The 61,726-nt window shown below is 38.6% G+C and overlaps 4 protein-coding genes across 4 annotated transcripts in view; 2 read left to right on the top strand and 2 right to left on the bottom strand.

Moving 5' to 3' along the window:
* Positions 1-4,933, bottom strand: part of LOC134753780 (uncharacterized) — a 21,540-nt gene extending 16,607 nt beyond the window's left edge. Inside the window, exons 1-3 of the mRNA XM_063689720.1 lie at positions 4,674-4,933; positions 3,960-4,208; positions 784-960 (exon numbers count right to left, since the gene is read on the bottom strand). Of these exons, the coding sequence (XP_063545790.1) occupies positions 784-960; positions 3,960-4,208; positions 4,674-4,891 (644 nt within the window). The 5' untranslated portion in view covers positions 4,892-4,933. The remainder of the gene's footprint in view (positions 1-783; positions 961-3,959; positions 4,209-4,673) is intronic.
* Positions 4,934-9,220: 4,287 nt separating this feature from the next.
* Positions 9,221-10,953, top strand: LOC134753779 (uncharacterized). The gene is made up of 4 exons (XM_063689719.1): positions 9,221-9,300; positions 9,368-9,554; positions 9,651-9,867; positions 10,535-10,953. Exons 1-4 carry the CDS (start codon positions 9,221-9,223, stop codon positions 10,951-10,953), a joined length of 903 nt encoding a protein of 300 aa, XP_063545789.1.
* A 7,301-nt stretch (positions 10,954-18,254) lies between these two features.
* Positions 18,255-25,714, top strand: LOC134754633 (mitochondrial chaperone BCS1). The gene is made up of 7 exons (XM_063690969.1): positions 18,255-18,705; positions 18,999-19,138; positions 20,456-20,668; positions 21,280-21,418; positions 21,650-21,844; positions 22,923-23,066; positions 24,852-25,714. Exons 1-7 carry the CDS (start codon positions 18,383-18,385, stop codon positions 24,970-24,972), a joined length of 1,275 nt encoding a protein of 424 aa, XP_063547039.1. The 5' UTR covers positions 18,255-18,382; the 3' UTR covers positions 24,973-25,714.
* An 8,198-nt stretch (positions 25,715-33,912) lies between these two features.
* Positions 33,913-60,944, bottom strand: LOC134754646 (uncharacterized). Its single transcript, XM_063690987.1, has 5 exons — positions 60,680-60,944; positions 40,668-40,794; positions 38,487-38,615; positions 34,768-35,329; positions 33,913-34,175 (listed from the first exon to the last, which is right to left on the bottom strand). Exons 1-5 carry the CDS (start codon positions 60,688-60,690, stop codon positions 34,150-34,152), a joined length of 855 nt encoding a protein of 284 aa, XP_063547057.1. The 5' UTR covers positions 60,691-60,944; the 3' UTR covers positions 33,913-34,149.
* Positions 60,945-61,726: the final 782 nt, after the last annotated feature.

Below are 61,726 nucleotides of genomic sequence, written 5' to 3'. Positions count from 1 at the left end.
TGTGTCGGATTCGGCAGCTTGCCCCGGAACCTCCGAAACACGACACCCTTCGGACAGAAGTCGGCGCACTCGATGGTCCCCTGCAACGATCGCGGCACGCGCACCACAAAATAGTTGAAGTACACGTAGTGGCGCGATCGAAGCTGGAACATCCTCAGCGTGTAACCGGCTTTCTGGTGTACATACTCCACCCCTTCAGCAGCAGTGGCGGTGTAATGCAGGCGCGACACATATAGCGCCTTACTCGGTGTATAGCAACCCGCACGCCAGAATTAGCTAGTTCGGCGGTACCACATCGAGTCTTACGAGGCGCCGAGCGCGCCTTTTTCTTTCTTGACACCAAAAAGAACTCCTCATCCAAACTGGCACCAGGTAGCTTCTCTTTGAGAGCCGCTCGCTCTTCAGGTACCATCAAAGGTTTGTACACTAACCCGGTTCGATGCGACTAAGATTACTCGCAGCATATCTCGCTCGGACTTATTGATGCACGCGGGAGGTTTCGAGATTTTTAGAGTTCTAACCATTTCGAATGAGTTTCGAATTCGGTTATTTGCCTACGTATTTACGTAAATTAAGCATCATGAAAAAGTAGGTTGTATATCATTTAGCCACCTAACACCTAACCGATAGCATTCTCGCATTACCTATCTAAGATTCACTGAGGCGGGAGGAACAGAGAGAGACGATCTCTGAGTGGCATAGCGACTGAAATTTGAAGCATATATATACCTATGTACCTGTACAATGTACCTACTGCTCGCGACTCGATGTATTTATACAAACCTTGGCACTACATCATAAAATAGATCAAAAACCTCGTCTACATCAAAAGGTTTTTGGTCTTGAGTTTCTATAGGTACCAAAGTAGCAGAGAGGTTGACCAACGGCACTTCTATTGTGATAAAATCCTGTGTTAAAGCTCTAGGTTTACTAGAGATTGATAATGTCGTTTTAGGAATCCTGAAAAGAAAATTATATTTAAGCCTTTGAGACAATTGAGACCTAAACGAACTTTAAACGAACGATAATAATAAGGCTTGTTGTAGGCACACTTGCAAAGTGACCTTCATACTTTCAACTACGGTTTGTTTGTTGGCTTTCCATTACAAAAGGGTACTTATCTTCGAGCAACAACTGGAAGGGGGAACACCCAAATATTCCGAAATATGTTTTTCCGGTTTTTATAGTGAACCACAATTTTCATAATCCCGATTGACATACGTCCGAAATATCAAAATTACGATTTTTAAAAACACGATGGAAGAAAATCACGAATGTGCTATTTCCGAAAACTTGAAATCCGATTGTCATTTGACCGAAAGCTTAAAGTTCCAATTTTACACATTTCTGAAAATATTTCGGAAATAAAATAATTCGGTATTCAGAAATTCGGTCTTTTGTAATGTCGGAAAAATGAAAAAAGTAAACGAACTCTTTCCAGAAGTGGGTTAGGTTAGGTTAGAACTGCGACCCCCAAGAAAACGAACTGTTTCCAGAAATGGGTTAGGTTAGGTTAGAACTGCGATCCCCAAGTAAACGAACTGTTGCCAGAAGTGGGTTAGGTTAGGTTAGAACTGCGACCCCCAAGAAAACGAACTGTTGCCAGAAGTGGGTTAGGTTACGTTAGAACTGCGATCTTCAAGAAAACTGTTGCCAGAAGTGGGTTAGGTTAGAACTATAACGACGTAGGTACCTTCATTTATTTAACAATAAATTCGGAATATCGTTATTCGGAAATTACAAAATTGGGATATTTAAAATAGGGATCACGTCAAATCGGAATTAAAAATTTCGGAATAATGGCAATTCGGAATTCGTGATTACAAAAATCGTAAATGTTAAATTCGGCGTTTGTCACTGTCGGAATTGTTATAATCGGAATCATGTGGTTCGGAATTTGCAAAATTCGGCTTATCAGAAATATAAATCTACGTGATTTTCATCATTCGTAATTACGACAGTCAGAATTTTGATGGGTCGAGCATTTAAAAATCGGAATGATAAAATTCGACATTCTAAAATTCGGCATATAATTTGCCGAAGCATAGGCACAACTAAGCTGTGCCTATGACGGTGCGTGTTGTGACTTCGTCCATACACAAACAGAGATCACGGTGTGCAAGATTTGTCTTTGACGTGTGTCATTTTCTATGTATTTGTGTCGTCATTAAAGATTGGATTTTGTATGTAGTGAGTGAGAGGTGCGCCTGTGTGCACGTTTCCCCCCGCAAAAAATGGCAGAATGATTTGTACGGTAAGATATCGCTTGGGCTCCTCCCTTCCGACGTGTCGGAAGCCGGTGTTGCCCGAAGGTCCTTATGCTTCAAGTGCAATTAATAAGGATAAACAGATCCGAAATCCCAACAGAAATTCTGGAAAAATGGAAAGCCACATTTTAGTAGTTAGTATCAATCGCGTTAGGGTGTCACAAAGTTGTTCAAGAAGTACCTAAGTACCTCTATAATTAGTTAGTTGTATCACCGTTTATCAAGTTGTTGTTTAACCCCTCGTCCTAATAATATTGATATCCGAGCAAGCGAAAGATTCCAAAATTAACGCTATACTCGTGGTTCGAAAAGCGGAATCTTAAGCGCTGCGAAGGTTACAAGACACGAGAGTTAAACAAACTTTGCTCCCGAGTGAAACATACTATTTCACCACATCAACGCGAGGAAAATATACTAACAGTAAAACATTACCTACAAATCAAATTCAAATGAACGTTATTAAATATTTATTATCATCACTTGAAAGTGATCTATATCCGCTAACATGAGCAAACAACTCAAAATTCACATCAAAGGCGTGTGGTGCGGTGAAATAGTTATTTATTATACAAGGGTGCAAAGTTGTATTTTACCCGCGAGTGTAGAATTGAAACACAAGCAAGCGAAAGGATTCTATAGGTGAACCACGAGCGAAGCGAGTGGTTCTAAAATAGAATCCTGAGCGTAGCGAGTGTTTCAACACACGAGAAGTAAAATACATTTGCGCCCGTGTATAACACGAAACTTTTCACCTCACTATAGCGAGGAAAATGCAACATCCACAGGCGTTAGATCATCTTCATCACTGGAATCACTCATTTCTTTACGATATTATAACAGAAAACTCTGGAAGTTGTGTATTTTTACGCAAGTCGGTGAGAAAAGTTTTTTAGTAAAAAAATTGTTGACAATGTTGACATTTCTGACGTATGAAATGTCAACGATGCGTTTTGAAATTGCAACGACTCAACTTGTGCGTTCAGAATTATATTTACCATCATTATAAAAAAACAAACGTTTCTTACGCAATTTTAAGGTTTATGACTTAAAATCATTAAATAAAGCTAAATTTGGTATTTTTCATTAGATTCTCAATTAATATCGAACGAATCATTATTATAAACGATTTACGTTTTGTTATCTGTCAAGCTACTTAAACACGCTCCATCCAAGGTCAAATTACTTTCCCCACTAGTGGATAAAACGCGTTTTTCCCCGCTTGTATTGAAGGATAAACTTTCCGAGCTAGTGAGGGGAAAATAAATATGCTGTCTTGGACCACGCGGTACATTTTTTTGGGCGTAGATAGATAGATAGATAGATAGAATCTTTATTGGTATTAATCCCAACGTACGTACGGTACGTATGGCATAATACCTTCTAATATTAATATCGGGGGCCTAATTTGACTCCCTAATTTGACAGAAAATGGCTAATTAAATTTATGACTATCCATTTCAAAATTTGACACTTCCGCCGTAAAGGACCAATTAAAACCACACTTGCTAAATGGCCCGATGTCCATCCCGACGTCAGGCCTGAGTCAGCAAGAGTCGTTTTCCATTTCACGAAATACCAGAACATCTTTACCATTGTTTGACATATCGGCATATTAGGTGAAACGGAACTTGTTCGGGCTAGTTGGATCTAATATCAAAATATCACCGCTTACCAAATCTCGTTAAAAGTTACCTAAGTGTACTTCCTGTAGTCCTGGGTGTGTCAAGTGTCGTCAGCTTAGTCGCCAGGGTGTATTGCTTAGTGTACACCGGGTCTTCCGGGTCCTGTTTAAGGACGGCGTCCGGTATCGGGCCCCAGTACCCGCCGAACGTTTCAGTATACTCGAAAACTCCAAGCTGATATCCGTCAGTACAGACCTCTTGCTGCGATTCGCCCGGCGACAATTCTACCACCATGATTATGTTATGGCCGGGCTCCGTTCTGAAGAGTGAACGATAGTTGACTTGTTACGCATTGAAGAACATTTCTTTAAAATATTTAGCGAACATGCGCCAATGCGATGATGTGAGTACACATATATGGCAGCCAACGTAGGCCAATTTAAAGGACGCGCTTATGCGTTAGAAGGAGCAATCGATATTGCTACCTCATTCCTCCGCATAGCTGCGTCCCTTAGCGTGCCTACGTTGGCCCAATATGTGGACTCGGCATTACGTAATATTACATAAAGATGCGTCCAGATTGCCCGAATGAGCTGATCATTATTATAATTAGCGCAACTCCTGCATGGCTCGCTTTATGGGCAAGCGGTGCGCGTAGTAGTACCTAAATCACGTGAGCAGCGCAGAGAACCGCTGACTATTTGATTTGCTAGATCTGGAGTATCTGAACGAACATATATAAACAAAATTATGTAAATATTTGATTCCTCAATCTCTGCAGTACCTTACAGTAGTAAAACAGCTATAAGGCACGTCCAGCCTGGAGAAGTGAAGCACCTGGGCGTCGGCGTCCATAACCATGCGGCTGAGGAACACCGAGGGCAGCGCGTCGCGCCGCTTGCAGTGCTCCGACACGTCCCGCGCGTACTGCGGGACGCTGCGCAGCCCGCGCGTCTCTGTGAAACACCACAATATCACCATAATGAGAAACAAATTAAACATTGCAAGCAAATCTCGACATAGCCACGTAGATTTGTAACATAAGCCTTTTTATAACCTATAATAAAATTACAGTTCGATTGTCACAATTTGTCGTACCGGTCCAACAGATCTGTCATTTTAGTATTCTAAGTACCTATTTTGCACATTTGTACGAAAGCAAGCAAGTAAATTGGTCAATCCAAGGTCAATCGAACTGTCATGGAAAGAATTTAATTCGTTTTTATGGCAAAAATTACTCTCTGGCTCTATAAGACAATAATCCGCCCCTTACTCTGTTACGGTGCTCTGGTTTGGTGGCCAAGAACAAACCTAGGCAACGTACGAGACAAGCTACAAAGACTCCAAAGGCTCGCATGCGCGGCCACCACTGGCTGTACGAGGTCCACACCGACTGCAGCCATGGAGGTCATGTTAAGCCTTCCACCGCTGCACCTACACATACAACAAGAGGCCAGTCTCTCAGCGGTAAGGCTGCGAGCCCTTAATATATGGTCCAACATCATAGGAGCTCTTCACACAACTTGCCTGGATAAGGTATATGACGAATTTCCAGTGCTCAATTCGGGCACGGATCGGATTCATAAACAAGCTATCTTCGACAAAAGGTACAAAATACAGTTATACGAGGACGACAATTACGAAGGACTCAATCCTCGGGAGCTCAGAATCTTCACTGATGGGTCCAAAACAGACAGCGGATCGGGCTCTGGAACCTTCTCAGAAGACCTGAACATGTCAATTACCACTCCGCTAGGAGCCCATAACTCGGTATTCCAGGCTGAGTGCATGGGCATCATAAACGCGGCGGCTGCCATCACTGCAAGGAAGGTAGTAGGATCCTCCATCCGCATACTCTCCGACAGTAGAGCAGTCTTGATGGCTCTAAAAAGCCATATAGTCACATCCAAACTTATACACGAATGCCACGAACGACTAATGGAGGTATGTCATAACAATAAGATCACCCTACAATGGATCAAAGGACACAGCGGATCCCGGGGTAACGATGCTGCGGACGAGCTTGCCAGGCAAGGATCGAGTGCGGGAGCGATTGGCCCAGAACCGATCCTCCCGATACCGTTTAGCAAGGTACGCTCAATGCTGCTGGCACGTACAGGGAAACTACACACAGAACATTGGCTAAACCAGACTAGATGCAGACAGGCCAAACAAGCCATGCCTGGCATCAACGGAAAGCTCACAAGGGTGCTCCTTCAATTAGGAAAGACCCGACTGAGCATGGTAACCAGTGTCATAACAGGTCATGGACTATTTAACAAACATCTTTTTATAACAGGTGTCACAGACAGTCCCCTATACAGAGGATGCATGGAGACAGAAGAAACAGCCTCTCACGTGGTGCTGGAGTGCAGCGGAGTGGCCCCATACAGGGCAAAACATCTCGGATCCCCGAGAGACCTCCTCGAGGTCCTAGTCAACATCAAAGGTTTAATAGGTTTCCTCGAGGAGCTGGGCTGGCAGGACTAGCCCACCCCCATGTCACGCAAAATAGGCGCCAGTCGTCGAGTTGCGGAAAATCGCCCGAACTACAATACAATACAATACAATGGCAAAGATGCCTAATTATGTAAGTAAGTAAGTAGTTCCTAGGTCTACCGTAAAACAAAAGTTTAATGGGGTTGGCCGGCCGAAGTGTTTAGCAGATGGCGCCAGCATAGCTTGCCCTGTCAATCCCTAGAATTGTGTCAAATTTTTGTTTTTTTTAATGCCCTGGATGCCAGCCCTTTAAGCCAAGTCTCATAGAAAAAGGAACAAGCTATGATAGCGCCATCTCTGCAAACCTTTAACAGTTGCCAACCCCATTAAAGCCTGACTTGGCCTGACCAGTAATCTTTGATCACGCGCCATGTTACGGAATTTCACTGGAACTAATGTTTTCATACACTGTCACCCTATACATGAGAATAACAGCGCCCTCTTGACAATGATCATATATTACTGGTCAGGCTTTACATACCTAGGTAATCTTTTCATGAATTTCTGAAGACGGCACGTTAGTGTATCTTTTGTCTCGGCGACTATTTTGTCTCTCACATCAAGTCTATGGGCTAGTATGGAAGTGCGCACACGTGGCGAAGCGACTACCGGGAGACTTTTTTGTCCGTGAGACAAGCCTGCGACGCAACTGTCACAACTGTCTCCTTCCCTATTGGTTTCAATGCAAGTGCGCGCACGGCGACAAAAAAATTGCCGGTCGGCCAGAAAGTCGCCCGCTGGTCGCGTCACTACATGCGCGCACTTTATACTTACCTATACTTACCTTACCTACTTATATATAGGCTTGATGTGAGAGACAAAATAGTTGCGGACACAAAAGTCGCTCTCGTGCGCGCATCACGAATAACTTAGTCGCAAGGCGATTAATTTGTCGAAAAGAGACAAATAAATCGCCTGGCGTCTAAGTTGCTCGTACGCGCATACCCTTACGTCTCATATATGCGATACCTAAATACACACTTGCTACTTCAGCTACCGTCTACTAAAAAACCGAGTAAGAGTGAAGTGAGGGCTGTAGGTATTAAGTACTTTAGAAGTTGACCGTACAGTCACAGCCGCGATGTTGTAATAATAAATTAACCCGTGGCATGACGTCGACTCGGGAACGATAGGGGTCGCGTGACCCGCACGGCGCCCAACGCATCAAACATTTTTTAATATAAGCTGTTCTCATATCAACAGGGGACTCTATTGTTCGTAGGCATAAAACTTTCCGACTACAGTTATACGCTATGGCACTTATAAGAATAACAATAATGTGGGTTCGTTCTTATTCCTCCGTCTTTACGATTCTTGTCTACTATTATGCACACGACCAACGCTAGCGGTAGAAAATGTTTTCGGATTCGGACTCCGGAAACCTAGAGGTGGAAACTCAGACCAAAAAGGTCTGTGGTAGGAACCATCATCTTTGATAATCTGGTAATATATTATATCGAGGATACAGAAATAATCTCATCTAATAAATCATTAAAACACAGCCTCTTTTAAGCAACTAATGACTGTGTTAGATGTCACTTAATTAGCGCATAATGCATTTTTTAAGAAATGGATCAGATTAATTTCCTTCCCCGACGACTTCCCTCATCCTCCTGAGAAAATAATTCTTGATTAGTCTTGAGTCTTAATACTTATCTTGATCAGACTTGATCCTAGCTTAATCGATTTTCAATGTTTAACTTAAATTATCTTAGTTTGAACATTGTTACAACCTGTCATCTCAGTCCAGTATAACATGAGTATATATTACCCAGTTCGCACACGATTTCCATTCCAAGGAATCGTGAGGAGATCCGCTTGCCCTTCTGCCGCCGACATCGAAAAATCAGATTCGATTTCGAGCGCGAACTGTTTGACATTAAGATGACATTAAGACAAGTGTTTTAAGATCTTATAAAATGTCGCTCTTACAAAATACGGGAAGAAAAGTATTTGAATTGTATAAAGGACTACGGAGAGAGTTGTGAGCAGAGTTTCGCTGCGAGAACAAAATAAACATAATACGAAGGATCCGAGGAAATAGAGCCTTGCCCTGTGCCAAACAAGGTGTACTGATGATCTGATTGTGAGGTCTGGCCACGGAACTCTCGCCACCGATCGACTCTTTGGATGTTCGGATGACTTGACATGTAACTTTAAATGCATTTGTGTTGTCATTCGTAGAAAAGATTTCGTAAACATTTGTGCCTGTGCTCCGTGGTTTTATTCTGTAACTCCAGCTGCCCTCTAATATTCCCTCAGAAATGGTAGCAGAGCGCGGTTCCTGAAACTCCGCGCCTGGAAATAATCGAGATGGCATCGACGAGTTATAGAAATATTGAAACGTTGAACAAGTCAAATTATGACACATGGTGCTTACAAGCGCAAGCCGTCCTGATAAAAAACAATTATTGGGATATCGTCAGTGGCGAGAAAATATTGTTACCAGAAGCGGATGAGACGACGAAGTCAATTTTCACCAAGGAAGATTTGAAGGCAAGGGCTGAAATTTTTCTTTTGCTTTCACCTTCCGAACTAAAACAAGTGAAGACCTGCACGTCATGCCGTATGGGACAAATTAAAAGCGATTTATCAAAGCACCGGCCCCACGAGGAAAGCAACCTTGCTAAAACTATTGGTTCTAAAACGGATGATCACAGAAGAAGATATCCGTGATCACTTAAATAATTTCATTGACATAAATAAAGCCAGATGCCTGTTGATAGAAGCAAATGCTCCCCAAAAGCTCTGGGCAGAAGCGGTCTCTACGGAAAATTACCTTATAAACCGTAGCCCTTCGAAAACATTAAATGGCACCATACCGTTCACGAAATGGATGAACAAGACACCATCCGGAAACCATCTTCACGTTTTTGGCAGGAAGACCTTCGTATTGAAAAAGAACAGACGAGGTAAACTGACACAAAAAACCAAAGAGGGTGCATTTGTCGGATACTCGTTGACCTCAAAAGGCTACAGAATCTACATACCGAAAGATGACGACGTGGTGATAAGCAGGGATAACAAGGTCATAGAGAAAATTTACTTTGAAGACGAAGATACAAACTACGAAAGCCTTGTACGCGAAGAGGAGCGCAACACAAAGAAACCTGAAAGAGGAAACAGAAATAAACACAAGAATAGTCACGAGAGACGGGAGATAGAGGTAGAAATCACGGAGCACAGAAATGAAGACCTCCTCAAAATTCCAGTGATATCCGCTTAAGAAAACAGGCACAATGCAACAGATTCCATTCAAGAGGACGAGCCAGAAGAAGCAGATCACTTCGATGACGCTCCAGAAGTTGCTGAGATGCCCGAAAACGAGAGGCAGATACCTGAGAACGAGAGGCAAATACCTGAGAACGAGAGTCAGATATTTGAGAATGGGAGGCCCCAAAGAGAAAAGCGGAAACCTTCATGGTGGAAGGACTTCATACTAGGTGATAGCGAACAATGTCACATGCTCACGGAGATAAGTAACCTCTTTGACGAAAATGAAAATGACGAATACTGGCATGATGCAATAAAAGCTGAAATACGAGCACATGTCAAAAACGGGACTTGGAAGTATGGATGGTATAGAAAGGATGCCAATCTCTTATGGCAGAATTGTTGCAAAAGTGACCGCTTTCAGCTTTAAATAATAGATCCTAATCTCTCCGGTGGCGCTAGTTAGGCTCTGTGACATGAGTATAACATGAACCATATAAGGCAACAAATAACCCGACCAACTTACGTAGGTTGTGTTTGGTAGTATTTCGGTGTATGGTGGCGCCGCCTAATTACTGTTTTTTTGATGGACACTTTTCATACATAGAGATTTGGCTCCTTTATATAGTCTCCATGCTTGGAAGATTGGAAAGAAAACCAAAGATATGAAAGTTGTAAATTACAAAATGGTACTTAGAAATAAAATCAGACCCGATGACAGCGTCACTAAAAAAGCAAGACTTGTTGCACGGGGCTTCACACAACGACCAGGAATCGACTACAACGAAACATACGCTCCCGTTGAAAAATTAAGTTCGATCAGATCAGTCATTAGCATCGCTATGGAAGAAGGGTTACAGTTGAACCAGATGGACGTAACAACGGCGTACCTCAATGGATAACTGGAAGAACAAATCGTTATGAAATACTCAGACTACCTAGAAGATTATCTGACAGAAATTATGGTCGAAGAAAGTACAAAAGATCATTTAACTATCTTCAATAAGACAAAGAACATGCTGATGGACATAAAGAATGCTCCAAAAGAGAAAGTATGCTGCCTTATTAAAGCACTTTATGGACTCAAGCAGGCAGGGAGGCAGTGGTACAAGAAACTCGACACAGAATTAAAACACATTGGATTCAAAGCATCAGAGGCTGACCCATGTGTATACGTACTAGAGAAAAGAGGAGCCAAACTCATAATAGTCATCTATGTCGACGATCTACTAATTGCCTACTCAAGTCCAAAGATACTTAATGAAGTCAAATACCTACTAAATTCCAAATTCGAATTGAAAGATTTGGGAAGACCAAAGAGGCTTATCAGCATAGACATGTCATATAAATAGAACGAAATAAAAATCAACCAAGAAAAGTTTATTGAAGACACGCGCTTAAGAAATTTAGAATGGAAGACTGTAAACCAGTGTCCACGCCATTGGAGCCCGGTCTTAAATTAGATAAAAGCGAAAAGGAGGAGACTCAGCATCTGCAGCTCCCTTACAAAAACCTGATAGGTACACTCATGTACATAGCAGTGGCGACACGACCCGATATTATGTTCGCCATAAGCTACTTATCACAGTTTAATGATTGCTATAACGAAGAGCATTTTAAATGCGCTAAAAGAGTACTTCGTTATTTAAAAGGAACAAAGAATGTGGGCCTGACATTTAAGAAGCCCGGCAACGATTTGCACGGAATGGCCGATGCAGACTGGGGCTCATGTAAGCTCGACCGAAAGTCATTTTCAGGCTACTGTTACAAGTATGCTGGTACATGCATAAGCTGGATGTCGAAGAAACAAAAGAGCATCGCCTTGTCAACAGCAGAGAGCGAGTACATTGCATTGACTGAAGCCGCGAAGGAAGCTATCCACTTGAAGAACCTTTACAAGGATCTAGGGGCTAACTACGAGCGCATAGTCATCCTAAATGACAATCAAGCCGCCCTAAAGCTAAGCCATAATTCAATGGTAACTTCTAAGTCGAAGCACATAGACATGAAGATGCACTTCATCAGGGACTGCATCCAAGAAGGACAAATAGAGAACTTAACAGCCGAACTTAGACGAAACTAATGATCTGGCCGACTAGACAAACAAATTTGTATAATACGTCGGCGGTATAATACCTATTCCTTTAACCGCTAATGTCGTTGCTGAATCGGTTTGGCGAGGAGACCACCCCGTTCAACCTGTACTAGAGGAAAAGTCCAACCAAGCAGCGTGGGCCGCCGTAAGCATAAAAATTGTGATGTATTGTATTCAGTATTCAGTATTCATTTATTTCTTGCTTCCATGGTACATTTTTGGGTAGTATTTACATATTTCTTATGGTATCACATGGACCCTGAATAGGGTGTAGCAAATACAGATAATTAAATTAAATTACAGTTACTTAACTATATCTAGTGGCTTTTACAAACTTATAACTACGTATATAAACTTTGTATATGATATAACACAAAATTATTACTAGTAACAACAATAATTATAATATATATGTATTACGAGCATATCGATCAATAGGGGACGTAGGGGAGGGGGTAGGTGGGACGACCTATGACTATAATTTCCTTTCTTCCATAAATTCGGTTATTGTATAATATGCTTTTGTTAATAAATGCTGTTTTAATTTCTTTTCAAATGTATTGTTGTTTTCTTCTGATTTGATAAAACTGGGGATATGATTGTAGATTTGTATCGACGTGTAGTATGGGCCTTTTTTATAAATGTCTATTTTTGGTTCTGGTAGAATTAGATCTAAATTACGGCGGGGGTTTGTACTGAAATCGAATAGATGAATATTTTTACGAACAAATATGGCTGACTCTAAAATGCAAATTGAAGGTAAGGTTAAAACTCCTAGTCTAATAAAGTGTGGTTTGCAACTAGTTCTTTGTTTGATATTTACGATTATGCGTATGCATTTCTTCTGCATGACAAAGGCATCATGTGCGTCAGTACTGTGTCCCCACAATAAAACTCCGTATCGTAACAAGGAATGCGCATATCCATAATATGCTGTAAGCGCACATGATTCATTTGTGTTAGACTTAAGTACACTTAAGGCATAAATAAATGAAGCTAGTTTATTTTTAAGTCTTGCTATATGTCTTTTCCAATCGAGATGTGTGTCTATAGTGATGCCCAAAAGCGAACAATCCGATACCTCTTCAATGTTTAATTGTTTTGCTATGTAACTTATGTCTATGGCGCGTTTTTGGTGTGGTCTGAACTGGATAATTTTAGACTTTTTGTTATTGATTACAAGGTTGTGATCTTTTAGCCAGTTTACTATTGTGACGTATGTTTCGGTTATATTTATATAGGCGTCGTTACTCGTGGGGCTTTTGAAGAGTAGTGAAACATCATCGGCAAACATTACGCACTTGTGTTCTGTAATTTTTGGCAGGTCATTAATATATATTACAAAAAGTACACAACCGAGCACGCTGCCCTGTGGAATTGAATTGTTAATGGATATTAAATTAGATTTGTATGTTTGTAACTGACGCGATTGTTGATTGTAATATTCTATTTGGACATACTGTTTTCTGTTATTTAAATATGATTTTAACCAGTTCAGAGCTGGACCACGGATACCTATGTCATTTAGCTTTTGAAGTAAGATGGGATGTGATACTCTGTCATATGCCTTAGACATGTCTAGTAACAATCCAACCCCATAGGTTTTATCACGTAAATGCTCTAATACTGTTTGTATATAGTTATAAACTGCAAGTGTTGTTGAGCTGTTTTTTCGAAAGCCAAACTGGTTTTTATTTATGAGTTGAAATTTCTCTAGATAGTTATATACACGGTTTGCTACACATTTTTCGAATATTTTTGATACAGTGGGGAGTACTGCGATAGGCCTGTATTGGTTGGTATTATCTTTTTCCCCCGATTTTTTATACACAGGTCTAATTTTAGCTATTTTTAGTCTTTCCGGAAAACAACTTTCATCTAGGGATTGGTTAACTAGCCTAGTTAGGGGTGCGGTAAGTTCGTTTACGCATGCTTTGATTAATACAGAAGGTATTTCATCATGGCCACAGCTGAATTTATTAGGTAGGTTAAGGATAATACTACGCACTTCTTGCTCTGTAACTGGATATATGTATATAGAGTTAACTGAACAGGTTGCACTTGCGATGGAAGTGGTTTGTTGTTCACTTATTGACGCAAAATATTCGTTAAAATGATTAGCTACTTGCTGAGGGCAATTTATGTCAGTATTAGATACTCTTAGTTTAATATTATTTGGCTGATTTTTTGAGGCATGTTTCCCTGTTATTTCTTTTATACAATTCCACATAGTTTTTGTCTTATTTTTAGATTTATCTAGGGCTTTTATATACCTCATTCGTTTGGCTTGCTTGACACAGTTTTTAAGTGTTTTTGTTATTATTTTGTAATGTTTTGTTAAAATGATACTGTTTGATTGATTTACTAATATTTTTAGTAACCTTTTGTGCTTGCACGACTTTTTTATTCCAGTTGTAAGCCAGCTGTTGTTTTTTAGTTTTTGTCTGGTGTGTTTATAAGGTATATATTTGTTTAACAGTTGTTGTATAGTAGATTGTTAACCAAGGGACGAAAGGCACTCATTTCTGCCGAGGTATTTTGGCGCTCGAATGCAGTGAGAGCGCCAATAGTCCGAGGCAGAAATGATGCCTTTCACCCGAGTTAAACACTCTACTTTTCATTTCGAATACGAGGAAAGTAAAATGCATGTATTTTTTTTGAAACATGACTAAGTATACATTTTTATAGTATTTCTTGAGGGTACTTTCAATTAACAATTCAGACAAAAGTATCGTTATTTATGGAATGGAGAGTCAAATATCAAAATGAAAAATTTATTACAAATCCATTTAAACTCAAATTTCAATTGCGTATCGTAAAAAAATTAAAAAAGTCGTACTTCGAACGTAAAATGCTCTAGTGCAGACACGTATCATTTTCTGCGCACCTTTTAGAACAACAATGACCCTCTTTCAGAGCATGAGAAATGAAAATGTATTTTCAAACTCATTATAGTTTTTATTTGTTGTTTGGAAGTTATTGATTAACTTATTCCAATCAATTTGGCTGAGTGCACATTTAAATGACGCTATATTTACGGCATTGAAATTACGTTTTAGGATATACTTGAAAGAGTTTTTGTTGTCAAAGGGTGTCATTTCTTCGAGTTCGTATTGCAAGCATTTGTGGTCTGATATGCCTTTATCCTCGACTGTTAGTTTGTAATTGGTACTATTTGTGAACAAAAAGTCTATGCAAGTAGAACTGGTGCTAGTCTCTCGAGTAGGCTCATTTACAATTTGACGGAGGTTACATTCAAGCATCATGTTTACTAGTCTATTATAATTATTGGAGTTACTAAATTTATTTATGTTAAAATCTCCTGTAATTATAATGTTTTTATGGCAATTCGATTTTAGCTTAGACAATAACCGATTTAATACATTAAAGAAGGTCTCAGTGTCACGGTCTGCTCTATATATAGTTATTATAATGAGATCAGATTTCAATTCTATTGCACAGCATTCAATTACTAATTCTACTGACAAGTCTGCATAGTCGGGTCTCTCCTTGTACGGGATATCTTGTTGTAATAATATTAATACTCCTCCACCTTTGTGATTAAGACGATTGTAGCTTGCTGCAGCCACATATCCTTCTACTTGCACTGCCTCTTTTTGTTGTTCTGAAATCCATGTTTCCGTGAGGCACAATACTTGATATGGGTGGTCTTGAAGGAGAGTTTCTATAACATGGATTTTATTTTTTAGGCTTTGGACATTCTGTACAAATAACTGAAAATTAGTTTCGAAAGGAGTGGTTCCCTGTAGTATATTCTACAGGGCCAGGGGTCGTATTTTGAGGGGATGCAATGTTTTCTTCACCAGTTTTTTGCTGTGTGCATTCTTGTTCAGTTTCAGGTTTAAATACTTTACCATTGATTATTAGCTTATTGTCTCTTATAACTGCATGTTGTCCTGCTTTTCTAGCTTCTCTCAAAGTTTGAATTAGTTTTCGTCTCATTTTAAGGGATACATCATCTAAGTATTCAGTCACTGTCAGCCCAGAATGCCGAAAATAGTTCCTATGTTGTAGTATATATCTAGTCATTTTTTTGCTCAAAAACTCAATGACCAGCGGTCGTTGGTTACCCCTCTTACCGAGCCGGCATAGGTCCTCTATGTGCCCAACAATTTCTATATTCATAATCTCCTTAAATATGTTTCTTAACCGTTCTTCCATGTGCTCCCCGGCTTCGTCCCATTGTTCTTCAAGTCCGTGAATAACTATTTTCTTGCAAGCGTTATGGTAGGTTTCGTTAGTATGTTTATCATTTTTAATTGACTTTTCTATGTCTTTTATTTCATCGCGTAGTTTGTTATTATCTGCTTCTAATGTTTTTATTTTCTGTGTAATCAAATTTATGTCTGTTTTTAATATTGTTTGTTCTTGGTCTAAAACATCGGTACGCTGAACCATTTCTTTTTTAAATTTCTCTATTGCTGTACTAATTTCACTTTGGATAGTTGTCTTGATTTGTGCTATTATTGAGATTCTGTGATTGTTCAGTCGTTCGTCTAGTATTTTTGTGAATTCTTCCACCTGGAGGGCCTGCGTGGTTTGTGAAGGAGCTGGTCCATTTGGTGTGATCAACTGAGGATTGTTTGGTGAGAAGTTCAAGTCTACAATTGTACTCGAGGCTGGCTTATTTGGCGTTATTGTTATGTCAGCTAGAGAGGACTTTGTATCACCTAACTCACTTAGTGCATTGCTTTCCGTGGATGAGTTTGTTACAATCGTGTCGTCAATGTGGGGCTTCTGTACTTTCAGTTGTTGTCTGGAGGTGCTGCGTTTCGTCTGTAGGAATGTTAAGCGAGGCAGCTTTGACGTGCCAGGTTTTGGCAAAGGAGTACTTGATAGTTGTGGTAGCAATTTTTCGCAGCATTTCCGGCACTTCCATTTTTTCTTATCATCCATAGTCATTAATGTGTAACGTTTACCACTCACTCCTATACATTCCAAACAGTCTAAACAGTATCTTACTTGACAAGATGAGCAGTCCAGGGAATGTCTGCTCGAAATTCTCGTGTCACATTGTCTACATTTCGCTGGCAGACCCATTTTGTTGCGATTAACTTTTGGTATTGTTTGGACTAAATAACTCGTATTTTTATTGTAATTGTCTTGTGTGTTCTATTGGCTAAGAAAAAATATATGTTTCTTATCAGATGTTAGTTTGCTATGAGTGTTATCGGAATTAAAATCTAGATGGCGTTGTCATTTTACACTCCTTTGCGTATGTTCTACCACTGTGTTAACATTATCTTATCTGTGGTAGTGGTACCTGATTGGTCGAGTCTTCTATGATGTTATTGGGTTATGGTTTGTTTACATTTCATATTTCAATTTTGAACGTCCAACAGAATATTATAATTTATAAGCAGCTTGCTTTTTTATGTTTTAATGTTCTTGGATTTATGTTCCGTCACAGAATATGTAAGTTATTATAATACACTGACACTATATTATTGAGAAAACACAGTTTATTTGCACTATGAGAGTTTTGCTGTGGGGTCATTGACTTTTGAAAGTGGTGTCGTTTTTGCGGCAGTTAAGTAATTTAAATGTTTTTATTTATTTATAATAGTAATTGCCATCACTTCTAGTTTCTAAATGTTTATACTAACACTGTTCTAAACTTATGCACAGGGGTAGGACGTTTTATTTTGAAACTATTATAAAAAATGTCACTGTGGTAATCCAAATAATTTTAGAGAACACTTTTTGGTCTTATACGGTAACAGTTTATTGAGATAACACTTGTCGTGGGTATTTATGCTATAATCTATTGATTTAAACACATTTGACTACTTTGGAGTAAGTTTAACTATTTTTAGTTAATAAATTACGCGGAATCACGGCGCGAAGCCGCGACCTGACAGCTCTCTCCTCTTGTCTAGTGATTTGGCCGACTAGCCGACTAATAGGCACTCAGTAGTCAGTCGAGAGTTTTATGTTCAGCAGTAGAGGACCATAGGGAATTCGATAGCTCTAGGTAGGTCGTTAATAAATATTAAAAATAGTAGAGGCCCCAGGATGCTTCCTTGTGGTACCCCATACTTTATTTCTCTGATATCTGACGAATATGTCTATAATTCACTGATTTGCGTTATTTGTTTACGACTGTCTAGATAAGATTTTATCAGGTCATGCACATTTCTGCGTACTCCATATTGAAATAGTTTTCCTATAGTAAGATATTGTCATCAACGAAGTCGAAAGCCTTTGACATGTCCATATAGAGAGCACTGACGGGAATCCTTTTATCTACAGATAACTACAGGTTTTACTAGTGATTTATGATTATGGGTAATTTCTAGAGAGGAGCAGCGGACGATCGCGACCATACACACAGGCAGACAGACCCGGCGGGGAGTTTGTTTTATAAGATGTATAGATTTCGTATAATAAAATCATAAAAATCTTTCGTAAAATAATAATTTTTGTCTGTTTTAAAAGCCCTCCTGTAAACTTAATGATTTTTGCAGGTGTTATAAAGTAAGTAGCATATAACATATCTGATCGCTCCCCTGTGACAGCTGACTGTTCTGTCAATGTCATCAGTGACACTAGTGAAGATTCATTTATAACCTAGAAAAATCAAAGAAATACATCGTACTACACGAAAACTATTGCAATAATATTATTTAAAAATATTAAATTGGTGTTAACAGTTCCTTTAAAATATGACGATCGTAGAATATGTGACTTCGCTAGCCCAAAACCCTTATTTCGGGGCGGGTTTCGGATTGTTCGGCGTTGGAGCGAGTGCTGCAATTTTACGGAAAGGATTTCAAACCTCTATGATATTATTTCGACGGCACTGCATGATCACACTTGAAGTTCCATGTAGAGACAAGTCTTACCAATGGTTACTACAGTGGATAACTCAGAAAGGCGCCAAACAGACGCAACATTTAAGTGTAGAAACTTCTTTCCTTCAGAAGGACACCGGACAAATCAAAACTAAATACGACTTTATTCCCAGTGTAGGTCAGCATTTTTTCAGGTAAATTATATGCAGAAGTAACGTTCACTCATGGTACTTAACTGTTGTCTCTAGAAAGCTATTACCTTGTAACGTAACTTTAAACCAGAAGTTCCCAGCCCAGTGGCTAAAATGCATATATTTAAGAAAACAAATGCTATATTTAGTATTCGACAAACTTCAAATTTATCACAGCCACAAGTTAACATGGACAGATGACAAAGCCAGCAATTTCACCTCAATATCTTGTTATATAATGATAATGTCATTGCCTTTAATTACTCCAATGTTTATTACACTAAGCCTGATTACAGATATCGTGGAGCCTGGATCAAAGTAGACCGCACCAGGGAACAACATACTCTGGATTTGCATATGGGTGTTCCATGGGAAACGGTCACCTTGACATCCTTTGGCAGCAATAAGCAGCTTTATTATGACATTCTTGAAGAAGGTAAACCTTTAATAAAACATTTGTACTTTAATTCCATGATTTCTATAAATATGTTTCTTCCCCTCACTAGCTTAGAAAGCCGTCTTTTATTCTTTAAAACAAGCGGGGAAAACACATTTTATCCACTAGTGGGGAAAGTAATTTGACCTTGAAGCGTGTTTAAGTAGCTTTTAACAGATAACAAAACGTAAAATGCTTAATGGTTTGTTCGATATTAATTATCATTAAATAAATGGTTTGAGAATTTAATAATATACCAAATATAGCTTTATTTAATAATTTTAAGTCATAAACCTTAAAATTCCATAAGAATTTTATTTATTTTTATAATGATGTCGCATATAACTGACCGCACAATTTTTTTTTTTTTATTTATTATTTTACAGGACCTTTATACTGTTGTACATATCGGCCCTATAGTCGATGCAATTCCAAAATGCATCGTCAGAAATGTCTACATTGTCAAGTGTCAACAAAATTTTTACTTTAAAACCGTTCTCACTAAAAAGACATAACTTCTAGTTTTCTATTATAATATCGTAAAAAAATGAGTGATTCCAGTGATGAAGATGATCTAACGCCTGTGGATGTTGCACTTTCCTCGCTATAGTGAGGTGAAAAGTTTTGTGTTACACACGGGTGCAAATGTATTTTACTTCTCGTGTCTTGAAACACTCGCGGGTAAAATACAACTTTGCACCCTTGTATAACAAATAACTATTTTGTCATAATGAAAAAGAACAATTATGATGTAACAGTTTTGAATGTTGTTGTTGTTCTTCTTAGTCTAGTTCTAATGGTTTTTTTAACCCGCAATTCGACAATGTCTAATTGTATCATGTGATTCATGTGGCTAACCATATCAACTATGCATGATGCATAGTTAATAATTGCTTACAAAAACTCACATGATAGATAGACAAATCCCACACACACACAAGCACTTTTTGTACTTATTCCAAAATACTGTGACAGAAACATAACATTTATAGTTTGAGTTTTTATTATGTTGAATTGAAGGAAGAGCTCTTAAGAAAGGCAAAGGAACATTATTGTAACTTAAAATAAATGTTTGTCATATTTTTCATTTGCTAAATTGTCATTTGACCAAAAACATTTTTTTCTAGACCCTCCTAAAATTCCAATAAAATTTTTTGTTCAAAACACATTCGGCCAAATCAAACATTAGAGAAAAAGTTGTGATAAGCTGATAACCCTTAAAAAATCCAACGATAGGTACCTACTTTATTACGAAAACGCTCATGTATAGGTATTTGAATTTTATTAAAATCGCAGATTTAACTTTGTCATTTACAGCTCGGACAATGGCACTGAAGCAGCATGAAGGCATGACCATCATGTACACAGCAATGGGGGCCGAGTGGAGACCATTCGGGCACCCGCGACGCAGGCGCCCTTTGCACAGTGTAGTTTTGCGCGCGGGCTTGACAGACAGAATCCTGGAGGATTGTCTGGACTTCATCAACCATCCACAATGGTATACGGAAAGAGGGATACCTTACAGAAGAGGTAACTATTGCAGTCAATTAAGGATAAGAATTTATTAGTTCATATTATTGACAACAAGCCCTTATTGTATAAATTAACTGATCTTATACCTCGTTTTTTTTTTATCATTAGAAAAAGGGTAAACAATCTTGACATATATTTTTATTGAAAATCGCTTTAAAAAAAAAGTTACAGCAAATATATAACAATTATATACCAAGGATTTACATTCTTTTGGTTTTATAAGTAATAATCACAATTTTTTAAAGCGCTTACAATAAAAATACATGTCAAGATAGTTTACCATTTTTCTAATGCTAAAAAAACGAGGTGTAGCTGAAGTTACTGCCAACCTGCTAGTGATAAGTTTGTGAAAAAGGATTTCCCTGTTGCTATTATTCAAGCTGTTTTAAGCTAGAGCTTAGCTATGCTATGGTTACATAAAAGTGACACATGGCTTTGAAACTCAGTTCACCGTCAATACCAATTTGTATGTTGACAAAGGACAAATAAGCTTTGGTAAGAAAACAGACTAAAACAAATGGACGAAACAACTCACACGAAAAACAGAAGAATCCCATTTATTTTTTGTTTTCTTATAGGAATATATATTGCCATCTCAATATTTTCAGGTTACCTGTTGTATGGCCCACCTGGTTGTGGAAAGTCATCATTCATTATGGCCTTAGCTGGAGAATTAGAGTATAACATCTGTGTACTTAATCTATCTGAGAGGGGCCTTACCGATGACAGACTAAACCACCTACTTAGGTTTGACTTCTTCCTGATCTAACTATATAAGTTTGGTGATGCTCTTATTTTTATAATATGCTGAGAATTTCTTCCTATGCAAGTATGCACTAACACTTAGATCAGCACAACACTCTTTTATATGTGCGAATCATTGTATGGATGGACATCAACTTTTCTCACAGGCCAGATGAAATTAAATCTTATAAGTTTGTATATACGATCAAGTTGCATCTGTGATACAATTCGCAGCGTAGCCCCACAACAGTCGATAATCCTACTGGAAGACATCGACGCAGCATTCGTGTCGCGCGAGGACACGCCCTCACAGAAGGCGGCGTACGACGGCCTCAACCGCGTCACCTTCAGCGGGCTGCTCAACTGTCTGGATGGCGTTGCTTCCACGGAGGCGAGGATAGTCTTCATGACCACTAATTATTTGGAAAGGTATTAAATAATTTAGTATTATTATAAGTCTACCTTAGAATATAAGGGGGCTATTATTGAGAGGGGGGTGCGGCTGACATTAGAACCTTGTACCCTATTCATAATTCATTCGCCTCGGCCATCACGGACTCGCCTGCTCCTCGGGCGCCGGCCGCCTGTCCCGTCATGCCGCGCTCAACGACATCCTGAGGAGAGCGCTCGTCAGCGCCAACGTCCCTGCAGCTCTGGAGCCCCAGATCGCAAGGGATGACGGCAAGCGCCCCGACGGGATGTCGTTGATCCCCTGGCGGATGGGTCGCGCGCTGGTGTGGGACGCCACCTGCGCAGACACGTTGGCGGCGTCCTACATTTCAGCCACCAGCAAACAGGCCGGGGCGGCGGCTGACGTCCGAGAACACTTCAAGGCGAATAAATATACCTATAGTTGTCTCGGCGCACACTACGAGTTTGTGGCTTTTGGCGTCGAGACACTAGGCCCTTGGGGTAAGGGGGCACGGGGGCTCCACAAAGCGCTTAGCAAACGCCTGAGGGAGGCCACAGGTGACCCTCGAGCAGGCGGCTTTCTCGCGCAAAGATTGGCTATAGCAATCCAGCGCGGGAATGCCGCCTGCGTGATGGGCACCTTGCCTAGGGGGCAAAATTTAGAAGGGCCTTTTATGTAAGTATTTTTAAGTGTATTTTTACTTTAGTATTATTATTTAGTTTGTGATTTGTTTATTGTTTAAGTATCTTTTAGTTTTTTCTTAATTCTATTCATAATATCTTATTTAAATTACTTGAAAAAAAATCGATGAACTTTAAATATAGTTAGATCTATATAAGGTATCTGACAAACGGTGATAACAGAATGATCCTAATATGTTTTTACATGTAAAACATTAGGTATTAGTTCCAAAATAGTGGGATATTGCGCGATATAAAAGTCAAACTTACTTACCTTGCCGCTCTTGTGGATAAAATCACTCTTTGAACAATAAAAAGCCTTTACAGGCCGGTGTAGTGAAAAAAATATGTACATCTCGACCAATGTCTATATGCGGTTCTGCCGGTTCTACATGGAATTGAATTATTCTTTCAGGTTGGACCCTGCGCTAATTAGGCCTGGCAGAGTCGACATGAAAGAGTACGTGGGGTACTGCGACCAGCAACAAGTTGAACTCATGTTTTTGAGGTTTTACAAAGGAGATGGGGCTGCAGAGCATGCGAGGATTTTTGCCGAGAAGTAAGATATACATATGATAAAGTAACATTAGGTCAGGCAACGCATGCTTAAAAAAAGTTATATAGGGAAACGTTTGGAACACAATTTTTGATTTCGTAACTTTGTTTGTACTAGTTAGGTGAACATATCAAAAGTCCCCGGCCGTAGCCCTTGAACCGGGGGTGGGGGGGGGGGGGCTTGAAGGTCCCATTTTTCGGTTTTTCGATTGTATCTCGGAAACTATGCGTCTTAGCGACATGGCCACTTAGGTATATAAAATGAAAGTTCATCAATTTTGTTACATGTTTTATTTTGATAAATTTTTCGATATCTTGTATAGTTTTTGAGATATCCGCTCTTGAAAGTTCATTTAGGGCTTTCAATATTATCTTAATATCTACATCAGTGAACCTGCTAGGCCGTGCTTGGTATCGTTTTCATACATTGACACCATACCGAAGTTAAAAAATAAATTTAAGAAATAGTTATTTGTTATACAAGGGTGCAAAGTTGTATTTTACCCGCGAGTGTGAAATTGAAACACAAGTAAGCGAAAGGGTATAGTTGAACCACGAGCGAAGCGAGTGGTTCTAAAATAGAATTCTGAGCGTAGCGAGTGTTTTAACACACGAGAAGTAAAATACACTTGCACCCGTGTGTAACACAAAACTTTTCCCCTCACTATAGCGAGGAAAGTGCAACATCCACAGGCGTTAGATCATCTTCATCACTGGAATCACTCATTTTTTTAACGATAATACGATATTATCATATAACAGAAAACTCTGGAAGTTGTGTATTTTTACGTGTCGGAGTCGGTGAGAAAATTTTTGTTGACAATGTTGACATTTTTGACGATGCGTTTTGAAATTGCATCGACTCAACTTGTGCGTTCAGAATTACATGCAACAGCATTTAAAAAAACAAATGTTTCTTATCGAATTTAAGGTTTATGACTTAAAATCATTAATAAAGCTAAATTTGGTATTTTTTATTAAATTCTCAAACCATTTATTTAATGATAATTAATATCGAACGAACCATTATTATGAGCGTTTTACGTTTTGTTATCTGTCAAGCTACTTAAACACGCTCCATCCAAGGTCAAATTACTTTCCCCACTAGTGGATAAAATGCGTTTTTCCCCGCTTGTTTTAAAGGATAAAAGACGGCTTTCCGAGCTAGTGAGGGCAAAAAAACCTTTTTAAACTCCTCTTCACGCTTAAACCGTTGAACCGATTTCATTCATATGATAAGGCTGAATTCCCCCCACACCCCCATTTCACACCTTTAAAGGGTGATTTTTAAGATAATCACTGTCTCTCGTACCAATCACGGGGTACCGTGGAGTCTACCTTTACCACTTTTAGCCGTCTATGTTGAGCAGTTGGTGGTTGGAACATACTTGTCGTACGCAACGCAACGCTTCACAAGTATGTTTATAAGCATACAAATTTCAGGGTCCAGATTTCATAGTGCATTGCATACCTACGTTGCGTTGCGTAAGCTCAGTTTGTCCCTTACTAGCTTAACATTCTCCAAAAGTTCTCCAATAACACTGTTCAAGACAAAAGGTACTTATAGCTTTTTGGATTTAGAGTCCGTTACACAGAGTTTGCACTGATTTAAATAGAACAAAGTCAGGATGTGGCATATTTGCATAGGAATTTGACATAATGAAGACATTGTCACACTTTTTCATTGCAAATGCCATGCAGAGTTGGCTTGGTCCGGCTCGTTTAATGTTATACGCAGTCATCCCTCTACGAAACATTCTAATAATAAATGTATTCTTTATTCTTTCAGTGTGATGAAAAATAACAAGAAAGTTAGCCCTGCACAGATACAAGGCTATTTTATGTTCCACAAGCATTCGCCTCCAACCGAAGTGGTCAAAGATTTCGACTCGATTTGGACCCTTGGCTAAAATATACCTACCAACTTTATAAGCTCCAGAAGATCGATATGGACGCTGTTCAATCCACAGGTCTTATTGGAATCGACAGATTCAACACTACAACACTTTTCAACCTCATTAGTTAGAATAGTTATTTACGATACAAGTGCGGAAAAGAGGAAATTCGCTATTACCTATTCGCACGTGTATCGTACAACGTTTTACAGTACATATGGCCCTTTAAACTTTCGACATATGCACGAAAAGTGCTCTTTTACGCACTAGTGCGAGAAAGTAGCACCATATGTACTGTAAAGATATTTTCACATATCAGGCACAGTTTATTAGCGTTTATCAAACTGCCCGTGTAGATCCCATTATATAGAAGAAAACAAGTAAAGGTGCGGCTACTGCGAACAGGTTGTTCATACTAGGTGCAACAGGGGCAAATACCTCAAGTGGCATTTCTCATGTATGTTTAAATACCAAAATCATATGTTGTTTCAAATTAAATAAGGCTTCTCTATGTACCTATGTATATATTATGGCGACTGTACATACATTCGACAAATTTAATGATTTATAATTTATCTAGGTATAATAGTAGTTTATGTGACTGCTCATAATCAAAGGCATTAAAATACGAGTGTGGGTTTATGAAACGAATGAAATGAAACTTCCAGTTACATACACTGTTATATCTACATTAATATCATAAGCTTCAACAAAAGAAAGTCATTTTATACTTACAAACTAATTAAATGTCAAATGGCTGTAATACAAACTTTATCGCGCATGTCACGCATCCTTTGTTTTTTATTTTATTCAGACAAGCTAGAGTCGGGGGCCGAATGCCATATCGTTCGACAGCATAGACATAGTATATACAAGTAGTTATAGACGCGCCACCGAGCGACCGGGGGTAAGAGAAAGAATATTCATATAAAATTTGGGCAACATAGGATTTTTCCTCTTACCTCTTACTTTTGACTCTTACAAATTTCGGTATTTCGCCATCGCCTCCTACCTCTGATGCCACCCGGTCGGTGATAAGGACAAAGCATGGCACTATTTTCTCTTTCCTCTTATAGGAATCGCAATAAGACTATCTTTCTCTATCAAAGAGTGTCAGGCCCTTGTTCGACATCAAGTAACATGCGAAATTTGACAAAATTGTTTGCAACAGACACTTCATTTCCAATAAAACGTCATCTCGACTGAAATTATAGTTGGTCAAACCAAATTGTCAGTAAATAAGAACAAAAAACTATACTCACCCTTTTCTTTTAGGTGCTAGTCAAGGGCCTATGACACTCTTTGATAGAGAAAGATAGTCTTATTGCGATTCCTATAATAGAAAAGAGAAAATAGTGCCATGCTTTGTCCTTATCACCGACCGGGTGGCATCATACCGGGAGGCGATGGCGAAATACCGAAATTTATAAGAGTAAAAGAGAAAAAATCCTATGCTGCCCAAATTTTATATGAATATTCTTTCTCTTACACCTGATCGCTCAGTGGCGCGTCAATAACTACTTGTATAGCTGGTCAAGCAAATCTTGTCAGTAGAAAAAGGCCGCAAATTTAAAAAAAATAGGCGCGAAGGTATATCGTCCCATAGAAAATTCGAATTTCGCGCTTTTTCTACTGACAAGATTTGCTTGACCAACTATATAATATAGTATGTCAAATGTGAAATTAGACAATCCTTTGACAAACTATAGAATAGAGGCCAAATCAAATTTCTTTATTTCTCAGAGATGTTCTAAATTTGAATGTAATTAAGGTCTCGGTTATCGATAACGTAAAGTTTAAATTACGATGCACCTACAGATACATGTTTGTTAATATAGGCCGTCAACTTATCGTTTGTTACATTTTCATGTAAAATGTTGCCAAGATGAAACTATAAGGCTCGTAGGCCAGGAAATGAATGCTCAAAAAAAGTTATAGAGGGAAATGCTTGGAACACAATTTTTGACTTCGTAGTTTTGTTTGGACTAGTTAGGTGAACATATCAAAAGTCCCCGCCCGTAACCCTGGAGCCGGGGGGGAAGTGGGTTTGAAGGTTCTATTTCTCGGTTTTTTTTATTATATCTCGGAAACTATGCGTGTGAGCGACATGGCCACTTATACAAAATGAAAAGTGATTTATTATTATTCACAACGACGGGACTTAATCGCGTAAAATAAGATGTTGTTGTCAACTTTAGCCAGTCTTCTCCGAGACCACGGGGACAACGCCGTCCTCGAAACGTCGGAGGTAAATTTAAAACTTATTTTACGTGATTAAGTCCCATCGTTGTGAATAATAATGAGTAAAAATCGTGAAAGTTTAAATCAGTGAAAAGTGATTTAATTTGTTACAAGTTTTATTCAGTCAAGTTTTTCAATATCTTGTATAGTTTTTGAGATATCTGCTCTTGAAGGTTTATTTAGGGCTCTCATTTTTATCTTGATTATCTACATCAGTGAAGCTGCTAGGCCGGGTTTGGTATCGTTTTCGTATAAATCGGGGGTGCTGAATTCATTTATGGTATCAACATTGACACCATTCCTACGTAAAAAAACGGGACTCAAACTATCTCTATGCCAAATTTCAACTAAATCGGTTCAGCGGTTTCAGCGTGAAGAGGTAACACACAGACAGACTTTCGTATTTATGATATTAGTATGGATGAATAAAATCTAAAGTATAAGATCTATGATCCGGCCTTCACCACTGGAGGGCTTCGTCACTTTTTCCTTAATATATTACATCTATTACAGTTTTTAACTTATAAGATCTATGTAACTGAAAATAATTTATGCTTAATAAGTCCACTAATGACATCATATCCCGAGAATTTTGTTTATCTGGTATAATCCAAACCCAAGTTATGAGGGTTCAAAAAAACGTCCAAGCGCTTCGAGAAAAGGTAGGTAACGCTTAAAGGTAGGATAGGGAGGTTATGATGTTGATGTAGATAAAATTATATTAAAACCATTTTAGAATTTTAGATTGTTTGAAGATTTACACCTTTACTGTATCTTGCTGTATCTAAACTGCAGCTATAGGTTTTAGAATTTTGAAGTGTGAATGAAACAAATGATGTACAAGCAGAATCATACACAGTGGTGAAAACAGTATGAATATAAAAAATCTATGTTTAACAGCCCAGTAACGATTTTGGAGCAAAAATGTAAAATTGATAGATTTAGTCGTTGAATTTATACACGTTTTGTTACGTAATATCTAAATAACAAGTATTGGTTTCTATTGGCACGTCTTCTCATTTTGCCTTTTAATAATGAGGTCCCGAGCGAGCGTGCGTCACCGGTAATATAAAAAGAGAAAGGGCAGTTTTTAAGAATTCATCAAAAAATTATGGTGGTAAATTATACAAAATGATGTATAAGAACAGTTTCAGCAAATGTTGTAGATTGTTTAAGTATCAAAATTACGTTGAAATTAAGTAAGTAATTTCTGGAGAAAAATGATTTCCTCCAACATTCATTTACACTACATCAAACTCATAGTAATAATAAAAATGTAGTCTGTAAAAGGTGGAGTACAGGATATTACCATTTTTAGCCGTTCAAACTTTACGAAATTGACAAATAAGAGCGAAAAAATTTGTGCTTTACGGGCTTTTACCTAAACGTCCATCAGAAAAAAAACAGTACGTACTAATTAACTAGTGATCCGAGTCTGTTTTCAAAAAATTGATCTGTAAAACGGCAAGATGAGAAGACGTGCTAATAGAAACCAGTACTTGTTATTTCTATTATGTATCAAAAGGTGTACAATTTCAGCGACTAAATCTATTAATTTTACATTTTTGCGACTAAAATCGATAACGGGCTCTTAAAACGAGCGTAGTAAAGTTTATGTGTGACCTCTCTCCACGATAATGGTACGGCACCCCACGTGCGCGAGTCCGACTCGCACTTGGCCGGTTTTTTACATTTAGTCAATATGCATATGTAGTGACACGGAACCATTCGATCACGAGTCCAACTCGCACTTGACCGTTCTCCACATTTTAAATAGGTATGCGAAAGTTTGCGTATATCAACATTTTTAAAATGAAAACAACCTGGCAATTTAGAGTATTGACATAATAGCACCATAATAGTCCCCTTAAAAGTTGACACAATATGTTTACTGTCATTCATTGTCAGCAAACTGTAAAATCATTTTTGTATTTTCGTACATGCTGTACAATGCTTGTACAAGTGTACAAGTGTTGCGGATATTATGTAGCCCTCAAAAATAATATTTCATCATGCTGAACAACTTACTACAGGTTTGAGTGCAATTCATGTTTATTATTATTTGGTCATCTTGACATCTTGAGTCAAAATAGGGATCACATGTCACGTGGTCAAACTCACAAATTAACTTAAGTTTTTCAAATTAATTTTTCAGTACTTTTTCAGAAAAAAATTAAAAATCCAGGAGTTTTATGCAACTCTCCAGCATGAGACGAATCTAATGACATATCATTTATCAAAATCGGACCATAACTGACCAATCTGATGGGATGAACAAAAATCGGCCTCGCGTAATATATATATAGATAAATAAACATGATAAATATCCCGTTTTCTATAATAGTTATAATTAGAAGGCCATGCAATGTACTTGAATCCAAAAATAATAAAAATATAAAGTTTTAATTTTATTTTGCAATTACTACTTTATTATTAGTACATTACGATACAAGTGCGAAAAGTAGGAAATTGGCAACGAGTGGCGATAAATTGAAACACGACCGAAGGAAGTGTTTTAATCGACACGAGTTGCGAATTACCTTTTCGCACGTGTATTGTACAACGTTTTACAGTACATAATTATGGCCCTTTACAGTTTCGACATATGCACGTATTGTACTAATTACCGCGCTAACGTATATGTAGCACCATATGTACTAAAAAGTATTTTACAGTACATATGGTGCAACTTTCTCGCCCTAGTGCGTAAAGAGCACTTATCGTGCATATGTCGAAAGTTTAAAGGGCCATATGTACTGTAGTATCAACAAATTTTCCCAGTCTGCGTGACGTAGTACAAAGTAAAACTTCTATACAAAAATATTTGGGACGTTTTATATATTAGCATCAGGATTCAATATAAATATGCTAGTTATTCTGAGTTGGAAGAACCCAAAAAGGTGAGATTTGTGAAAGTCAGGTTTTCAATATATGTGGCGTTTTCAACCAAACGGGTACCTACTTATTGTTGTCAATAAGACCCCATTTCCATAAAGCTTCAAAATGAAATCAACCTAATCGACAACCGACAATGTGGTACCTTTTAGTTTAAAACGTCACATATTTTTATAAAACGTTAATAAACTAATTTAATACTGAATATCTGGAAGACCGAGCTTTGCTCGGAAAACATAAGTAAAAACTCAAAAATGCTCGTTTTCCCAGAGATAAGACCTAGCTAGATCGAACCCCTTACAGCAAATTTCGTCGAAATCGTTAGAGCCGTTTCCGATATCACTGAAATATTTTTCGGTTATATCGGAATCGTACAAGAATTCGAAGAAGAAAAGGTATAAGAAAAATAAGATAACACAAAAAGGGCAAGTGAAAAGTTATTTACAGCTCGTGCGCTTTTGAGTCCCTTACTACGCTTAAGATTCTAAATTAGATTCACGAGCGTAGCGAGTTATAGAATCTTTCGCTTGCACGGGGCTCAAAATAAATCAAACTGCTCTCTTGTTGTACAAATAACTATATTTTTTTTATACAGAATGTTTTGCACATGGTTGGACAAATGAAAACAGCGAAGAGGTGGGATCATCATATATGCTACTTGCTTAGCCCTATAAAACTGGCCTGGCGTAGTCGCTCGTTTTTGCATTTTTTATCTTGCAATATGTAACTACAAGTACGTATGTATGTAACATACGGAGGTACTCGTATGTTGTAACTATGTTAGTTTGGGTAGAATTTTGCGACTTATTTTGAAGCAGATATCTTCATCCGATTGAGTTAAAATTATGTATACACGTTTAATTTGAAATGCTTGAATGACAATGCAAATAATGCCATAATATTATTATAACGATATATTGGTAATAACGACAAATAGCGAAAAACTGCATTGTTTACAAATCGCAAACAATAAAGTAGGTTGGTGCATTATTAATACTTTGAATTATACGATACTGAGTAAATCTTAGACATAGAAACTATCAATATTTTGCTGTCTCTGACAATAGTAAAACTCTTTTTAGTGTCACGCGGTGACAAAACAATGGGATAATCCTACTTACCCGGAACTGGAAGTTGTTTGTTGCATTTTGGTGCAAGTGCCGACGCATCTTCTAAAAATAACACGTTCTATTGAATGACACATCTGCATGTTGTTTATTATCTACGCGGTCTATTTTGTTTTCAACGTGTGGTCATTAAACTTACTTACTTTAGTAGCAAAATAATAGTGAGAACAGATCTCACTCCTTAGAAACGGTCAAAATATCGTAAGTAATACATGACTATTTTATTTTTAAACATCCGTTAAGATGTCCTAATCAGTCTGTCAACATAGCCATACCGAGGTATTCTTTTCAATTTGCTTCTAACATTAGTCGCGAGAAAATAGTCTATACAACTAAGATTGATCAATCGTCGTTTTCAATCGTCATTCGCAATTAATTCTTGTAATCTTAATCGTTAATCGTTAGTCGATTACATTTTGCCCATCTCTGCCTGGCCCCATGGTTTTTTTGAGTATTTAAAAAATAATGCCAAAATTCATCACTTAAACTTAAATAACATATCAAAATACGGATAAAACCATCAAAATGTTATATTGTTCTTATCTTGAGTGTTGTTTAGGTGTGTTAAAGTTAACATTTTGTGTACATTATTGTAAACAAAAACACGACGACCCTTTAAAGTTTGCGAAAGAGGTAAAAAAATAATCTAACATTCAATTTTCAATTGTATTAAAAAAACTAAAAGAGATCCAGAAGTTCTAATTACACATCCCCCCACTTTATGCCCTTTCCAACGATATGTTACATGCATACATTTTTATTCAATGACTAGATTTATTTGCTAATTTTGTCTGTCCGAACACACGCAAAAACTCTAAATTACCTATTAAAGTAAATCAATTTTATTTTCCGTTGACCCAAAGCAGGCAATTTTTTTTTTGCACTAGGCCAGATTTATATGGCTAAATTAGTACTGTTAGTAGCATATGGCCCCACCTCTTCGCTGTTTTCGTTTGTCCAACCATGTGCCGAACACCCTGTATAAGTATATGACTTAAGGTAACATCATTTTAAACATAACATACATAACGATAACAGTAAGATCACTGTCGCCGAAACCGGCACTAACTATTCATTAATAGATACTATATTAAATATCTTCACTGAATATCAGTCTAAATCAACTAGGGACACTATATTAAATATCTTTTCCCCTCACTAGCTCGGAAAGTTGTCGTTTATCCTTCAATACAAGCGGGGAAAAACGCGTTTTATCCACTAGTGGGGAAAGTAATTTGACCTTGGATGGAGCGTGTTTAAGTAGCTTGACAGATAACAAAACGTAAAACGCTCATTATAATGGTTCGTTCGATATTAATTATCTTTAAATAAATGGTTTGAGAATCTAATAAAAAATACCAAATTTAGCTTTATTTAATGATTTTAAGTCATGAACCTTAAAATTCCATAAGAAACGTTTGTTTTTTTTATAATGATGTTAAATATAATTCTGAACGCACAAGTTGAGTCGATGCAATTTCAAAACGCATCGTTGACATTTCATACATCAGAAATGTCAACATTGTCAACAATTTTTTTACTTAAAACCTTTTCTCACCGACTCGCGTAAACATACACAACTTCCAGAGTTTTCTGTTATAATATCGTAAAGAAATGAGTGATTCCAGTGATGACGGTGATCTAACGCCTGTGGATGTTGCACTTTCCTCGCTATAGTGAGGTGAAAAGTTTTGTGTTACACACGGGCGCAAATGTATTTTACTGCTCGTGTTTCAATTCTACACTCGCGGGTAAAATACAACTTTGCACCCTTGTATAACAAATAACTATTACTGCATATCAGTCTAAATCAACTAGGGACACTATATTAAATATCTTTACTGCATATCAGTCTAAATCAACTAGGGACTAATACAAGATCGAGGTCATTCACAAGTGAGTATTCATTGGTAGGGCTACGCTTCCTTAATTAAATTTATAGATTTAAGTAAAGTTAAGAAAAGTTTCGTATATTCATGTACTTCTTTACCTACTTTCATAGCATTCTCCAGAATTTTGTCGGTGACATCGGTTTTGTATATTTTCAACAACTCCCATTGCCAAAATGCGGATAACTGATTGGGATCAAACTTTTTAGAATTAGTGTCTATAAAAGAAAAACAAAAATAATCTATTGAGCAATGCAAAGACAACACGACCTCGATAGGCCTTTTAGTATCTTGTTCAAGCTTAAGCCTAAACTTGATGAGACAATTAAAATGTTCAGGTAAATCTTCATTCAAATCCAATAACTGTAAGCCGTGGACGAGCAAGACTTTTCTAAAATACTGGAATGGCGCCAATGTTTTGGTATTAGGCAACTGAAGGCTATCTAATAATATGTATGCAGTTTGTTGTCGCAGCTCATCGCTGTGATTATTTGACGCAAGAGCACTGTGCGAGTTGGTCATGGGCGAGTGAACTGAAACGGCTGGGTTGGTTAAATGATGAGGTAAACTACTTTGGATCGTATTAAACGCCCAGATGTCCTTTGCAGTTTCCTGGTTGTTTAAAGCTCTCGCCGTCATCAACTCTGACGCCGGCTTCACTTTAATACGAGGTGCTGGTTTTTCCAAGACGGGAACTTCTTGTTTTACTTTTTCACTATCATTTACAGACAATGACGTAATTGACGTTATAATTGGCAAGCACATATTATCGTCATCAACCTGCGCGTGTTCTAAGCCATTGCTAATTAAGTTTGATGGCATCATGGTTGCATCATCAGTTGCAACAACGAGTTTAGTTTCGGACATATTGTTTTTTTTAGGCAGTTGCCGCGGGTTGGCAACGGGAGTTTTATTTAACAATTTATTTCTATAATTTGAGTCGTTTGATTCACTGGGAGCGCCAGCAACCGATGGATCTTCCTCAGTTTGGGCAGGTTGAAGTGATGCCTGATCGTCACTTCTGACATCGGGGACAGTAGCTAACACCGCCTCCACACCGCTATCTCTACAAAATGAAATGTCTTGCAAATTTTTCCAGCATGCATCATCATTTTCTGAATCTTCACATGATTTTAATTTTGTCATAATTCTCACAAAATTTGAACCTTTTTTCTGCATTTCATCAGTAGTAGGTGTCCATGTAATATCTAAATCTTTATGTTCCATATATCTTAATAGGCCGGTACAAACAAATCCCTGTTTATTTAATAATTTTCTACCTAAGCTTAAAACTTTGTGTTTGAGTGAAGATTCAGAAAATGTAGATTTATTTAAACCATCAGTGCCTGCCTGAACTTTCTTAATGTAATTTTTGTGGCACATTGTCACAATATTTTGGATTGCTTTGTAATCAGCAACTCCCACCTTAACTTGCCTCCGTTGTGGCATTATTCTCTTTTTTTCTAATTCTGTTTTATTTTTTGGACAGTCGGAAGACGTATCATCCAGGTTAATATAATCAGGGGTAACGATCTCCGTTTCGTTGGTGTTTCCTTGGTCGTCCGTGTTTGCTGCGTTGGTAGGATCTTTGTTTTCTTCCAGTATAGCAGTCCCTATGGAATTTATGTATTCAAGACGAACAGTTTTTCTTTTCTTACCTTTAAAAATTTGGTCTTCATTAGAGTCAGAATACACCCGGAGCCTCTTAGCTGCCACATTCTCATTTTCATCAGTTCCATTCTTAAGTCTGTCTACTGTGTCTGTCCTCCCTACCTTAAAGTTCTTCGTCAAATAAAATGAGTAGTGATACTGACTATTGCCCCGTTCAATTATCTTATTTTTATTGATAACTAGATTTTGTAAACCACCAGTGTTATTTATCTTTTTATCTATTTTATTCAAGTCCACAGTCAAATACTTCTTAAATACTTTTTCATGTTTATTAATGAATCTTTTGTGCGTTGGGGAATGTTTTTTAATGGACTTTTCCGTTAAAAAACTTTTACTGCAAATTGTACAAACAAAATGTTTGTTAAATGCTTTCTTCCATGAAGATTTATTTTTATTTCGACTGTCATGGCGAGCCACTTTAGCGGCGACATCTGGAACTGCAGCCGCTGGTTTCTCCGGCGCGTCAGCAGGGGCCACTTCTGCTGTAGCCAACGATACTTTGGGAAAACTTTTAGTTTTTGGAGCTGTCGACGACTGTGCATCTTTGTCCTGAAAAAAAACAATAAGATAATACATCGGATTTTAGGGGTCATAATTAAACAACAGGTAGAATAGAATAGCTTTTCTTTGTAAACACACAGACAATAGATGTACAGGGAGAGATCTTGATAAACTCAATTTTGGAATTCATAATTATATTTAATATTGAATATATAATAAATATATTTAAGATATATAATAAATATATAATAATTATATTTAAGATTGATAATTTTGAAAATGAAATAAATACAGCTTTGCGAGATGTTATCGACTGGTTAGAATTTATTAATCTTAAAATTAATGTAGATAAAACCAAATTTATGTAATTTAAATCATATAAATCTAAAATCCACTTGTCATTAAACATAACTTAGGTTTACTTGAAGAAGTAAATAGCACTGTTTTCCTCGGTACGACACTCGACACACATTGTAGATGGAAAGAACATGTACACACGGTCTGTACGAAACTGAACAAATTTATTTTCCCCTCACTAGCTCGGAAAGTCGTCTTTTATCCTTTAAAACAAGCGGGGAAAAACGCATTTTATCCACTAGTGGGGAAAGTAATTTGACCTTGAATGAAGCTTGTTTAAGTAGCTTTTGGCAGATAACAAAACGTAAAACGCTCATAATAATGGTTCGTTCGATATTAATTATCATTAAATAAATGATTTAATCTAATAAAAAATACCAAATTTAGCTTTATTTAATGATTTTAAGTCATAAACCTTAAATTCCATAAGAAACTGTTTTTTTAAATGATGTTGAATGTAATTCTGAACGCACAAGTTGAGTCGATGCAATTTCAAAACGCAATGTCAGAAATGTCAACATTGTCAACAAAAAAATTCTCGCCGACTCCGACACGTAAAAATACACAACTTCCAGAGTTTTCTGTTATAATATCGTATTATCGTAAAAAAATTAGTGATTCTATTGATGAAGATGATTAACGCCTGTGGATGTTGCACTTTCCTCGCTATAGTGAGGGCAAAAGTTTTGTGTTACTCACGGGTGCAAATGTATTTTACTTCTCGTGTGTTGAAACCACTCGCTACGCTCAGGATTCTATTTTAGAACCACTCGCTTCGCTCGTGGTTCAACTATAGAATCCTTTCGCTTGCTCGTGTTTCAATTCCACACTCGCGGGTAAAATACAACTTTGCACCCTTGTATAACAAATACCTAACTATTTTGCGCTTTGACGCATTAAACGAAGTGTTTCATTCAAAACTGCCTGACTAAGGTACGGACGGACGGGTACGGATACATTATGTCTGTTTTACGATACGGTATTAGTAGGGTAAGTAAGCGCCTTGAGCATGCACTTTTGTCTCAGGCGATGCCGCTTGGCACGATTGTTCCTTAGGTGAAACAAAGCTGATTTGGCCCGGTAGCCACGAGATCGTACCGTGCATACCCCCCAATAAGGGGGGGGGGGGGGGGTGAAAGGGTCGGCTCCCAAGGTCCAATCTATGCTACTTGCTCTTTTTACGATCGATACGATCTCGTGGCTACCGGGCCAAATCAGCTTTGTTTGACCTAAGGAACAATCGTGCCAAGCGGAATCGCCTGAGACTGAAGTGCATGCTGTTCCATACATTTGGTGTCACAACTTACCCTACTAGTATAATTATGTGGGGTAACTCTGTAAACGCTGATCGCGCTAGACTGGCGCCTTACAAACCATTATTTATTAAACATAGGTTACTATCCTTCCCCTGCCTCTATATTTACGAGATAAATATGTGTTTTTGTAAAACTTAATATTCAACTATTCACGTTCGTAGAAGTTAAGGAAACAACACGGTCACATAGACGCTGCTATAGGTTAGCATTACCAACAATACCAACTAGTAGCAAATTAGTACTAAGAAAAAAACCGGCCAAGTGCGAGTCGGACTCGCGCACCGAGGGTTCTGTACATTACACAATTTAAACAATGTATTTTTTATGTGAAACGTGAGTGAGGTAAATTGCGGTTTACGATTTATGACGTATTAAACAAAACTACGTACTAGATCTCGTTCAAACTAATTTTCGGTGGAAGTTTACATGGTAGTGTACATCATATATTTTATTTAGTTTTATCATTCTCTTATTTTAGAAGTTACAGGGGGACACATTTTACCACTTTGGAAGTGTCTCTCGCGCAAACTATTCAGTTTAGAAAAAAATGATATTAGAATAATCCTCAATATCATTTTTAAAGACCTTATTACTAAGACTCCGCTGTCCGTCTGGCTGTCTGTCTGTCACCAGGCTGTATCTCATGAACCGTGATAGCTAGACAGTTGAAATTTTCACAGATGATGTATTTCTGTTGCCGCTATAACAACAAATACTAAAGAGTACGGAACCCTCGGTGCGCGAGTCCGACTCGCACTTTGCCGGTTTTCATTTATTTTCTATTTTTGTGTGAAAATCTTAATGCGGTTCACAAAAGACATCTAATTACCAAGTTTCAACAGTATAGTTCTTATAGTTTCGGAAAAAAGTGGCTGTGACATACGGACGGACAGACAGACAGACAAACAGACAGACCTACATGACGAATCCATAAGGGTTCCGTTTTTTGCAATTTGGCTAGGGAACCATTATATAATATTTGCGCCAAATTGTAATTAATCGTGTAATGTATGTATGTATATACTTTATTGTACATACAAAATAACAAAACGAAAAACACAGTCACAGAAAAAATGAACCACAACAAGGCGAACTTATCTCTGTATGGGATCTCTTCCAGTTAACCTTTGAGGAAATGAGTTTAACCAAAAGTACCGACGAATAACAAACAAAAACAAGTGTACAATCAAGTTTTGAATACACATTGCTACAAATAAACATAAATAGAAATATAATAATGTAATTGTATTTAATTCTAATTTTATCAGACTGAGTGACATATATCACTGACAAATATGTTTACATGTCTATCTTGACTGAATGTATAATGGGAAGCAATGTATATAAATTAAGATCTTATGTTACCATAAGTTCGTTGTAAATAAACGATTTCATTCATTCAATTATTAATGCTTTTTCCATATACTAGTGATCGCTCAAGTGACAAAACCTTCGTTTCTAATGATCTCTCTGTTTGATATCTGAAAGACTTATTGAGCACGAGTTTCAAAACTAATTTGTGTTATACTTACATTTTGAGGCAACTTGTCATGTAGCTGCTTTTGCTTCTCCACAAACAAATTCTTTGTAGCATGATAATAAGCCAATATAGCCTTGCACTTTTTGCAAATCAACTGAGGTAATCCATCAAATGGGTTAACCTGAAAACATTAATCTGGATATAGATCTCATTTATGAAGGACCTATATGACACTATCCCAACTCCCCCTCCACCTCATAAAATTTTCACATGATTTCTGGATGGTCCCTACACAAGACATACGCATGTAGGTGAGAACAATACACCAACGCCTTTAGTAGAACCGAGAGACCCAATCCTACATGACTAGTAAAATGGTCAAAATCATAAGTACATTATTCAACATTTACCGGTCGCTGCGATAAAACCTAAGATTTACCGAGCTAAGGTTGGTAAAAGTCCGAAATTTTGAGCCTTTACCAATACTCGATGGAAATCAGGTTTAACCGGTAAATCATGCGTCAAATTGCTGTCACGTCAAGCGGCTGTCGAAATTTTTCTTGCATAAATTTAAATTAAATTTTAGCTTTTTGATCCAATTTCGGTTCAACTGTCTGTCTGGATGAGTGAATGTAGCCAAGGGTCTCGCTCTGTGAGCGGAAAAAGTGGAATCTTCGATGATGAAAGTGTGAATATGGATTGGGATCGCGCAAGGTTACGAAGCCTTCCTGAAGGAGCAATACGAATGAATGCGCGTCTAGCTGAAAAACGTAGTTATAGTAACCAGGGCTCTGACATCGAGAGTGATGATAGCGAAGGAAGTTATACAACCGTGGTAGGTAAGCGACTACGCAGACGATTGCGGACCGGAATACTTCAGCGCTCAACACAAGGTAACGTCGAATCTGAAGGTATGACAGCAGAGTTTGAGGTTTCCCTTACGTCAAAAGAAATATTACCCAAACAAATTGCTATGGCAAAATTGCTTCGAGCTGAAAATGCAATAGAACTCATTGACTCATCACATCATTGCATTGTATCCTGCGCGTTGCGCGAGCGAGAAATACTGTAGGTACTATCTAATCTGGTCCCCGCGGAATGACGCGTTCGAACCCGCCCGAACTACCGCTGTAGCTCCTTCGTGTTCGGTCGACCGACGGCGTCGACGCGCGGCCGAGACAATAGACGTCGCTTATCTTATTTATCTATTCACTTTAGTAAATCGTTGCCGGGGGTGCGAGTGTACGGATATATTGGGATATACTGATATATTCGGATTCGTAAAGACAAGAAGAGTGATTCATGAAAAGAGAAAGATATATATCTTTTATATCTATATCCCCTGAGTTACCCATCTCTAGTCGGGGCTAACACCGCACAAGGTTCGCGCGTCACGGCTTTTCGGCACCGCTAAAAAATTGAAAAATGTGTGACAATCGCAGGAGAACTTATTTCTCAGTATTGTAGGTAGGTATAGTAACTAAGTACCTACTTACAGTTATACATCGTAATCCATACTAATATTATAAATGCGAAAGTGTGTCTGTTTGTCTGTCTGTTACCTCTTCGCGCTTAAACCGCTGAACGGATTTGGATGAAATTTGGTATAGAGATAGTTTGAGACCCGGGGAAGGACATAGGATAGTTTTTATCATAGGAATCATCCTTTACGGGTGTGAAAAGGGGGGTGGTAGTTTGTATGCAGGTATGATGTAAACGAGCTCCACGCGGACGAAGTCGCGGGCAGAAGCTAGTTTAAAATAATACAACACAAGTAAAAAATACAACTTCCCGGCCCTTGCCAATTTCTAAGCACTGAATTAAAATTTAGCTAAAAGCCTGACAACCCTGAGACAGGCAAGTACGGTAGGCAATTATATCGCGTATTGGGCCGGAGATAGCCAACTCCTTCTTTCTTTATTCTATGTTACAGGGTTCTATGTTACATTTTCATGATAGTTGAAATTCGACTTAATGTCACTATGATATATTTCAGATTTCAGTTTAAACAAAGTGAAACATAGAACCCTGTAATATTGGGCCAGCGACGTGCCTCAAGCCTATGCCTCAGTGCGAGTAGCCTCAAACTAAGGCTGTTTGCTTCAAGTCGAGGCTGCTTGGCCTGAGGCTGCTCTAATGGATATGCGGCTTATGATGCTTTATTGCAATCTGATTGTGCTGCCAGACAAATACCTATGAATCAGTAAATTTTTTGTGGATTTTTTTATCTCACCTCTATTCCAAAGCAGTAGGATATTTGCCCCTTAATGCAAGGGACAATTTGATATGATCCAGGTTCATCTAAGCACAACCGGCATGTAATAAATAATTGAACATCAACCTCCTGGTCCATCGCCACCCTGGTAAGTGAAATGATAAAGAATATATTATGTATGTCAGTAATTTCGCAGCACCCATACATAATTTGACAGTACAAATCGTCAGGTGACAACCAAAGCTCACTAATTACTGCCACAAGTGAATCATATTAGGGTTGTGCACAAATCACGCGAGGTTCGATAGGGGGCGGAGGGGGTCAGGAAAAATCACGACAGATCACGTTGAGGGGGGGGGAGGGGTATAAGGAGACTTCACGTGTATTTTTCTAACAGTGAACGAAACAGAAAAAATCTAGGAAATTTGCAATTTTTGAAAATGCAACTAGGCTGTATCTGGCACCCAGCCGCAATGGTACCTGTACTATTGTTCCGTGTTTGAGTACTACATTCTTGCAACTCTCTCTTAGGCCTTTGCTATTAAAATACTTGAGGACTTTGCGGGAAGCCTGCACGTGTCGGACGCTCCGAGCTTTCAGCCTTACGTGGAGCTCGGCCTTCGCAAGTATTTGGGGTTTGGGGTATTTGATTTTGCTATCCGAGCTACTTTGCATCAATTTGTATATAAACAAGATCAATCGTGAAATATCTGTGAAACTCCCACATTTTTTTTTTACAACTTGTTATAATCTCACATATTATAATTTTGTATTTTCGATGCGACCCATTTGGGTTTTTGAAGAAGTTTCACTCAACTCACGTTTCACGTACAAAAATAATCCTTATTATCGATTATTTTAATTATAATAAATATATCATCACATTCATAACTATTAGATAGAAAAATAAACAAAATTTACTATATACAATTTACGTTACGTTTTTTTATTGTTTCTTTATCAGTGCACCCACCTTGACGCTTTTCTGTTTAGCCCTATGGACCTATGGTTGACTGATAGAGAATGCCTATAATGGCATTAAGTCCGCCTGTTGTACACTTTTTTGTGCAATAAAGTTTAAAATAAATAAATAAATATATACAATCTATCTTACAATTCGGTTGAATGAAAAAAAATATGCGTGAGGTTTATGTAGGGGGGGGCCAAGAACCTCACCAAATATCATCAAGGGGGAGAGGGGACTCAAAAAGTAGCCGAAAAAACCTCACGTGATATGAGCACAAGCCCTTAATACATAATAAGGTTGATTTTTTTTAATTGCTTTTTAGTAATTAAATCAGTAAGTTTTGGTAGTCACCTGACGAAATATTAAAAAAAACTGATTTATGTACGAACGTCACACAACGGGGTTTTAGGTGCGGGAATGATTTCATGTGTTTAGAACTTCGTTTATTGACAATTACAAAACTATGAATTGGGGTATTTTCTATGAAAAGGGACCTTATTGTCGATGGCGCTTACGCCGCACAGCGTTGCGCGGCATTGTATTTATATCGGAGTATCGTTTATAATGGCGTAAGCGCCATCGACAATAAGGTCCCTTTTTATGGAAAATACCATAATTATGAATTAGAAATAGGTAGTATGGCCAAAACCACAAACCAAGTGATATTGTGTGTGAAAACATATAAACTGCGAAAAAAACAACGCTAAAGCAAGAAGAAAAACGTGATAATTACGAGTGAACTAACGTACATTATAGAGTGTGTTCGATAAGAGAAACGTCGCCGTCGCCGTCGCCGTCGTGGCAGAAACGGTAACTAACATTATCAATTTGATGATAATTATCAATCATCACTAATTATAATAGGATATAGTTAGACATACAGCTAAAGTTATGTGAGCTTTTGAGCTGTATTTTAGTGTTTGGCACAGGAAAAATAGCATATTTTTGCGGCAAAATATAAACATCCATGAAACTTTGTTTTTTATCTTTATATTGGAACTAGAAATGAGGATCTGCTGAGTCCTATCAACATTAAGGGTTCTGACCCCCTTTTCGGGGGTATGGTCAGGGGGTTCATTTAAAAAAAAATGCACAGTTTACAAACTGGGCATGTGAGGTGTCATTTTCGTGTAATTTTTTGCGCTGAATCGAATGAGACCATATTCATACTTATAGGGTTAATATTTTGCGAGATATGTATGGTTTTTATTGAAAAAATGAAAATAAAAAATTCAAGTCAAAAGTAGGTTTTAAGCAGCAAAAACAATTGGAAAACTCTTATTTATTTATTTAATCTTTATTGCGCAAAAGAAAATACAATCGTACAAAAGATGGACTTAATGCTATAAGGCATTCTCTACCAGTCAACCTTTGGACAAAGCAGATTTTTTATAAGCGGTGCAACATCATGTTGTAATTACAAAACAAAGAACGTACTTTATTTAATTACACAACTCATTAATTTGTGGCATGAGCACGAATATTTGTTCCCGAGTCATGTGTGTTTTCTATGTATTTAAGTATCTATATGTCGACTGAACCCGCGAGCTGAGCGGGCCCTTATCGATAAACAGAGATGGGCAAAATGTAATCGACTAACGATTAACGATTAAGATTACAAGAATTAATTGCGACTGACGATTGAAAACGACGATTGATCAATCTTAGTTGTATAGAGTGCAACTAATTTAGTTGCAACTAAATTAGTTGCCGATTGATTTCGGACAACTAAATTTTGTAATCGACTAATTAGTTAGACTATTTTCTCGCTACTAATGTTAGAAGCAAATTGAATAGAATACCTCGGTATGGCTATATTGACACAGTGATTAGGACATCTTAACGGATGTTTAAAAATAAAATAGTCATGTATTACTTACGATATTTTGACCGTTTCTAAGGAGTGAGATCTGTTCTCACTATTATTTTGCTACTAAAGTAGTGCATCTCTCTGAAATTGGATTAAATTTCTCTTATCTAAGGGTAAATAAGAACTGGGTACTTTGTGCATTAGTAAAATAACACTTAAAAAATACAATTATATAAATCAAACTTTGTATATTAATTTGACTTGACCGTTATTCGAAGCTTATTTAATTGAGATAGGCTGCACGTTTCCCGCCGGGTATTGCTATCTCTTTCTATACCCCTTCTACGTTTCTCCCTCCACCTGGCAGTGGGGATGACTTTGGTTCATTCCCAGATTTCAGTTTGTTCTTCATTGGCGTCTAGTTTCCCGCCGCGGTTGGTCGCGCTTTTAAAAATATTATCCAGAACAAAGGATTGGAATTTATTTCTTAGTTTGGATATCAAGCGCGACGGTTAAGTTGTTATTATTACACGGTATAGTATCTACTAAGACCGAATTACATTACGAATTGTGTGCAACAATACACGTAAGTTCTTAACATTTTTTAAGATCAATATTCATGCAATTTATATCCATTTTCTAAATGGATAATAAGTTAATACGTTTTATTTATTCTACCCTCAAGTGATATATAACAATTGTATAAGAATTAAATACTGGAACTTTAAGTATTTGCCGTGAAAAATGCACTTACCCTCTATTTGATAATAAAATTCTTAAACGGTTTTGCCGTTCGATCTTTGTTTATTGAATAGCATTTTTATACGGTTATTTTATTTAGAATCATGGACGATACTAAGGGAGAGTGTAGCAAAGCTGGTTCTCAGGCAAAACCTACACGAAATCGTGACCGGTCGTCCAGTTCCAGTTCATCGAGTAGTAGTAGCAGTTCTTCTAGCTCCTCCAAGTCAGGCCCGAGGCGAAGACGACACCGCAAGTCAAAGAAGAGGGGGGGCACAGAAAAGGAGTTACTTAAATTGACAAAACTCGTTCACAGCTTGCAAGCACAAATAGCAAGATCAAACGAATGTGTTCGCCCATACGATAATATTTCAGATATTTCAGATTGCAGTCGAGATCTTTATGTGGAAAATGTGGAAAATCAATCAGACCAGGCACCGCCTGTGCCCCTGGAACCAGAGCCGTTTGCTTTTGGACTCGGTACCAAATTAAAAGAACCGGCTATGCCAGGTACGTCAGAAGGTGAGTTGAAGCTATTGTGTGATATACAGCGGTTGAATCATAATGAATGGTTTAATTTACGCTATGCAGAGATCCAAAAAGTGTATAATCACACTCCAGGCTATACTGATTTAGAAACTAACGACGAGGTTAAGGAGTATGATCAGAATCCTCACTTAGTGCAGGCAGATAGGGCTTTCGGTGCATTAACTTACTGCATGATAAAACAGCAGGAGGCCTTACACGCAGCTGTGAAGGATGTGCTGGCCTGGGCCCAGGGAGGCACGGAAATTGCACACGAGGCTCTTCGTGAAAAACTTAACAGTGTTTTTCTCGGTGGTGATTACTACAAGGTTTCTGAAGATTTTTTACAGGTTATATGTGGCCACAGAGCGGAAGTGATTCAAATGCGACGTAACGGAATCACAAAACATGTCAAAGATAAGTTGGTTAAATCCGGTTTACGTAAGATTCCTCCATCAGGAACTTCACTGTTTAACGCTGAAGCCTTTACGGCTGCAATTGAAAAATATGGTGGTGTACGAAAATGTTTCTGGCCATTACCTAAGACTCCTGCTTCGCAAGCAGGCCCTTCAAAAATGGCAAGCGCACCCTCGCAGGGTGCAGCGCCTCGTAAAATACTCTCGCAGGGTACTCGCTATTATCAGGCACATGCTGCTGGCAGTAACTACGAGAATGGCTATACTGATGCAAACAATATCCCACCCTCGCGGGGTGGCTACCATCATCCGTATCCTTCGCAAGGGTATCAAAATACATACAATCCTGCTCGCTCTAATACAAGGCCAGTTTCTGGGTCCTCCTTTCGAGACCGACAGCCAAGGGACTATCAGCAAAGAGCTCGAGGAGGACGTAAGCGCCCTCATTCCCCCGCGGGGCAGAGACAGAACAAGCGAAGGAGATATTGACTCGATACAGTTCAGGGCCGGCCGTTTAGCAAATTATTACAATATGTGGAGAGGAATGAATGCTCCAGACTTCTTGTTGCGGATAATAAAAGGGTATCGCATACCTTTCATACAAAAACCGCCTCTCCTTTATCCGAGTCTTCATCAGAGCAATTACGAGTGCCCACACTCGACCGAAATGACAGCTGTTATCAATCAAATGAAGACTCAAGGTGTACTGGAAGTGGCAGAGCCCTCACCCAGTTTTCTCTCCACAATTTTTCTTGTACCAAAGAGCGACGGCACTGCTCGTCCCATTTTCAATCTAAAGGCCCTAAACAGATTCGTATTGGCAGAACGATTCAGTTTACTAAACGTTCATCGCATACCGGACTTTCTTCAACCAAGAGATTGGTTGTGCAAAATAGATCTGTCGCAGGCTTATTTCCATTTACCAGTTGCCCAAGCGCACAGAAGATTCTTGCGTCTTATCTACAGGCAAGAATTACTAGAAATGACCTGTTTACCATTCGGTTTAAGCACAGCGCCCAAGGTTTTTGCGTCAATCACCAACTGGATTGCTCAGACGCTGAGAAGGGAGAATATTCGAGTAGTTGTATACCTCGACGACTTCTTGATTGCCCACCAGGTCAAAGATACTCTTGTCAACCACATCAACATAGTCCTGACAAGATTAGAATCACTGGGATGGATAGTCAACTACGAGAAATCAGTCTTGAAACCTCAGAGAGGGCTGGTGTATTTGGGCGTTTATTGGGACCCGTGGTCCAATCAGAAGCATCTGCCGAAAGACAAAGTACCCAAGTTAATTTCGCAGATACGTCAAATGTTAAACACCAACAAGACAAACCGGAAGGACTTGGAGAAATTGGTGGGACTCCTAAACTTTGCGAGTTTCGTGGTTCACTTGGGAAGGTTAAACTATCGAGCATTGTTAAATCTCCTAAATCGGATGCCAGAAGTTTCGAATCAGATATATGCGATTCCTCAAGATGCGAGGGACGATCTAGTATGGTGGATGCACAACTGTCTTTGCCCTTCTCCAATTCACGTGCCACCTCCGTCTCATTTTCTGACAACCGACGCATCAGACCTTGCGTGGGGAGCGCAACTAGATTATCAGTCTCTCTGGGGTCTCTGGACATTTGCGGAAAAAGAGTTGCACTGCAATCAAAAGGAGATGCTCGCCATTCTAAATGTTTTGAAAGATCGTTGTCGGCTCCTGTCTCACTCGACGGTCCTCGTTCAGAGCGACAACAAGACTGTTATAGCTTACCTCCGCAATCAAGGGGGAACAAGGTCAACACCTCTCTTGCAGCTAACGTACAAAGTGTTCCAACTGCTGGAGCAGTATCAGATTCAACTAAGCCTGTTTTACTTACCAGGGAAGTACAACAGTCACGCGGATCATCTATCGAGATTGCGAGCACCTCCGGAATGGCATCTTCTTCCAGAATGCACGGAGCGAGTTTTTTCCAAGTGGGGAGTGCCAGTAATAGATCTGTTTGCTTCGGCGAGAGCTCATGTCGTAATCAACTATGTATCGATAGACCAAAACGATCACGAAGCCCTGTTTCACGACGCCTTTTCAAAGGTTTGGAATTTCGATCTGGCATGGATTTTTCCACCCCCGTACTTGATACCGAAGGTGCTGGCTCACCTGAACCAGGCCTCAGGGACATTTCTAATGATAGTTCCTCGATGGCACCGTGTTTTCTGGCGTGCGGATCTCAAGGCTCGTGCCATAGCCGCTCCCTTTACACTACGTCACCTGGACAAGGTTTTACTGGACGTGACCACAAACCTACCGCCCCCGAATGTTCACGAAATGACGCTAGAAGTCTGGAAGTGTGGGGGTGGTCGGAAAGTCTAACGGGTTGGAACTCTGAACAAGTTTCCCTTCTTCAATCATCTTGGCGCGCCTCTACACGCAAGACGTATAATACAGCCTGGAAGAAGTGGGTAGCTTGGTCCACACAACATAAAGTAAATACTACACAACCTTCGGGTGCAGATGTTGCCAAATACTTAACTGACCTCTATTTGATCGACAAACTATCTTACAAGACAATTCTTTTATACAAATCTGTAGTGTCAACTCTATGTAATACGGAGTCTGCGGAAAAATTAAGTACTCATGTCCTTGTTAAGCATGTGTTAAAATCCATAGCATTAAGAAATCCAGTAGATAAAAAGCCTCCGATTTGGAATGTGGAAGTCCTGATTGATTATCTTAGAAAATCTAAAATTAACCATGACAATATTTTTGAGGTTTGCAGAAGAACTGCATTGCTACTCCTTCTCTGCTCTGGCAGAAGAATACATGATCTTACGTTGCTAAGTATTGATTGTAATCACTGCGTATTCACGGATAGTTCAATAATTTTTTGGCCTATGTTCGGGTCTAAAACTGATTGCGCGGATTACAGACAATCAGGGTGGAGATTACTCGTTAGTAACGAGTCGTGTCAAAACCTTGACCCTGTTTTTTGGATTAAACAAACACTCTCGCTATTAAAAGGTAGAAGAGAATCCGCTGATTGTAATAGCCTCTTTATTTCTTTGAGAGGTGATGTCAAAGCTGCATCGCGTGCGCTGATTGCAGGATGGGTTAAATCCGTGTTTAGGGAGGCAGGTATAACGGCAACACCTGGGAGCATACGTGCTGCTGTAGCTTCTAAGAATTGGGTGGACAATTGTTCTGTAGAAGATATTCTGTTACGAGGTAATTGGCGTTCTGAAAATACGTTTAAAAAATATTACAGACGCGAGGTTATGCCTGCGCCCACCTTGAATAATGCCATGAGTATATCAAATTTGTTTGCAGCAGTTGATTAGTTCTATTATAATTCAACAATAATCAATGAATACTAGTTAGTCCTAAAGAGATTCTGATTGTTATACATATTTAGGACTTCTTGGTGTTAACAAGAACTCTTATTGAGAAATGTTGTATCAATGATATTGATTACTTTAAACAACCTGTACGGTTTTAAAAATGTAATAATCTTACATTGGTTACGAAGTACTAATTCATTGAAGTTCAAAGTAGCAATACTTGCTAATTGTGTTCAAAAATATAGGTTCTTATTACTATTGCTCTATGTATTACAATGTATACCCAATTAATTAATTTACCGAAACTGTACAATGTATCGTTGTATGAACTCTTCATTAAAAACAGAAGTATGATAATCTTTTTGTTTATTTTCAAACAATCTAGCAAAAAAATTTCATTCCACAAGTGTAGTGGTATACTTACATTCTATAGAACCCTTGTCACATTGGCATCTTAAGTCCTCCACCAGGCGATAACAAACATGTCTCAATTAAATAAGCTTCGAATAACGGTCAAGTCAAATTAATAGACGCGTTTTACCTACCATTAAAACGCATATTAATTTACTTACCTTATTCGAAGCTTATGAGTAAACTCTGCCTGGTTTAATTTCGATCCAATGAAGAACAAACTGAAATCTGGGAATGAACCAAAGTCATCCCCACTGCCAGGTGGAGGGAGAAACGTAGAAGGGGTATAGAAAGAGATAGCAATACCCGGCGGGAAACGTGCAGCCTATCTCAATTAAATAAGCTTCGAATAAGGTAAGTAAATTAATATGCGTTTTAATGGTAGGTAAAACGCGTCTATTAAATATAAAAGCAACCATGATATGTATTTAGTTAAACTATATGAGGTTAGTCTTGCAATCGTAAAAATAATAATTAAAAGCAAAAATTATCAACAAATCCACGTTGTTTATACAATAACATGTTCATATGTGATAAGATAAAACATTAAAAAACACAGTTATAATAAATCAAACTTTGTAGGTATATGAAACATTCAAAGCAAAAAGTATCAAAAAAATCAACGCTGTTTATACAGTAAGATGTTTATATGTGATAAGATAAAACATTAAAAAACACAGTTATAATAAATCAAACTTTGTATATGAAACAAGCGGCTGATCGACCAATTCGCTACCGGTCCAATATATTGGCAATAGCGGTAATAAATAAAATATGTATGTTGATTGATATATTTGAATGTAGAATGACGCAAGGAAAATGTACCAAAGTTAACGCTGAGAGTTCTTTACAAAGAGGTTTAAATATTTTTAATGACCACACGTTGAAAACAAAATAGACCGCGTAAATAATAAACAACATGCAGATGTGTCATTCAATAGAACGTGTTATTTTTAGAAGATGCGTCGGCACTTGCACCAAAATGCAACAAACAACTTCCAGGCCAGGTAAGTAGCATTATCCCATTGTTTTGTCACCGCGTGACACTAAAAAGAGTTTTACTATCGTCAGAGACAGCAAAATATTGATAGTTTCTATGTCTAAGATTTACTCAGTATCGTATAATTCAAAGTATTAATAATGCACCAACCTACTTTATTGTTTGCGATTTGTAAACAATGCAGTTTTTCGCTATTTGTCGTTATTACCAATATATCGTTATAATAATATTATGGCATTATTTGCATTGTCATTCAAGCATTTCAAATTAAACGTGTATACATAATTTTAGCTCAATCGGATGAAGATATCTGCTTCACAATAAGTCGCAAAATTCTACCCAAACTAACATAGTTACAACATACGAGTACCTCCGTATGTTACATACATACGTACTTGTAGTTACATATTGCAAGATAAAAAATGCAAAAACGGGCGACTACGTAGTTTTAATATAGATTTAATCGTGAAATTTAGTCGATTGAAACTAAAAGTAATTTAGTTGTTAGTCGAACATTCTCACAACTAATTTAATCGCAACTAAATTAATCGCGATTAAAAAATGACGATTGATATTTTTAATCGATTGATTAGTTAACTAAAAGATTATTCGATTAATGCCCATCTCTGTCGATAAATAGTAGTCGACTGAACCCGTGGGCTGAGCGGGCCCTTATCGGTAAATAGTAGTCGACTTAATCCGCAGGGCGAGTTGACCGATTAGTGTGGGTAGAGTCACCTATGAAATAAAACGAAGTGGGCAACTGAACCTGCGGGCTCAGTGCTCTGCGGGCCTAGTTGACCAACAAGTATCATATATCCTTGCCTAAGTACCCGAAACGCAAGCCTTATTAAGCTCACTGTAGGACTTAGGCAATTTGTGTAGTACTCGTAATGTCCTATAATACTTATTTATTTATCAAGTAATATAAATAACAAACCAGCGCTGTTTACGGCAAAGGTAAAAAACAACTCATCAAAATCCTCGAGAAAAATCCTGCCCTACGGGAGTGTGTTGCAGCCTTAAGCAAAATATGCGAGGGGCTTTCTTGCTCCAACTCGGACTTGGACAAAGGCATGGCCCCTGAACACAACGATGACGATGAACTGAGTGATTTCAGAGAAGATGAAGAATAAATTTAATATTAATAACTAAACATGTTCATAGTTGATTTTAGGTACATATTGTACCTAGTGTAGTGCTCTTGAGCAAGTTAGATCATTTACTAAATAATTGCATTCGGTTTATTTTCTGTCTGTAAATACGATCTATCTCCTCTTTCCGCTGGTTTCCTATACGTGTTGTCGCAACATTTGCATGCTTTACACCCTCTTTTCTGTCATTAACGATCTTCAATTCCTGTTCTTCTTACTTATCTATATTTCTTCAACTTCTATGGAGTTTCTTCAATTTCACACTGCTGGCAACCTTTCCCTGTCTATACCATCTCACCAAACAGGTTACCCGTCCAATTGATTCTTCATTCAGGTAGACACCATTGGAATAGTCTTCCTGTTAAAATTAGACAGTGTCCAAACTGATTTGCATTTAAAAACTTTTTTTCTTGCAGAATAATAAATTCTTAGTTTCTAATTTGAGTCATCTGATTTCTTATGTATGTGTATGTATATGTATTTTTATGATATACTATATGTATGTAATATGCCTATGTATTATTTGTATACATGTTTAGTTGTAATAAATCAATATTATAGGACATTACGAGTAACAAATTAACTAAGTCCTACAGTGAGCCCCGTAGTCGATTTGAAAACGCGCGAAGATACGACTTTTACACAGTAACCGAACGCCGGCCGCTGCTTGAAATAACGCGACCGCCTAAACAATATTGATACTTTCGCAACATTATGCGTCACTTTATAACTTTAATTAGGTTAAAATAAAACTTTCGGTAAATTTGATATAATCGTTTATTACTCTTAACAATTTACCTATGTATTCATATAATACATACAAATTATATAGGTATAGCATGATGATAATGATTTGCACTAAGGCAATATCTTATATATATATAATCATCTTACTCGCGTTATCCCAGCCTTTTTGCCAGGGCTCATGGAAGTCTGCTGGGGTCCGCTTGGCAACTAATCCCAAGAATTGGCGTAGGCACTAGTTTTTACGAAAGCGACTGCGATCTGACTTTCCAACGTTCCAACCCAGAGGGGAAACTAGCCTTTTGTTGAAATTTGGTATACAGATAGTTTGAATCCCGGGGAAGGACATAGAATACTTTTTATTCAAGAATTCACCCTTTAAGGGGGTGGAAATTTGTATGGGGAATCAATAAACGCTGAACCGATTAAGATGAAATGAGGTATGGACATAGTTTGAGTCCTGGGGAAGGACATAGGATATGTATGGGATCCAATAAAACCGATTTGGATGGAATTTGATATTATGGAGATAGTCTTAATCGTTGGGAAGGGTGATAATAATTTTTATTTCCAGTCATCCTCTTCTCTTCTCCACTCTTCTAACACTCGCTCAACGTGTGGTTGGTTGTACGATGAATACTGCTCAAGACCTGGAACACCTGGAGTGCTTCTGGGTGCAAAGGGTCAGGGGTAACACTCGCTCAACGTGCCGCTGGTAGAGTATGATGGGGAAAACTCAAGACCTGGAACACCTGAAGTGCTGCTGGGTGCAAAGGGTCAGGGGTAACACTCGCTCAACATGCCGCTGGTAGTGTGTAGTGTACGATGGATACAGCTCAAGACCTGGAACACCTGGAATGCTTCTGGGTGCAAAGAGTCAGGGGTAACACTCGCTCAACGTGCTGCTGGTAGTGTATGATAGAGAAGGCTCCAGACCTGAAACACCTGGAGTGCTGCTGGGTACAAAGGGTCAGGGGTAACGGGTAACACTCGCTCAACGTGCCGCTGGTAGTGTATGATGGGGAAAGCTCCAGATCTGAAACACCTGGAGTGCTGCTGAGTGCAAAGGGTCAAGGGCAAAGGGTGGGTAACACTCGCTCAACGTGTTGTGGGTAGTGTATGACGGAGACAGCTCAAAACCTGGAACACCATCAGCTCTATCTTGGGTACTGCTCTCCCATTTGCTCATCAAGACGTGTCAGAAGACCAAAACAGCGTGTGCCTATATTGCACCAAACCTGAGTTCCACTAGGTACAGCCAGGGTTCAGCATCAGCTCTATCTTGGGTACTGCTCTCCCAAGTGTTCATCAAGACGTGTCGGAGGACCAAAACAGCGTGTGCCTATGTTGCACGAAACCTGAGTTCCACTAGGTACAGCCAGGGTTCAGCATCAGCTCCATCTTGGGTACTGCTCTCCTAATTGCTCATCAAGACGTGTCGAATAACCAAAACAGTGTGTGCCTATGTTGCACGAAACCTGATTTCCACTAGGTACAGCCAGGGTTCAGCATCAGCTCCATCTTGGGTACTGCTCTCCTAATTGCTCATCAAGACGTGTCGGAAGACCAAAACAGCGTGTGCCTATGTTGCACCAAACCTGCGTTCCACTAGGTACAGCCAGGGTTCAGCATCAGCTCCATCTTGGGTACTGCTCTCCTAATTGCTCATCAAGACGTGTCGAATAACCAAAACAGCGTGTGCCTATGTTGCACGAAACCTGATTTCCACTAGGTACAGCCAGGGTTCAGCATCAGCTCCATCTTGGGTACTGTTCTCCTAATTGCTCATCAAGACGTGTCGGAAGACCAAAACAGCGTGTGCCTATGTTGCACCAAACCTGCGTTCCACTAGGTACAGCCAGGGTTCAGCATCAGCTCCATCTTGGGTACTGCTCTCCTAATTGCTCATCAAGACGTGTCGAATAACCAAAACAGCGTGTGCCTATGTTGCACGAAACCTGATTTCCACTAGGTACAGCCAGGGTTCAGCATCAGCTCCATCTTGGGTACTGCTCTCCTAATTGCTCATCAAGACGTGTCGGAAGACCAAAACAGCGTGTGCCTATGTTGCACCAAACCTGCGTTCCATTAGGTACAGCCAGGGTTCAGCATCAGCTCTATCTTGGGTACTGCTCTCCCAAGTGCTCATCAAGACGTGTCGGAAGACCAAAACAGCGTGTGCCTATGTTGCACGAAACCTGATTTCCACTAGGTACAGCCAGGGTTCAGCATCAGCTCCATCTTGGGTACTGCTCTCCTAATTGCTCATCAAGACGTGTCGGAAGACCAAAACAGCGTGTGCCTATGTTGCACCAAACCTGCGTTCCATTAGGTACAGCCAGGGTTCAGCATCAGCTCTATCTTGGGTACTGCTCTCCCAAGTGCTCATCAAGACGTGTCGGAAGACCAAAACAGCGTGTGCCTATGTTGCACGAAACCTGATTTCCACTAGGTACAGCCAGGGTTCAGCATCAGCTCCATCTTGGGTACTGCTCTCCTAATTGCTCATCAAGACAGACCAAAACAGCGTGTGCCTATGTTGCACTAAACCTGCGTTCCACTAGGTACAGCCAGGGTTCAGCATCAGCTCAGCTCTATGTATACTAAAACCTTCTCCAGAATGTAACAAACACTTTTCTAAAAACCGCATCAAAATCGGTTCAGCCAAATGCGAGATAATCGCGAACAAACATACATACATACATACATACATATACATACAAACATACGGGTCAAACTGAGAACCTCCTTTTTTTTGAAGGCGGTTAATAAACAAGTACTTACAACCCAAGGATTAAAGTTTCTGGTCGCAGTTTACACGCACACAGTACAGCCAAACACGCAAACAAATATAACTTTTTACACGGCGAGCGACGCACACAATGATAAATAACTTCGTCGTCGTCGATGCAACGTGCGGAGCCGATCAACAAACGTCCTGCCTCTACCAGCTCCCGCGCGGGACTGAGGCCGCGAGCGCATGTCACCGATGTTATACCAGAAAAAGGGGAAGTTTTTAAAAAATCGTCAGAAAATAAAAGTTGCAATTTAAATAAAATGAAGTACAGCAACAGTTTAAGTAAACATTGCAGATTATTTGAGTATGCAATCTACGTCGAAAATAAGTAGATTTTCGGAGAAATTGTCACTTGTTTTGAGGTAATTTCTGGAGAAAATTGAATTCGTTTAACTTTCATTTCCTCGAACTCTAAGTCATATAACAACAATGTAATCTGATAAACCTAGAGTACAGAATATGTGTAATACAAATTTACCATTTTTAGCAGTCCAAACTTTACGAAATTTACAAATAAGAGCATCAAAGTCAGTGCTTTACACGCGTTTACCTAAACGTCCATCAGAAAAAAAATCATTACTAATTTAGTAAGCCTTTTTTCAAAAAAATGATCTGATAAACCTAGAGATAAGAAGTCGTGCTAATAGAAACCAGTACTTGTTACTTCAATTAGGTAACAAAAGGTGTACAGTTTCACAGAAGAAATCTATCAACTTTACATTTTTGCGACTAAAATCGTAACCGGGCTCTTAATAAGGCTTGCGTTGTGGGTACTTAGACAAGGATGTATATATAGATACTTAAATACATAGAAAACACCCATGACTCGGGCACAAATATTCGTGCTCATGGCACAAATAAATGAGTGGTGTAATTGATGTATGTTCTTTGTTTTTATATTACAACATGATGTTGCACCGCCTATAAATTAGCTGATTTGTCCAAAGGTTGACTGGTAGATAATGCCTTATAGCATTAAGTCCATCGTTTGTACAATTGTATTTTATTTTGTGCAATAAAGATTAAATAAATAAATAAAAGTTTTCCAATTGTTATGTTGATTAAAACCTACTTTGACTTAAAATATTTGATTTTTTTAATTTTTTTCAACGAAAACCATACATATCACGCAAAAAATTGATCCTATAAGTATGAATTGTTGGAACTAATATAATTAGAACAATGAGGTTGGCATGTGCCTAATATATCTACATGGAGTTCGTATATATGTCCCAGTATAAACTCTGGTTCTATAGAATAATAAGTGTTCTAGACAGATGTCACTTCTCTTGTAATCGTTTGCCTGTGCGGATGCACAATATATTTTGCTTTCTCTAATATGGTATGTCATTGAGTAGTCCACGGAATATCCAACATGGCAGCAGATCGTGTACTAAATTCGCTACTCTAATTACCGTTTTCCAAAAGTGTGCGGGTGTAATTTCGTAGTTATTTTCAAAATTTATTCGCAAGAAAACAAAACATGGCAACTGCCATTCAGAATGTTTTTATTGAAAAATTATCCGGGATCCAAGATTATCCATCCTGGAAATTTATGATGCGGATGGTGCTCATCCACGACGATCTTTGGGATTGTGTGGGCGCAACTGAAAATAAAAACGAAGACGCGAAGAAGCAGGAAAAGGCGCTCGCGAAAATCGCCTTGAACGTGAAGCCTTGTGTATTTCCACAAATTAGAAATGCCAAGACGGCTCGCGAAGCGTGGAGCAACCTGCAGAAGGCATACGAGGACCGAGGCTTGTCACGACGGCTCGGATTGCTTCGCACATTATTCGCCACCAAGTTAAGCGAATGTGCGAGTATGGAGGCATACGTGAATAAGGTCATGGATACATCACAACAACTGAGCGACATCGGAGCTGCTTTAGAAGATGACTTCGTGGCCGTGATTTTACTCAGCGGTTTGACAAGCGATTACGACCCGTTGATTATGGCCATATGGCTCTAGAAAATTCGAACACGTCACTGTCAAGCGAAAATGTCAAAGCAAAATATATTGTGCATCCGCACAGGCAAACGATTACAAGACAAGTGACATCTGTCTAGAACACTTATTATTCTATATAACACTTTTCTAGAACATGCTTTTTGGAATGACACTTCATCGGATGAGGATGACAGTTCACGTTACACTCAGATTGCTTTATTTCCGAACAATGTAACTGTCGCCGATGATGCTCAAGTGCAACCCGCCTTACCCGATTTACCCCAAGAGCCCGCAGAAATATCTAACAAAAACTGTCAAGATAACAGCGCCATTACGATAGATGATTCTGAGAGCAGTAGTGAGAGCCCAGATGACCCTGCGGATGAGACGTATGTCCCAGGAGATTCCACACTGGAAGACTACGAGAACTCTACGGACGAAACTAGTGAGTTTGAGTCAGCTAGTGTAGCACGCACTGTATGCAGTGACATGGGGGACCCTCAGACAGTACGCGAGGCACTGAATGGCCCAGAAGCGAGTAAGTGGAAAGCCGCGATGGCGGAAGAGTATAAATCCTTCATCGATAATAAGTGTTGGACTCTGACTGACCGCGATACGAAGCAACGGCCGGTCAAATGCAAGTGGATCTTTAAAAGAAAACTTTGCCTCGACGGGGAAATCTTGAGGTACAAAACGCGCCTTGTTGCAAAAGGTTATACCCAGAAATACGGTATTGATTACGAAGAAACGTTCTCTCCTGTAGTACGATATTCTACTATACGTACGTTACTAGCTTTAGCAACGGAACATAACATGAATATCGAGCATCTGGATGTAAAAACGGCGTTTTTGAATGGAGATTTAAAAGAAACCGTGTTTATGGAGCAGCCAGAGGGCTACAAGATTAAAGGCCAAGAAGATAAAGTTTACAAGTTGAATAAGGCCATATACGGACTGAAGCAAGCTTCGAAGTCTTGGTATGAGAAAATAAATGGCGTTTTGACGAGCAAAATGAAATTCAAACGTTTATCTTCCGAACCTTGTGTTTATGTCAAGTCGAGCGGAAAATCTATGATTATAATTGCGCTCTATGTTGATGACAAAATGCTATTTTCTTCAGCTGATTGCCGAGATACGGCAGGAATCAAAGAAGAATTAAAGAAGGCCTTCGAAATCAAAGATTTAGGACTAGCACATCACATTCTTGGAATGAGGCTTTGCAGACAGAACAATGAAATAACTCTAGACCAGTCAAGCTATATTAAGAAGGTGCTAGAACGATTTCACATGTCAGATTGCAAACCTGCGCGAACACCTATGGAGACAGGTCTGAAGCTCGTGAAATCTACAAAGGAGGATTGTACGCACGACTACAGAGGCCTGATAGGATGTCTGTTGTACATAGCGGTATGTACACGACCGGATATTGCGCACGCTGTCATCTCACTCAGCCAGTTCAACGACGCGTACGACGAGACTCACTGGAAGGCGGCGAAACGCGTTCTTCGCTATCTGAAAGGTACGCTTAATCATTGTTTAACTTTTCAGAAGTCAGGGTTGGATATCGTCGCATATGCTGACGCCGATTTTGCGTCGAATGAGGTCGATCGTCGATCTTATACCGGTTACGCCTTTAAGATTGGAAATTCTACCATCTCTTGGGAGAGTAGAAAACAAAAGACAGTCGCTCTTTCAAGCACAGAGGCTGAATATATGTGTCTGTCAGATGCATGTAAAGAGGCTCTTTTTCTACGCAAGTTTCTGTTCGAAATTTACGGGGTACAGTATAGGATTACGTTATTTAATGATAATCAGTCTGCACTGAAGTTGTGCACTAATTCTATGTACCACGCCAGAACAAAACATATAGACGTAAGACATCATTTCATCAGGGAAATCGTTGAGGAAGGTACAGTCGTTATAAAATACCTATCTACTGATGAAATGGTGGCCGACGTTTTAACGAAACCGTTGGCAAAAGAAAAACATGATAAGTTTGTATGTCATTTATTTGTATCGCTGAACAAAATGACATGAATGGTTCTAAGCAGTAGGTATACTTGCAGAAGTATAATTTGTTTTGGATCCGTTTCATACATATTTAGACTATTTACTGTTTTGTGTGACGGATACTCTGATAAATTTATACTTATGCTATGTTTTTGCTGTTGCAATGTTTTATTATTTTTAGACAGCGGATGTGTCTATGCTTAGATTATTTAATGTGTTTAATGTGTGTAATGTGATTTACATGAGTTTATATTGGTTCAAGGGCCAGTGTTGGAACTAATATAATTAGAACAATGAGGTTGGCATGTGCCTAATATATCTACATGGAGTTCGTATATGTCCCAGTATAAACTCTGGTTATATAGAATAATAAGTGTTCTAGACAGATGTCACTTCTCTTGTAATCGTTTGCCTGTGCGGATGCACAATATATTTTGCTTTCTTTAATATGGTATTTCATTGAGTAGTCCACGGAATATCCAACATGAATATGGTCTCATTCGATTCAGCGCAAAAAAATACACGAAAATGACACCTCACATGCCCAGTTTGTAAACTGTGCATTTTTTTAAATGAACCCCCTGACCATACCCCCCGAAAAGGGGGTCAAAACCCTAAATGTTAATAGGACTCAGCAGATCCTCATTTTTAGTTCCATGATATTTATTTAATTGTATGGCGATATAGTCACATAGGCAAAAATTATGTACAGTATATTATTTTATAAGGCAACATCCAAGTTTTGCAACCACTGCACAGCATCGGCCGTCGGGTCTAATAGGTCATCCAGGCCACCCGAGTATGCGCGGAGTGGGCACCGCTGGATGATGTGCTCCATGGTCTGGTCCTCGATGCCGCAATCGCATAGCGCAGAGTCACTCCAGCCCCACTTATGCCGGAAGAAGTTGCAGTTCCAAGATAAAGATAAAAAACAAAGTTTCATGGATGTACAAATGTTGCCGCCAAATAGCCATATTTAGTCTTATTTTACCTGTACTATATATTAGTTTGTTTTATTTATGTGTTTAAAAACCACACACAGGTAAACTGTGTGAAAATTTTAATACACATATGAGTGAAAAGAGTGTAATACTATATGAAACACCAAATCATTAGCTGAAGCGCCCCAGATTTCTCGCTTGCAAAAGGGTGTGTGTAGTACTGGCTACACATTAGGCACATATAATTAAAACTAATTACACTGAACATTAAAACACATTAACACTAATAACACCTTGGAGGATATAACCAACTGGAGATGCCTTGTCTGTTATTTTCTGTACAAAACAGTCTACCGATTTTTGCGGGGGACGTGCACATCAAATGTAAAAACAGCCATGTCAGATAAACGTCAGTCCATACAATGTGTATGACCATCGGTCATAAGAGTTTCGACAGAGGGGAACGCCTGTTAATGGCGACTCTGTTTGGTCATATCCTCCAAGAATAACACTAATAATAATTAAATAAACTTCAACAACAAAAACCATTTCTATGTACAACAAGCACATAATATTATAATAATCAGTTATTGTCAAATAATAAAAAGTAATTTTCTTTCAGACACAAATTAAAAGACCGCAAGCAATGATGATGTGCATCCCGGCAGTAAATAATCTCAACTTTAAGCATAATAAATTTATAAAATGTTTACAGTTCGCTAGATGGGCTGCAGTTCCAATCAACCATAGGTGAAAGCTTTTACAAAAATACACTATTGGTAAAACTTATGCTTGTGATTTTTTTAAACTACACTTGAGTGTAGCATAGATAGGTATTTCCTGATACCAGGTTTCGTACGTAAACACTTTTAAACTAGAGTACCTCCACAACATCTCTTTTGTTTTGTATACACTATTAATTATCACGGAGAAATAAAATGTCGCAACTAGTAGACAATCTCAAAAGGTTTCCTTTGCAGCTGGCGTACTCGAAAACACGTTATGTTCATTATTCACAAAGTACTCGCATTGCATATCTAAGATATACCTATTTCATAATAATGTAAAACTTCATATTCTTAAATAATACCACGAAGAAACTAACATTGGCGTAGGTAAAGTAAGAGTAGAACACTAAAACCTAACATAACCTTAGACGCCATTTCAAAGTAATTCTACAAACATCGGTTATTTTATTAACACAGTAATGTACATAAACAGATAATAGAAAAAACTTACTCAGGATACATTTTTGATGTTCTCAGTTCTAAGGACGCGCAAAAAATGATGCTGACTTGCTGATAGAGATGTGTCAACCCGGTTCAAACCGAGTTAAGTTAAGCCCATCTCGAGCCGACCCGGTTTGGTTTGTTATATAGTTCGCCAACTCGATTCTAACGAGCAGACGGAACGCAGCCTATGCAAACCACGGTCCAACATACAGATCGATCCCTCTCGAAATTCCCGACAGCAGGCCGGGCCAACGAAACCGAACTGACGAACTGACTTCAACAATCTGAACAATCAACTGACAGCGCGCGACTCGCGCGAGCGAGCTAGCCCGGAGCGAGCAAACCGAAAGACAAGCCGAATAAACCCGATTTCTCCCGAACGAGGTGTGCGAGCGACGCGACGACGTAAGTTACTGACCAAGACTGAATTCCAAAAGGTCCTATATCGAGTACCTGCTATTGCAATTTTAACTATTCGCAAAGCAAATTCGCGGCAAAGTTGTTATCTGTATAGAATCTTTTGTTATTATGGCATTTCATTTTGCACAGGTAATTAGCGGTTTGGTTTAACAATGCCATTCATCGGCAAGCAGGTAATCTCTCAAGTGGATCCTAACTTTTTAAAAGCATACGACTGTTATACAAAATGATTGCATTGATTAAATCTATACCTAATTATGAAATTGAAATTCATTTTAATTCGCGCGAAATTCACTTTTTTTAATGGTTTGCGCCTACTTTTTTTAATTTGCCGCTTTTGACCGCTACTGACGGAAATGGCTTGACAGGCTTATATCGTCGCTGCGCGTACAAAAGTCGCTATGTGATTTTTAACGATTTTTAGGTTTTAATGCCATTTTGAACCTTATTTCTATACGCATACTACACTAACTACTAACAGCGAGGCGCTTATTTCAATATTTAAGGATTTATCAAATGTAGGTATGTGATGCCTATACAATGAATGCTCTTCCTATAATCGCTAACTGGAATAAATCACATAACTACATTAGCTTATTTGAACAGCAATTACAGACGTGTGCTCGCTATGTGA

This window comes from Cydia strobilella, chromosome Z, assembly GCF_947568885.1.
Source record: "Cydia strobilella chromosome Z, ilCydStro3.1, whole genome shotgun sequence".
NCBI lineage: Eukaryota > Metazoa > Arthropoda > Insecta > Lepidoptera > Tortricidae > Cydia > Cydia strobilella.
The sequence above is the reverse complement of the archived record's forward strand: the minus strand, read 5'-3'. Positions and strand labels throughout refer to the sequence as shown.

Bases quoted from the DNA above. Each gene is read 5' to 3' on its own strand.
- LOC134753779 (XM_063689719.1), top strand. From the start codon at position 9,221: ATGGATGAACAAGACACCATCCGGAAACCATCTTCACGTTTTTGGCAG. The intron at 9,301-9,367 runs GTAAACTGACAC...AAAAGGCTACAG, and splicing joins ATTGAAAAAGAACAGACGAG to AATCTACATACCGAAAGATG. The intron at 9,555-9,650 runs GTAGAAATCACG...TCCATTCAAGAG, and splicing joins ACGAGAGACGGGAGATAGAG to GACGAGCCAGAAGAAGCAGA.
- LOC134754633 (XM_063690969.1), top strand. From the start codon at position 18,383: ATGACGATCGTAGAATATGTGACTTCGCTAGCCCAAAACCCTTATTTC. The intron at 19,139-20,455 runs GTAAACCTTTAA...TGTCATTTACAG, and splicing joins TTATGACATTCTTGAAGAAG to CTCGGACAATGGCACTGAAG. The intron at 21,419-21,649 runs GTTTGACTTCTT...TACAATTCGCAG, and splicing joins AGACTAAACCACCTACTTAG to CGTAGCCCCACAACAGTCGA.
- LOC134754646 (XM_063690987.1), bottom strand. The intron at 38,616-40,667 runs GTGAGATAAAAA...TAATGTTTTCAG, and splicing joins CCTACTGCTTTGGAATAGAG to GTTAACCCATTTGATGGATT. The intron at 34,176-34,767 runs GTAAGAAAAGAA...TTCATTTTGTAG, and splicing joins TGAAGACCAAATTTTTAAAG to AGATAGCGGTGTGGAGGCGG.